General features: G+C 35.4%; 4 protein-coding genes across 5 annotated transcripts; all 4 read left to right on the plus strand.

Annotated features, from left to right (window-relative positions):
• The first annotated feature begins 8,377 nt into the window (after positions 1-8,377).
• On the plus strand, positions 8,378-9,002 carry LOC145034502 (DUF538 family protein (Protein of unknown function, DUF538)). The gene has a single exon (XM_078982931.1). The coding sequence runs from the start codon at positions 8,450-8,452 to the stop codon at positions 8,891-8,893; it is 444 nt and encodes a 147-aa protein (XP_078839057.1). The 5' UTR covers positions 8,378-8,449; the 3' UTR covers positions 8,894-9,002.
• Positions 9,003-9,097: 95 nt separating this feature from the next.
• On the plus strand, positions 9,098-11,186 carry LOC145034501 (embryogenesis-associated protein EMB8-like). The gene is made up of 8 exons (XM_078982930.1): positions 9,098-9,600; positions 9,678-9,806; positions 9,910-10,041; positions 10,146-10,288; positions 10,384-10,481; positions 10,559-10,653; positions 10,759-10,812; positions 10,893-11,186. The coding sequence occupies exons 1-8, from the start codon at positions 9,166-9,168 to the stop codon at positions 11,079-11,081; spliced, it is 1,275 nt and encodes a 424-aa protein (XP_078839056.1). The 5' UTR covers positions 9,098-9,165; the 3' UTR covers positions 11,082-11,186.
• A 19,865-nt stretch (positions 11,187-31,051) lies between these two features.
• Positions 31,052-35,222, plus strand: LOC145034503 (embryogenesis-associated protein EMB8-like). Of its 2 annotated transcripts, XR_013678088.1 has the most exons (8): positions 31,052-31,737; positions 31,817-31,945; positions 32,045-32,176; positions 32,267-32,409; positions 32,483-32,580; positions 32,682-32,830; positions 34,766-34,956; positions 35,070-35,222. XR_013678088.1 is itself a non-coding variant. In XM_078982933.1 (7 exons), the coding sequence occupies exons 1-7, from the start codon at positions 31,303-31,305 to the stop codon at positions 33,157-33,159; spliced, it is 1,290 nt and encodes a 429-aa protein (XP_078839059.1). In that variant the 5' UTR covers positions 31,052-31,302; the 3' UTR covers positions 33,160-33,257. The 2 variants fall into 2 exon arrangements, 1 of the variants encoding a protein (XP_078839059.1); XM_078982933.1 differs by lacking the exons at positions 34,766-34,956; positions 35,070-35,222 and adding an exon at positions 32,956-33,257.
• A 21,130-nt stretch (positions 35,223-56,352) lies between these two features.
• On the plus strand, positions 56,353-58,875 carry LOC145033404 (methionine gamma-lyase-like). Its single transcript, XM_078982035.1, has 2 exons — positions 56,353-57,169; positions 58,149-58,875. The coding sequence occupies exons 1-2, from the start codon at positions 56,383-56,385 to the stop codon at positions 58,697-58,699; spliced, it is 1,338 nt and encodes a 445-aa protein (XP_078838161.1). The 5' UTR covers positions 56,353-56,382; the 3' UTR covers positions 58,700-58,875.
• Positions 58,876-72,089: the final 13,214 nt, after the last annotated feature.

Below are 72,089 nucleotides of genomic sequence, written 5' to 3' on the forward strand. Positions count from 1 at the left end.
TGAAATTTGTGATGATTTGAAACAGTCAAAAAATCTAGCCAATCACAATTAAAGAAGAAGCGCTCCATCCCACAACCGAACTGCAGCCCTAGTCGCATCCAATGGGCGTTGTTCCGGCTGATGTGGCAAGGAGACTATGGTCTATACTCTCTACGTAGCCATTGCCTTGAGCCTAATTGTCTTTTACACTCTCTTTTATAATCCCAACGTTAGTGCATGTACCGAAATAAATTATATATCAACTTTATGCTAATGAATTCTAAATAGATAAAATATATGTCAGCTTTATGCTAATGTTTTAAGGGAAAATGATCTTTGAGGGTAATAAAGTGTTCTATAAGTACTCATTTGGTCCCTTATCTTTTTTTGTCTTTATTATACCACTGAACTTACTAATCCGGCTCACCAAAACCCTCGATACCGGTTGTTGTAGGTTACTAGTTATGTGGATATTACAAGGCATTATGTGCGATAAACTAGGCTTATTAATTGCAAAGTTACAGTATTGCATCGTTCTTGCCCTAGATCGACATGGATGCTTCTTCTTCTTCTTCTTCTTCTATTTCTTCCAAACGAAATGCTGAATTTCAACCTGAAAATCCTTGTTACTGTGGGTTACCATCTCGTGTACGAACATCACGAACTAAAGACAATCCAGGAAAAAAATTCAGATTGTGCCCTAACTCCATGGTAAAGCAAATGTTTTTTACTTTTCGTTTAATCTTCTTCACGAACCAAATGTTTTTTACTTTTCGTTTAATCTTCTTTCTTTAACCAATTTGTTACTTTTTTTCAAGAATGAAGGACCAAAATGCAAGTTCTGGGAATGGTTGGAGCCTGAAACCCCTGAAAATGAAGTCAATTATGGGAAGTACAAAAAAGAACTATGCAATTTAACCCTCAAAGTTTCTATATTGGAAAATGAGATCAGCATTTGTAAGATGAAGATGGAACAAGAAAACTTGGTTGTTAGACAAGAGTTTGAAAAACTCAAATGGAAGTTATTTACTCATAAAGTTGTGATGATTATGTTGTTTCTGTTATTTGTGTTTAAGAAGTAGTTAGTTTAGCTGTATTCAAAGACTAAATGTAATCCTTAATGTTGTAATTTGTTTGATGTATTAAGACTAAATCTATTTGATTAATGATAGTTTGATGTTTAATTTGAGTGCTTTCCAAGAAGTATTAATGTGTTTAACATGTTAGTGAATTGGACATGGTGCATGGGTAAAATGGTCCATATTAAAGTTGGCAGTAATTAATTGTTAATGTCTTGATGTGATCCAAGGGTAAAATGGTCCAGATTAACCACATTGGATACATCAAACATTTCTTAATGTATTAAGACTAAATATTGGCATTAATCAATTGTTAATATCTTGATGTGATCCAAGGGTAAAACGATCCAGATTAACCACATTGGATACATCAAACATTTCTTAATGTATTAAGACTAAATATTGGCATTAATCAATTGTTAATGTCTTGATGTGATCCAAGGGTAAAATGGTCCAGATTAAATTTGGCAGTAATCAATTGTTAATGTCTTGATGTGATTAAAGGGTAAAATGGTCCAGATTAAATTTGGCAGTAATCAATTGTTAATGTGTTGATGTGATCCAAGGGTAAAATGGTCCAGATTAACAACAACAACATCAAACATTGCTTAATGTATTAATACTAAATCTACTTGATTTATGATAGATAATATAAGATTAAATAATCTATATGCAAATAACCGTACACCAAAGCATATAGATAAAAGACAAAGTTGTAATATTCCATCAGTATGTGCACTATTACAAAAGTTGTGCCCACAGTTGTCCTAATATGTCAAAAGATGTGCCATGTGCCATGATTCTTAAAGTTTTCCCAATTACATAATTACAAGACTAAAAGTTTGTCTTACCAAAAAAATTAAAACATAAAATCATTCCAACACCATTGGGTTGTGTGTAGTGCTTCCTTCTTTCTTCAAAACCTTCCTCCTCAACCCTATCTTGGTAATTCTTTCTGAGTATTTTCGTATCCTCTGCCTAGTTGCAACTGGTTGAGCAGGGACATCAACATTTGGATGTGGATCATCTACTTGAACCGGTTCAACATGTGGAGCTGGATCATCAACTGGTTCAACATGTGGTACTTGAACTGGATCCACTGGATCTGCTTGAATTGGTTCAACATTTGGAGCTGGTACTTGAATTGGATCCATTGGATCTGCTTGAACTGGTTCAACATGTGGAGCTGGTACTTGAACTGGATCTGCTTGAACTGGATCCACTTGAACTGGTTCCACTTTACCTGTTATACAAATATGTAGTTAATGAGTTGGATGTTCTATTTAAATTATATTGTTTTAATAGCATACCTTTCTCTTTTTTACATTTTTTAGGTTTCTTGTTTTTTGGCCTTAAAGTGGATGCTACATCTGCTGGTCTAGTAGGACATGCTGATCTATTATGGACCCTTTCTCTACAAATAGTGCATCTATTAACTGAACCTGCTTTTGAGATAGTATGCCTTGTTTTCCCCTTGCTTTCCATCTCAGATTGATCCTTTTTCCTTTTAAGGGTTGGCCTTCCTGGTAACCTTCTTTTTGAGGAGGCAATGGTTTCATGTAAGGAGCTTCAGGCCACATGGAACTACCATTAAGTGGGTTAATGGTATGTTTGCAACAAGTCAAGAACATGGCTGTATGGAACCATGGTGCAACATAATCCTTTGCATTCCTGTTGAGGTATGAAATGGCTGCCACTGCATGCACACATGGGATACCTGATACTTGCCAAGATCTACATCCACATGTGTTGTTGTTAAGGTCCACAACATATCCGTCATTTCCAATCCTAACCTCATATTTTTGTACCCCAGAAGGTATAACTCCCCAAAATTTGTCCACAAAAATAACAAGTTCTATTAATCTACTAGATAACATATTAATACATATAAAATACAAGTTATATCATACCTTTGCTGTTTCTTTAACTTTGATATCTTTAATCTTATATATGGGCATATTTTTAAATTACCCCAACTTTGTCCCTCTAGCAGCATTCTATACATCCTCTCCATTCCATAAATTCGAATCTCTTCCAACATGGTAAGGAGTGGTCTCTTCCTAGCAAGATCAATAACTAAGTTGAAACTTTCTGATATGTCATTCTCATAAGCATCACAAGCCCTGTCCACTTCAAAGAATGCCCTGCACCAACTTTTAGGGTCCATTTCCATGAGGTGTTCATAAGCTAAAGGTTCAATTGTTTTTATGGAATTCATTTATGCCTCAAATTTAGGTTGAGTAGTACTTGCAGCAGCTGCCCAAAACAACTTCCTATATTGTTCACCTTTGAATCTTTTCTTGAAGTTAGCATAGATGTGCCTAGCACATTATCTATGCTCTGCTACTGGAACTCTTTCTTTGACAACCTCTACCAATCCCTAAGAGGAACCAGAAATGGATGACATAAGAAAAAACATTGAACTCAAACAAAACATAAAAGAAAATATACCTTGTGTTGGTATGATATGAGGGTCAATCCATAACCAATTCCCATTTCAATATCATCTAGTAGGATGTCAAGAAACCACTTCCATGTTTCCTTATTTTCTACTGGCACCACAGCCCATGCAATAGTTTGTATCCCTACCCATAGCTGCTAACAGTTGGCCTCTACATATACCCTTTAAAAAACAACCATCTACCCCTATTACCCTCCTACATGCAGCAATCCAACCATCCTTCACACCCTTAAAACAAACATACATTTTAGAAAAGTAAGTGGTGGAATCAGGCATGACATCCACATCCATCTTTACTATTGAACCAGGATTTGTCCTCACTATTTCTTCACTATAACTCCATACTCTACCATAATGTTCTATCAAGCTACCTTCTATCTTATCCAAAGCATATCTCCTAGCATTTCTACATTGAGTCACACTAACAATCAAGTTAAACTTTGTACTCACTTTGGCTTTCATTTTCCTTATGCTCATTTTGGGGTTCTTCAAAAGTTGATTCTTAAAATGCTTTCCAATCCATTTATATGTTACAATGGAACCAAGTTTGAAGACTCTTGAACATCATCAACTAAGGACTTAATCTGGAAAGACCTTTCACTACTCATCCAGGAAGCCCACAGTTTAAAAGCACAAGAGGGGTTCTTGCTATCTTTACAACATCTCACTAATAACCTCTGACTATCATTTTTCTCATAATAAAGATTGTACCCATTCTTCACTGCATAGTTAGTCAAACAAATTTTCAATTCCATAGGGTTAAAGAATCTCATACCTTGAATTGGCACCATTTTGTACCATTTCTGGTTCTCATTATGGACAGGGTACATTGGTTTGTCATCCCCATTGTTGGTTTCAACCTCATCAGTTTCAAGCTTATCATTTTTATCCTTAGAAATACCTGACACCCGGTGTAAGAATTCATCACCAACAATTTTGTCAAAAGAAAAATGCTTTCTAATCCATTTATATGTTACAATGGAACCAAGTTTGAAGACTCTTGAACAGTTATGGTCATCAACTAAGGACTTAATCTGGAAAGACCTTTCACTACTCATCCAGGAAGCCCACAGTCTAAAAGCACAAGAGGGGTTCTTTCTATCTTTACAACATCTCACTAATAACCTCTGACTATCATTTTTCTCATAATAAAGATTGTACCCAATCTTCACTGCATAGTTAGTCAAACAATTTTTCAATTCCATAGGGTTAGAGAATCTCATACGTTGAATTGGCACCATTTTGTCCCATTTCTGGTTCTCATTATGGACAGGGTACACTGGTTTGTCATCCCCATTGTTGGTTTCAACCTCATCAGTTTCAAGCTCATCATTTTTATCCTTAGAAATACCTGACACCCGGTGTAAGAATTCATCACCAATAGTTTTGTCAAGAGAAGGAATGTAACCATCTGCTTCATGCTCATATGGAATATCATCAGAAAGTTGTGACTCTTTATCATTATCCACGTTTGGATCAGAATAATGCCCTTCATCATCTTCTACTACTTCCATATCAGCCCAATCAAGTACAGGTTCATTTTTGTAGTCTATATACACATTCATTATTAGACCAACTTCATCACTATAACCCGTTTCAATAAACTCATAGTAGTCAGCATCATTCCCAATTCTCCTAATACCCTCTGCCAATGGTTCATTTCTAGTGCAATAATATACATTATCGCAACTGCCTTCAATCAACTTTTCAATGAACAACTTAAAATCTTTGAGATCCATTGCACCAAAATCAACATCAGCGATTGAAACAACAACAGAGTTCAAGTACACTAATGGTTTTGGTGCGAATAAACCATTATAATGTACATAAACTGTCAAATACTTACGGAGTTTGGAATCTGAGGCCATCTTCTTCACTGTAACACTCGCATTCACCACTTCTCTTCAATTTCGTAACTGTATTCTTCGATTAAACCCTAACTGTAAGGAGAATTGGGGGTGAAAGAGTAATGGGTTTGCAACGTGGTCTAGGTCCACGTAATACGACATGTCATCTCTACTTAAATGAGATAAACGACATAACAAGAGATAACCGGTATCGAGGGTTTTGGTGAGCAGGATTAGTAAGTTCAGTGGTATAATAAAGATAAAAAAAAAAGATAAAGGACCAAATGAGTACTTATAGAACACTTTATTACCCTCAAAGGTCATTTTCCCATGTTTTAATAAAAAAACATGCATTTCAATTTCATAACATCTGATGTGAAAATTCTAAATATATAACTTTCACAAAATAACATATCATTTTTTAAATCTAGTACTATATAAAATAAACATACTACATACTGCAAACAATTAACAATATTTTAAAATCGGATACTACGTTGGATCATGATCTATCATATTGCAACTTGACTTAGAGATGTTATTCGGGTCGAAAACTATTTGGATTCGAATAAACCGAAAACCGAATAAAATTTATTGGAGGAACCGAAAACCAGACCGATTAAACCAATATATGTCTGATTAGGTCCAAATATTAATCAGTCTGGTTTGGTTATTACCCCGTATAAACTGAATAGTATTTCAATATGACTAAAGATCAAATAGAACCGGATAAAATCGAAAAGACCCGAATAAACCATATTGTATACTACTTAATAAAAAACTTAGGGAGCCGTTTTTCTGATTATTTAAGGTATTAGAAATGTAATAAAATATATTTTCAGATGTATTAAACTATTTCTATCGTTGGGTTTCACAAGTTTAAAATAACAATTTTATTTTATCTTTTTAACATGTTATGATGTTATAGTTAAATGTTAACTCATATCAATTCATTTATAAGAAAATAATCACAATTGATTAATTGATTATATGTAACTACAAATTATATGCATCCAAAAATTGAGATATAAATATGAAAACAATATATTAAGCACTAAACATTAAACACCAAAAAATTCATATATAAATATATAAGTTAAATATTAAGCATTAAACACCCAAACTAAAATAAGAATAAGCCTATAATATATACCCGAGAGCTGAACCAAACAGATTATTCGGTATGTTTTTTAGAGCCGATTAAGCAATTATTCCTGTAATCAAGACCGAAATACTCGAGAACCGAACCAGATAGCTTATTCAATCCTAATTTGATTCGGTTCGGTTCGCGTTCAGGTTCGAGTATTCAGTCTAAACACGCATCCCTACGTGATTGATAAACTGAAATATTATCGGCTCTTTCGATAATATTGGATTGAACCCATCGTCTAAACACTATCGTTATGTGGGGTTTTTCATGCATCCCTACGTGATTGATAAACTTATATTTTTTGTTTTTTCCGGATTAAACTTTAAATTTATTTTTTGCCTGAAAAACTATTGTATTTTTTCATTTTCTCGTTTTGGCCCTTTGTCATTTTTGCCAAAAAAATTAAAATGTGAGGGTTTTTTTTTGAGAAAAACAAAAAAATTTAGGGTTTATTTGGAAACATTTAAAACATTTTTTGGAAAAAAAAAAATACAAGGTTGAGGGTCTTTTTGAAAAAAAAAAATACAATGTTTTTTTCAAATAAAAAATAAATTTGAGGTTTAATCCGTAAATAACACAAAATATAATTTTTTTTTAGATTAACCCAAGTTTTAAAATCATTTGCCTAAAATGATTAGATGTTTAAAGTGCAATTAAAAACAGTATGAAAATATACAACATAATGTTTATTTACAAAATTTAATGTGTGTCAAGAATATATATATATATATATATATATATATATATATATATATATATATATATATATATATATTCAATAGTTTTAAACAATAATTGAAAACCATTTTTACACAATTAATCTACAATAATATTGGATTATACAAAGTCTGCTTGATGCCTTGATGGGTGAATGCTGATGCACCTTTCCGGATTCATGAATAACAGTGACAAATCTGTCCAGAAAAGCCCACTTTCTTTTTCTTTAAATGAGCCAGTAAAGCTGATTTTAGGAGCCCAAAAAAATTCTACGAATTCCAGCAACCTAACGTTGTTTAAAACACACACCCATCGGTTTTCTCTTCTATGACGTACGGCGGAGAAAAAAGAAGAAGATGACAACTTGATATTTATTCGACACCAAATTTAAAAATTTAGTGACTTACAATGCAAAAAAAAAAAAAAAGTGATAAGATACCATATGAGCACAAAACGAATACTTTGTTAGCATATTAACCAAACTTTCTTTTATTATGAATTTTAATTGTTATACAGTGATTTCTAAATCTCATTGTTATTATTTATTTTCCTTCTTACATATATATGTGTAACCCGTTTTAGAAAATAAAATATTTTACGTTACTAATATTTTTTTAATAACTAAATGTGATTGAATTTATAATATTATATTATGTCAAATATTTTTTATTTAAATAATTAATAAGCTTAAAACTTTTTTCTTCCTTAGGAATTTCCACAACAACGTCTATCAACCAAACATTTTATATTATACAGTAACTTCAGACAAAAAAGAAAATATAATAATTACTTTTGTCCTTTCAAATTGCTCATTCCTTCAACATACACATTGCTCGCTCTTTCAACTTTACAAACAAACATATTTTGCTACCTAAAAGAAATAGATGTCAACTACATAAAAATGTTTACAGCTATCATATATAACTGGATGCAATCAAGCTAGCCACGCCACCCCACTTTAATTATTTTTATTTATTTAATATTATTTTTTTCTGTTAGACGACCAAACAAATCGATGCAATTGGCCATAGCCATCCAATTAGGTGAACCAACCCTTTCAAGTTTCAACATGATTCAATTTGTAGCTCATCTAGACATCTACTCCTTTCTCCTAACAAAACTATATATGCATATTAAACCTTCATTCTTCACTCAAAAACTCTAAGCTCACATCACAAAGTAAAGAAAAAAACTTCATACCAATTTCTTCGAGGAAATGGAAGCACAGAGAGCCGGAGCCGAGATCGTATATGGGTCCGAAGAGTGCTACAGTCACTCAATCGAGCTCCTCAAGGAGCTTGGTTTCCCTAGAGGCGTTCTTCCACTTAAAGACCTCCAAGAATGTGGTCGGGTTCGAGAGACTGGGTTTGTTTGGATGAAGCTAAAGGCTCCATACGAACACTTCTTTGAGCAGACTAATACCCGTGTCAGTTATGATACAGAGGTGACTGCGTACGTTGAAAAATCTAAGATGAAGAAAATGACTGGGATCAAAAGTAAACAATTGTTAATGTGGGTGCCTATTGTTGAGATGAGCATGGAAGATGCTAATAGTAAGAAAATATATTTCAAGATTCCTGTTGGGATTGGAAAATCATTTCCTATTACAGCATTTATGACCGAAGAGGAGAAAAAAAAGTACATCGAGGAAGGCATATGATATATCTTCTTTACAATACATTTTGTCTTGTTATATTTATGTTTGTTGTTAAAAACATTTATGTTATGAATCTAAAGTCTTTGGAACTTTTTGAGTTTCATTATTTTTACTCCCAGCAATTCTAGTCATTTTCTCTATTATCTATTATTGAAACACGAAAAAGGTTTATGTGGTTGTTCAAATATAACTCAAGTTTGTACCTTGTACCACGTTTATCATATACCTTATATTATAATGATAAGTCTGGTGACTTCTTGAGCTATGATGGACACATGATTTCTGCGGATCATCCAATAATGGCGATAGTAGCTCCAAATCTCACCACCCAGTCGCTATTCGCCAAATCGCTAAAGCTCCGGCAATCGCGCGTTAGACTACCTGCAACCATGGCGACCCCCGTCGCTGTTACAGGAACGACGGCGGATCAATTCATAGACCATCACCCGTCGCTGGAAGTTCTGGGTGGAGCTTGTGACTCCTTCTGTCCAATCATCAAGACTCATTTGGACCGTCCGTACAATTCCTTTCCGGTATTCGGGTCAAACTGCCACCTCGAGACCATATTCGCCGCTTTCTTCCGAAAAATCCCCGATGTGAAGTTGAAACGCGAGTGCCTCAGAACCCAAGACGACGGAACAGTCACCCTCGATTGGGTCTCCGGCGATGCGCGCAACTTGCCGGAAAACTCCCCTATCCTACTCTTACTCGTCAGTCCACATTCCCCCCTCTTCAAATTCAACTTTCAAAATGCAAACCCACCATTCATTGCGTACTAATTTTGCAGCCTGGTTTGTCGGGAGGAAGCCAAGATGCATATGTACGGCATATGCTGGTGAGAGCAAGAAACAGAGGGTGGCGCGTGGTGGTATTCAACAGCCGTGGCTGTGCCGATAGCCCTGTTACCACACCTCAGGCATGTTTATGTTTATGTTGAACAGTTTGAAGTACTTGATCTATTGAAAAACGGTTATCGCCATTTATACAAGGAGACTGTATTCCCATTTATGCTTATGCAGATGTATTCGGCTTCATTTTTAGGAGATCTTGATGAAGTAGTAGGACACATTACTACCAGGTACCCTAAAGCCAATTTATACGGCACTGGTTGGTCCATGGGAGCAAACATTCTTGTTCAATACTTGGGGAAGGTAGAAATTCATTCTACCATTTCTGTTTCTTTGAATTTAAAGATTGAAGAAGCTACTACTGTAATACAAAAAAAAGTGTGTTCTTACTTCTTCTTACATTGCAGGAGTCTGGTGCAAGGAGATTTTCTGGTGCAGTTTCCATGTGTAATCCTTTCAATTTGGTTATGTCGGATGAGGATATATGCCGAGGGTTTAGCAAAATTTATAATAGATCTCTTGGAAAGGCTTTGGGTGGCATTTTAAAGAAGTATTCATATTTCATATTTCATCCTTTCGTTATTGTTCTTGAATGTTTATAAATTGGTGTTTATGTGTTTAGAGATTTTATGTCTTTCTTTGTAGGCATCTTCCTCTGTTTGAAGACATTGGAGACGAGTACAATATCCCATTGGCTGCGAATGCAGAAACTATCCGGGAGTATGATGAAGGACTGACTCGAAGTATACATATAAATGTTGAATTACCCATTTTACCCTTTATGAGTTTTTCGTTTTAAAATCCCTTGAACACCATGCAGTTTCGTTTGGGTTCGAGTCAGTGGATGAGTATTTGCAGAAGTCATGCAGTGCAGATCACATAAAGAATGTTCAAACACCTTTGCTTTGTATACAGGCAATCGTTCTTTTATCCTGATATTTTCTTTTTCATTTTTTGTAGAAAAAAATATGTGATCTTTGATCTATATTAAGAACTTAAAAAGATTTGTGTGATTTACAGGCAAGAAATGATCCAATAGCACCTGATAGAGCAATACCTCGTGAAGATATAAAGGTACGATTAAAAAAAAATGTTGATGTTGCAAACTTGTTGTTCATCATATGTTAACTGGTGTTGTTGTATATGTTCTTCAGATGAACCCTAATTGTTTGCTGATAGTTACACCTAAAGGAGGTCATTTAGGATGGGTTGCAGGTGAAAATGCTCCTTTAGGATGCCCATGGACTGATCCCATGGTCATGGATTTTCTGCAACATCTTGAAAATGAAAAATCAGGCATACAAGAAGCTACTAATAGCCTGCTACAGCCACTAGAGGCATAGATTACATTCATTGGTCATTATTTGTACTTAGTTGATTTAGATGTCCTTTTTATGTTACAATGTAATACATTGGTGTGTATTTAATGTATAACTACTTTTGATTGAGGGTATATATTTTGGATACAAGAAGTCAAGAAGATGCAATATCATAAGATGGCGATAAATATTGTATGTTTTGTGCATCAAGAGGACGATGATACCATTTTGTCACACCTTGTTGGATTATGTCATAGACTCATAGCTACATTGGGTTTTTGTTTTTTTGAAAATAGCTTCTAGAAAACAGATTCATTTAGCTAGTTATGTATCATTTAGTTTGTTACAAATTTACAAGTTTGGTTCTTAATTAGGATGATTTATCAATCGCGTGCTTATTTGTGAGCAGGGGCGGAACACAAACGCAATAAATAGGGTGGCCGTAATCAAAATTTTAAAATATGTATAACAATATCGACAAGAAAATTTTGTTCAAAATCATGCACTCTAAAAAATAAAACTTATATCTATAGTGTAGTATTCCTTATAGATGTGGAACACAACGATTTAAAGTCTTACAAAAAGTTTTCTAAATTAAATTTTTCGACAAATTGTCTTTCACAGTAACAAAAACCAAAAAATCATCCGAATACTAGCTTTTATATTTTATTCTTTAACCTTTTTGAAATTATAAGACCCACACTAAAACTAAATACGATAACATATACATATTCTGATTTTAAATAAGATACACATAACCCATATATAGATAGATTTTATGATGATTCTAACTTTTTATTTCACTTTTACAATACGGATACAATATATAATTTAAAAGTAAACAATAAATAAATTTAAATTATAGATAATAGTTCTTCTTTTACAAGTCTAGCCTACTACCTACATCACACTTCACGAGTCTGCAAGGTATGGTCTAAAGATATTTCATATCTATTAACTCAAAGATATTGTTTTTGGTGGGAGAAGAGAAAGAGAAAAGAGAGTACCCTTTTTAGTCTCGTATGGAGAGGAGAGAAGGAGAATTGAAATCAGATGTTCTTAACCTCAGGTTTTTTTAAACTCCGGCAGAGGGCAATAATCAATGGAAATCAGGCGAAAAGATGTAATCGGCGGGGATTTTCTTAAACTCAAAGTTCAAGTCAAGAATTGTATAAATATGGTTAGAATTTTGATTGGTTTTTATAGGGTTTTAGTTTCCCAATTTTCTTTTTCCTAATGAAACAAGATCTCTTTTAGTTTTAGCAGTGATTTTCGAATTTTTTGGGTATATCATGACTTTTGTTTACACTTTTTGATAATAATTAAGTTTTTTCTTTGAATGAAAAACATGGGCCAAATTAATAATTTTTTTTATTGTTGGATAACTTTATAAACATATTATACATATCCGGGTATTAGGAAGTTCAAAACCAGGGGGGCCATGGCCTCCCCAACCCCTCTTACGGTCCGCCACTGTTTGTGAGTTTGATTTTTAATCCTGTCTGGTTTGGTTATCTCGTATTATTGTGGTATATTTATCTTTAATTTAAGGAATTTTTACAAGAATGAAAAAAAAGTGTTTTGGTTTATTGGTTTGTTCTATTTGACATGTTATAGACAAGACCTATGGTGAATTTTAGTTGTTGTCATCAAGTGTCTGACCATTTGCACCACCTCTTTCCACATGTATTTGCAATGCAAAATCACTCTAAAAATATGCCATATCATATTTCATCTTTCAATATGTGAAAGACTTGCATTGCGGACCCCACCACAAGATATCATTACTTTTCATTTAAATAATTCTTTCTTTTAAATTTTTTTTTCAAAATTTTCACGCCACCACACGAACATAATAATTAAAATATAAATTCTCACTTTTTAAGAAAAAGAATTGACAATCTTTTTATTTTTTTATTTAGTTATCTACGACACTTATATATATATATATATATATATATATATATATATATATATATATATATATATATATATATATATTAGTATTTTTAATTTTTTTAAATATAATTAATAATATATAAATAAATTGTTGAGGTGACCACTTTTAAAAGAATGTTAATTATTGATGTAAGAGATAATTGCAAAATTGATGTGATTTAATTGAAAGATGAGTTGGTATTATACTGATGTGGATGATCTAAATGATCAAAATGTATGTTTTTTGTATTTTTATTAAAATATTGTTATGCACATATAGTATTTATAGTATAAGACCTTGATCAGGTTGGTTAAGATCTGTTTTTAATGTATTTTTATTTTGCTTTTATTTTATAGTAATGTTCTGACTCCTAGATCTATAGATGTTTTTAAAAGAATTAGTTTTGTAATTTAAAAATGGGTTGCGACACCGTTTGTTGCTCGTTTATCCGCTACGTCTATGTAAATTCTTCTTCTTTATTTTATAACTTTCTTTATTTTTTTAGATAAAAAAAATATTGTAATAAGAAATTTTGAAATATAAAAAAGATCTCTATTTATAAGAGACATTAATCTTTATTTTGTAGATTTTCTAGTTAGTTTTGACATCATCATATATAGGAGATTGTTAGGATCGAACTATATAATTTAGACTAGTGGGTGTAGGCAACTAGTTAAGAGGTATTATCACACCCAAAAGATACCACCTCATATACCATGTCAAAATAGTGTTATAACACAAAATGGAGAAAGTGAGCAACTTGTTAGACCATATTCAATACTCTCCACAACAAGGGTCGTGGAGAGCTTCCAAGTCACCCACTATTAGCCCTCCGTGAACCACCACAACCATTGGGATACTCTCCACTACGCGAGAGAAAAGAGAGAAGAAAAAGAAAGAAGAGTGAGAAGAAGTATGGGAGAGAAGAAGATGACCTAGTGCCTCCTATTGGGCGTTGTTCATCGTCGTAGCCACCACAATCTACAGCGACCACGGCCAACAATGAACGCTAGGGGTGGTGTTCGTGTTCGTGGTTGGTGCCAACTTCGACAACTGAGGGCTCCGTTGATAGTATATTGGACGACCTCATAACATCTTTAACTTTCCCTGTCATCATTTTTTGTTTTTAGTTTCTTTTTTTTCCAATTTATTTATTTTTGATTGTTTTTTTTTAATATATTTTTTAATCACATACGATTAATAAAAAAACGAAACATGCAATTTAATTAACTCCTAGATTAACCATAACATTAAAAACTTAAAAAAACATTACACACTAAAAAAAACAGTTGTCTTAAAAACTAAAACCAATTAACTAGTCATCTAAATATTATCTTTCGATTTTCTTATTCATCTTTCGGAGCACTAGCGTTTTTCGTTAGGGATGTCAACGGGACCAAACGGGAACGGAAATAACTGCCCCCGCTCCCGCCCCCGAAATCAGTTGTTGTCCCCGCTCCTGGTCCCGCCCTCGGCTCCCCCGTTTACATAACCCCCGGTCCCGCTCCCGGTTACCTCCATCGCCCCCGGTCCCGCCCCCCTTCCCCCAGTTTATAGACTTAAAATTCGTTTTTTTTTTTGCTAGACAACTACTTTGGTTTAGGCTAAAAAGCCTATTTTTAATAACTTTAAAAGTTCAAAGCGTAGTCTTTTAGAAACTAAAAAATTAAAAATCCAACATTACGAATTCAACATTACAAAACGATAATTCCAACAATCTTAAAAATATAAAATATGACAGATCCAATATTACAAATATAAAATACTTACATATCCAAAAATATATGATTAATTCACTACATCTTCGATATCTATTAATTGAAAACGGGAAAGTGAAACCTAACCTACACCTAAAATTAGAAAATCTATTTTGTATATGTATTTTATATCAAATATATATTTTTTACATAAATGTACAATCGGGACCCCCGCGGGAGTACGGGACGGAAATACCAACTCCCGACCCCGGTCCCGAAAATAAGCGGGGTTTAATTCTGCCCCTGCTCCCGCTCCCGTTTTTTTTTTTTTTAAAGTTTAGTCCCGTACGGGATCGGGGTCACACGGGGGTTTTTGACATCCCTACTTTTCGTGATCCCATATTTGCTTCGCTAGTCTGGAGAATTGCTAAATCTTTCACCATTTGATCTTTCTCCGCTTGCTTACGAAGAAACTCCAAGTGCTTATGTTGCACATCAACCTTTTGTTGGGCGATCAGATTGTGTTGGTAGAACTTTGTTTTCATTTCCACCAACTCTTTTTTCTTTCTATCAATTTCGTCTGTGTGATGGCGAGCACGTTTCGCTTTGTCGGGTCCGATCGGTCGGCATCGTTGAGGATATCATCTGTGTCGGCTTTGAAGTCGATGTTCGTTCGTGCGTCGAAAACGTCAAACGAACTACAATTACGAGACCTCTTTGATTGTGCCTCCCCCGATGTTAGCGTATTATTCCATTTGGATCTAGTATAACAATCTCCCATATTTTTTCAAACTCGAAAGCGTGCCCCATTTCTACTTGATATTGTTCCCTCGCGGCTTTGTAAACATTAAAATCATTTGCACCACTTTGCTTTGCGATTCTAGTCTCATGAAAATCCTATTAAACTTGGTGCACCGGTGACTGATCGAAGTCCACTTGCTACTAAGCATATCGATATTGTGATATGATTGTTTCTTCATAAGCGTGTGGAATTTGTCGAGCATGACTTCCCAAAACCTACCTCTTCACATATCATTTCCTATGGTTGGTTCTTTGAAGTCTCACACCACGCCATCGCCAAAACATACTCCTCCTCCGGTGTCCACCATAGTGGAGGATCTTCTTCCATACCTGTGGCTGTCTTCCCTTTCCTTTTCCTTTTTCCTTTCCCTCTCCCTTTCCGACTGTCTCCTGCTTGTGCTTCAGGAACAATTTCTGGTGGTGGTCGTGTGGTTGTTTGTTGCATGGAAATGAAAGCATTGAAAATGTTTTGTTGAATATTTAGGTTTTAGTGCATGTAAGGGGATGTAGGAAATTGCATTAGGGTGAGTTTGAGTTGAGCAGGTTCATACAACTTCCGTACTGTGAGAAACTCATCAGGATGGATGTGTTTGTATTCGAAAGCAGGGTGTTCGGGTTTTGATCCATATTTGGTTGAAAGGAAAAGTGTTTTTTTTATAAGTTGAAAATAGAATGAAGATGAGAAAAGATAGTGTGATTAAAGTTATGTTTGCATGTGTATTTATATGTAAAATAAAAAAACTTATTTTTTTTACATATTGACCATTCGCCAAATGGATCGTACTACGCGTTATGAAATGCTATAGGGGCAACAAATTGTCTTGCAACGGATGAAAACAAATTGGGGGGGGGGGGGGTATCGTGACCACGACGTTAAAGCCCGTGCCACGTCAGAAAAACAGATGTGGGCGTTGCCACACACTTTAGTCTTAATGATGTTTAAGACTAGTATACTTAAACTGTCATTTGAAGTAAGCTTGACTTGACTAAATTTTGTCTTAACGATAGAGTCACATAGATTGTCTAGACAGTTTGGGTTGAATTGATAGTCTCTTGCCTAGCATTGGACAATTTATTTACATTTAAATGCAAGTCAATTTAGAAGTTATGTTAATGACTTGATAGGATAAAAACTATATTTTATGTAAGCGTTTGTTATTTTTTATATACAATTTACAATTAAAATAACATATTTCGTCTAGAAAACACTATTAAAGATTTAAAATGATATACTTATTCGAAACGTACCATATTTGTATACCATTTACCCATAAAATAATCAATATATGATGTATTAACATATAAGAAAAGTATATGATATGAAAGGGGGAATTACTTTTTCCTAAGCTGAATATTATTAATATTTTCATGATTAATTGTATGTAATAAATAAAAATTTTAAATAAAAACAAATGAAAAAAATTAGAAAAATTAGAAAATCAAGAAAAATCAAAACTATGTTATCTTTCAAATCAAGGATCATTCTTACCATTATAAAAAAAAACATATGTTAATTCTTACTAACCAAAATCATACAATAAATTCAATTTATCAAACTATCCTCATATCTAAGAAATTCAATCTAAAAAGATTAAATTTGAAAAAACATACACTACTATTACTCTAATTATTCATCAACCAAGTGTATTACAATTGTATTTCCGTAATATAATTTATCCTTCATTCTATTTTACAATATTTTGTTCTCCAAGTCATTAAAAAAGTATCATATTTCAATCTGGTAAAACTTGTAAATAGATTTTATAATTTTATGTGTTTTTGCTTCAAACTCGTCCTAGGATTTTATTTATTTATTTATTATTATTATTATTATTATTATTATTATTATTATTATTATTATTATTATTATTTTACTTTTTTATTTTTTATGATGAGCTAGATGTAATTATTAAATTTTGAATTAGATGCTCATATGTAGTTAGTAAGATATATTTGAAGTAAAAAGTCTAACCGATCGATTTTTCATGAATAATGTTGTAAATGCGTGGTGTGAACATTTCCTCACTCCTAATCACACTAATCAAATGCTGTTATGAAATATTATTTAGTGAATAACTATTGAATTTTCTATATATTCCTTCATTACTCTCCATAATTAGTGAGCATTATAATAAATATTATTATGAATTTTATGATTGTAGTTATGCATCATTATAATGAGAATTCATAACATACATCACATTTCATCTTCTTTGTCTAGTATAAATAGTGAGTGTTATGTATTGTAAAGTTTTGATGATTTCATCACAAGTATTGGAATAAAAGTTCTCTCTACTCTCATGTATTTCTTTACTTTATAATTTATCTTGTTATTTATTCATATTTTATAACACGTTATCAGCACGACTCTACCACAAAGCTCTAACTCATTATTGTTCTTGTCATTTTCAGGTATGTATTTTTTATAAGTTTATATGTAAAACTATTACAACTTATTTTATGAAATTTCTTAACTAACAATTCCTTAACATACAAGTCTTTATTTTGATTACTATTTTCATTATGGAAGACCATGCTAGAGAAAACTTTCTCTACTTTTCATGCTACTAAAATGCTCCTGCAGTAGCAATATCATGAGAAAGGTTTAAAATAAATATGAATTAATCTCATGTCTTCTTGTGGCTAAACAAAACAATGAGTTAATGATGAAAAATCACCAATCAATCCCGACCGGTTCTAGTGCATTCCCTGAAGTGAATGCAACATCATAATCATAATAGTCATGAGTTATCATAAAAATAATAAGACTACAAGTAACCACCAGAAATTGGATAATAAAAAAAAAACCCACATCCTAATGATAAAGGTGGTCAAGACAAAAATAAAGTTGATCTTTATCAAGCTTCTTTAAGATCTAAAGAAAAATAAAATATCAATTTTTTTTATTATTCAAAATGATTTTCACGGAGATCAACCATAAATAACACATTTAGATGTTGTCGATTTTCTTATCTACTTAGAAGGGACAAGTGGTGTTATGGATGGTGATAGAAGAATAATGTGTAGTTTTGTTTCATGTCATTTACTATGTTTTTATGTTATATTCGTTTCATGAGAAATGATGTCGTCACAATCTTCCCAAACTAATAAAATATGACTTTATTTCTTTTAGTCGAATGTTTCTTATGTTTTATTATTTATTGAAGAGAAATATAAGTATTCGCAAGAGAGAGAGAGAGAGATCTTGTAGACAGTGCAAGAACACATAACATTTTTAATAATAAAAAGTATTTTAGTTACTTATCAATTAGAGAAGCAAATATTAATACAATAACAAGTAATGCAAAAATGATTGAAGGCTCTGGAAGAGCAAATATAGTATTACCATAAGGGACAATAATTAAAATTGGTGATGAATTATTTTCATCAAAATCACCAAAAAATTTATTAAAATTTAATGATATTCGGTCTAACAGATATCATGTTGAAACAACTAATGATGGTAATAAAGATTATCTCAACATTACAAAAATGATATCGGGTAAGAAAAGTCTTTTGGAAAAATTATCCGTATTGTCCTCCGGATTGTATTATACAAATATTAGAATGATTGAATCTAATGCTATTGAAAATAAAAGGTATGATAACACCTAGAAAGTTTGGCATGACCGGTTAGGCCATCCCATATCAATTATAATGCGCAAAATAATTGAAACTTCAAGTGGTCATTCCTTGAAAAACCAAAAGATTTTTCAAGCTAATGAATTCTCTTGTGTTGCATGCTCTCAAGGAAAATTAATTTCTCATCCATCATTGAACAAAGTTGGGTATGAAAGTCGTAGTTTTCAGAAAGAATTCAAAGGGATATATGTGTATCAATTCAACCACCATGTGGACAATTTAGATATTTTATGGTTTTAATTGATGAATCAAGTAGATGGTCACATGTTTACTTGTTGTCTAGTTGTAATTTGGTTTTTGCAAGATTACTTGCATAAATATCACCGTAAGGACACATTTCCCCGATTACCCAATTAAGAAAATTCGACTTGACAATGCTGCAAAATTTTCATTGCAAGCTATTAATGATTATTGCATGTCGATTGGATTGAAAATCCTATTGCAGATGTTCATTCGCAAAATGGTCTAACTGATTTATTAATCAAACGTCTTAAATTAATTGCAAGACCATTACTAATACATTCTAAACTTCCTACATCGACATGGGGCATGCAATTTTACATGCAACATCACTTCTACGCATCAGACCAACCAGTTATCATCAACTCTCCCCTGTTCAACTGGTTTTCGTTCAGGAACTAAATATTTTCATCTAAGAGCATTTAGATGTGCAATTTATGTACCCATTTCTCCACCTCAAAGAAGAATGAGAATTTATATTGGATATGAATCTTCATCAATAGTAAAATATTTAAAACCACCAACTGGAGATTTATTTACAGCTATATTTGATGATTATTATTTTGATGAATCATATTTTCCAACATAAGGGAGAGAAATAAGAATCTGGAAAATAAAATCTCTTGAAAGTAATTATCACTTTCAATTTTAGATCTTCGCTCAAGTCAATGTGAACTTGAAATAAAAAATATAATTCATTTACAAAATTTAGCAAATCAATTATCAGGTGCATTTACTGGCCCTAAGAGAGTAACAAAGTCTCATGTACCAGCTACAAATGCTCTAACTAGAATTGATATCCTAGAAGAAAAAAATACTACTACAAATAAATCTAAGGCACGCATGAAGTGTGGAAGACCAACCGGTTCTAAAGATAAAAACCTTTGAAAACGAAAGGGAGCAAATACAATTGATGGTCCAAAAGAGAAAATAAAATCTCTTAAAAAGATAATAAAGCTCTAAAAGAGCCCAATGACACAATAAAAGAAAATAAGGTACCTGAAAAAAATGAAAATGATGAGATCTTAATAAATTATGTCATGACCGGAATAAGATGGAACCGAAATAAGATACACGTCGATGATAATTTTTCATATCATGTTGCGCACGAGATTATGGAAGAAAATGAGGATCTTGAACCTAAATCTATAGATGAATGTACAAATAGAAAAGATTGGCCAAAATGGAAAGATGCAATCAACAAAGAGCTTAATTCTCTTACTCAACGAAAAGTTTTTGGACCTGTAGTTCGTACACCAAACGGAGTAAGACCAGTGGGACACAAATGAGTATTTGTGTGCAAAAGAAACAAGAAGAATGAAGTTGGGAGATATAAAACAAGACTTGTTGCACAAGGTTTTACCCAAAGGCCCGAAATTGATTATGAAGAAACATACTCTCCTGTGGTTGATGCAATTGCATTCCGTTATCTAATAAGTCTGGCAACACATGAAAAATTGGAGATTCGTCTGATGGATGTAGTTACTGCCTATTTATATGGTTCACTTGAGAATGATATTTATATGAAAATCCCAAAAGGGTTTAAGGTGCCAGAAGCACAAACTCCTAATTCTCGTGAAATATATTCGGTAAAATTAAATAAATCTTTGTATAGATTGAAACAATCTGGCCGTATGTGATTCAATTGTTTAAGTACATTTCTTTTTAAAAAAGGGCTATAAAAATGATCCATTAAGCCCATGTGTATTCATAAAAAGATCTGGATCAGAATTTGTGATAATTGTTGTTTACATAGATGATTTGAACATAATTGGAACTCCTGTAGAATTGGAAAATGCCACTTCTTGTTTGAAAGAAAAAACTTGAAATGAAAGCTATTGATAAAACAAAATTTTGTTTGGGTCTTCAAATTGAGCACACCAAAAATGGAGTTTTTGTACATCAATCTAGTTATCTAGGAAAGGTGCTTAAAAGGTTTTATATGGATAACTTACATCCATTAAGTACCCCGGTGGTAGTAAGGCATTTATATGCCAAAAAGGACCAATTTCGGCATTGTGAAAAACATGAAAAACTTCTTGGTCCCAAAGTACCATATCTTAGTGTTATTGGTGCACTAATGTGTCTTGCTAATAATACGAGACATGATATATCTTTTGCTGTAAACTTATTAGCAAGATATATTTCTTGCCAACAAGAAGACATTGGAATGGAGTCAAACACATTCTTCGATATCTTCGAGGTACAATGGATATGGGCTTATATTATTTAAATTCATCAAATGTGGAGTTAATTGGTTATGCAGATGCTGGATATTTGTCTGATTATACACAAAGCTTGATCCCAAACAAGTTATTTTATTCACTTGTGGAGGTACCGCAATTTATTGGCGTTCTGTTAAATAAACTTTAGTTGCTTCTTCTTCTAACTATGCAGAGATTATAGCAATTCACGAGGCAAGCCATAAATGTATTTGGTTAAGAAATTTAACTCATCACATTCGTGAGAATGGTGGTCTAACTTCTAACAGGGACGTTTCAACCATACTATATGAAGATAATGCGGCTTGTATAGCCCAATTCAAGGAAGGGTTTATCAAAGGAGACAGAACGAAACATATATCACCAAAGTTTTTTTTACTCATGATCTTCAAAAAGAGCATGACATCAACATCCAGAAAATTCAATCAAGTAACAACTTGGCTGATTTGTTCACTAAAGCGCTCTCTACATCCAAATTTGAAAACATGGTAAGAAATATTTAAATGTGACGCTTTAAGGAAACCAAGTGATGTGATGATAAAGGGGAGTTGGAAACATATTGTACTCTTTTCCTTAGCTATGTTTTTCCCACTGGGTTTTCTTAGCAAAGTTTTTAACGAGGCAATTGTTCCATATATCTATTATTAGTCATGTACTCTTTTTCCTTAATAAAGAGTTTTCCCCATGAGGTTTTACCTATTAAGGTTTTAACGAGGCATGATACAATCGTCATTCAAGGGTGAATGTTATAGAATATTATTTAGTGAATGAGTATTGAATTTCCTATATTCCTCCATCACTCTCCATAATTAATGAGCATTATAACAAACATTATTATGAGTTTTATGATTGTAGTTATGCACCATTATAATGAGCATTCATAACATACATCACCGTTCATTTTCTTTGTCTAGTATAAATAGTGAGTGTTATGTATTGTAAAGTTTTGATGATTTCATCACAAGTATTGAAATAAAAGTTCTCTCTACTCTCATGTCTTTCTTTACTTTATAATTTAGAGTAAATTACTGAAATCATCCCTGTGGTTTGGTTAAAATTGCATGTTTGGTCCCTAACTTTTTTTTTGCATTCAGATTGTCCATGTGGTTTGATTTTGTTGCGTTTTTCGTCCCTGTGGTTTGATTTTGTTGCATTTTTCGTCCCTTACATACATAAAGTTAGGGACCAAACATGCAACTTTTACCAAACTATAGGAACGAAAAACGCAACAAAATCAAACCACAGGGACGATCCGAGTGCAAAAAAAAATGTTAGGGACCAAACATGCAATTTTTACCAAACCACAGGGACGATTTAAGTAATTTACTCTATAATTTATCTTGTTATTTAATCATATTTTATAAAAATTGCTACTCTTTAGCTAATATTCAAATGACTAATTTTTTTTATTTACAAAACCGACCACTTTAATAGTGTTTTTTGAGTGGACATGATCACATATCATTTTGAAGAAATTAAATTACCTCCTACTATTTATTCCTACAATTATTCATACACACTAAAATTATGAAAAATCACTATTCAATTTAATTTTATAGCCAAAACGATGTTTGTTTAACGTGAGATTAACGATAAATCATCTAAAGCTAAATGCCAAATATATACACGAAACATAACTTCTTATTCTTAGTAAATGTGTTGAGTCATTCCCCTCACTAGATATCTTACATGATATTCTTTAGGCCTCGCTTATAACTTTTCTAAAAGTTACAAAATGGGCAAACTACATAAACTTCATTATAATTTCATAAAAGTTCAATTTTGAGATTTTTTTTTTTTTTTTTAATTTGATACATTTTTACCAATTTTTTTATTACAATTTTGATCATTTAACCGGCTAATCAAGTTGTCAATTGATGTAACATGCTAATTGATGTAACATGCTGATATAACTTGATAACGAGACACTATTTGATGACTTTATATTATGGATGTCAAAATTGAATATATATATATATATATATATATATATATATATATATATATATATATATATAAATTGTAGTGATTTTTGCAATAGTTATCCATCCAAAACTACTATATTTTTGTGAAGTTTTTAATTTAGTGACTTTTGTGAAATTTCTATAGACGATCATATTGATAAATTAACTATGTTTAAAATTAACTGTGTTTTGTTTAACTTAACAAAAACACTAAATATTTAGATTAAATAATATTTATATATTAGTTGGATGCCACTTTAGAATTAAATATTTGACCGGTAATATAAACATTTTCAAATTCAACTTATATCGAGACGTAAAATATATAAATAGTTGTCGACAACTAAATTATAAGTTTTAAATACTTGATTAATCATTAATGATATTTTTTAGATTTTGTTTTTAATTTTAGAGGTAACCAAATAATGTCATGTCTTTAAGTCATATCAATATATCTATGGATAAATTACATTGATCGTCCCTCGTGTATATTCCCCAAAACACGTTTGGTTCCTATTTTCAAAAATTAATTCGGACTGTCCCTCATTTGGTTAAAAGTTGCACATTTCATCCGTCGTTGGTTTAAGTTTGCATGTTTCATCCCTTACGAGACATAAAATGACTATTATGCCTTTTTATTTTTCTTTTCCATTTAAATTAATGTTATAATTATTATTATTAATTTAAAATAAATGAAAAAATAAGACAACCACCACCGGATCGAGCACACCACGATCTTTCAAACACCATAATTCCATCGCCACCTTCCCAGTTTCACCCTTATTCCATCTTTCTTCCTCAATCAAATACCTTATACCACCTTAAAACCCACCACCAACTTCCTACCTCCTACTTTGCTGGATTAAACCACCATCGGAACACTCTTGTGAACCCATGTTCACCGTCACAAACCGCAACCAACACCCACTTTAAACCTAACCTGGATCTTCCTTCAACAATTCCCTGTTTTGATGCAAAATCATACACTAAAAAGCATCCACCTCTAAACACTTCACTGACACAGTCAATCTATCCTTCAAAACCCCTTTGTAAACTGAAGAAATTTCTCCTCCCCAGCAAACTCATATCTCGCATCAGAAACATAACGGGTGGAAGACTCGATTTCTTCCAACTTAAAACTTTGTAATGAATTTGATTTGGCACAAAACCCTCTGGTACCACCGAAACTAGGGTTTCGAACGGAGGTGTAAGCGGAAAATAGCAGATTTGTTCTTCCTTTTCTGTTCAATGAGAGTGATGGCGTAGATGAAGGGTGTTGGTAGGAGTCAGTTGAAGGGTGGTGTACAGACGATGGGCGATGGTTGCTCTAATGATTGCCTTGCACCCATAGTGGCTGAGATAAAGTTCGTACGATGCACAAAAATAAATAGAGGATATGTGTGGTTGTCGGCTTGGTTGTAGACGAGAGAAGACGGTGACTGAGTAGATTTCATCGGTGGCTGCTTCATTGTTGTTGGCAACTTCATGGTTGTTGTCTGTCGATAGTTAGAGGGGAAAAGATGGAAACAATATAGGGAAAAGAAAAGGGGGAGGGAGGGTGAAGATACTTATTTTTTTTCTTTTTTCTTTTTAATGCAAAGCTAATAAATGAATAAAAGAAAATTAAAAAAGAAATTGGTAATGGTAAAATAGTCATTTCATGTCCATAGGGACTAACCGTATAAGAAAAAACAAACTCATGGACGGTCTGAGTTAATTTTTAAAAATAGAAACTAAACATGTTTTCTGACATATGTACAATAGACGATAATAGACGATTGATGTAATTTACCCTATATTGGTAAGCTAACGTGTTGACAGTGACATTGTCATAATTATAAAAAAATTGATAAAAAAATATGGGTTTTTTCCATAAAAAAACCTTATATTTTGATTTTTTTTTCTTTTTAAACCTACAACTTTTAGTTTTTTCGAAAAAGATCCAAAGTTTACTGAAAACTTGTTGTTTTGGACCCTAACAGGTCACCAACAGGTAAACTAACTGATTTTTTTTCATAAAAGACTCTACATTTTGTATTTTTTTTCCAGTTTAGACCTAAAATGTGTTTTTTTTCAAATTAATCTCAAATACTATTGTTTTTGCTTTATCCAGTTGTCTCCATGAAATATTATGTGTGACAACCCGAAATTTCCATTCTGAACAAACCATACCAAGCCAATAGAAGTTAGAACAGTTACAGTGAAATTCCAGACTTTAGGTATAAGTTTGAGTATTTCAGGTTTAGCACTTAAGAAGATATCAGGAGAGTGGATGCACTTAATAACATCAATTTCATAACAAACCAACTAGATTATATGGCTTATAATGTGCTTAATAACATCAATTTCATAACAAACCGTGAGTACCTTTCTCTCTCACAGATCTTCGGGTTTTTATCCCAAATCATGAGTACCTTTCTCTAGTTATATTATATGGCTTATAATGTGCTTAATAACATCAATTTCATAACAAACCAACTAGATTCGGGAGTTTACCGCCCAAGAACACCTTGGGGAGTAAACTCCTAAAAAGATGCCTAGTCCTTCCCCCGTGATTTGTAACTACCTTAGGCTTGTATGCTAGTGTGTATATGACTACAAAATATCAAAATCGGTCCAAAACCCCAAGATTTGGGAGTTTACCGCCCAAGAACACTTGGGGAGTAAACTCCATTTTAAGGGCCAAAAGTGTCCCAATGTCCCTCAAAGCCTTGGAACTCAAACTAGAAGCCACCATTACATGTTTAGGACACCAAAATCAATTAGAAACAAGGATGAAAGTGAGTTCACGGCCAAGGAAGTTCTTGGGTCGTGAACTCCATGTTTAAGTGCCAAAATGCCCTAAAAATCCCCCTTAAGCAAAGAGACTAATTTGGGCATGTACCTAAATGATTTTAGGACTAGCTAACACACTTAGAACACCAAGAGTAAGGTGTTCACGACCCAAAAGGTTCTAGGGCCGTGAACTCCATAAAATGGTGCCATAAACTCTTCTAAAGCCAAGTACAAAAGCCTAGTTTTATTCCTAGTGAAATTAAGGACTTGAAAACACCATAAACATCCTCCCAAGGGAGATTACGGCCGTAATCTCCAAGGGATATGGTCCCAGGGCCGCAAACTCCTAAAAGGAGTTATATTATGCCCTAAACTCTTCCATAGACCAAGCCATTAAGTAGAAATGCTTATTAGGGCCTTATAGAGCATCAAACATCAAATGGACACATAAGTATGAGTTCACAGCCGTAAAATCATGAGTTTACGACCGTAAACTCATTTAGTAGTGTCTTTAGGGTCGTGAACTCCCTTATGGAGTTTTCCTTGATCCCTACACACAATAGCTTCCTCAACAAACACTTAGATGCAATCCTAGAGGCTAATAACACTTGATAAAGGTGTTTAGCATGTCCTAGGGTGTTTTGTCTTGTTTATTAGTTGTTTATAGACTAATTTGTTGCATATATGTGAAATTATATGTTAACTAGGATCATAGAGTATGTTCAAGACTTCACTTGACACCTAGCGGTCCTACCTCTTCAGTTCATCCATATCACCAACAACAGGTGGTTCATAACCCTTAATCAATGTTTTAACTGTTTTTTTTAAATGTTTTATGGGGGGGGGGGGGATACAAGTAGAATCATGCTAGTTACTATATTAATCACATGTGATTAGTGAGCAACATTCCAATGATTGGCTACTCATTAGCCGTTTTACCAAACAGTTTCCTTCAAATGATTTTCATAAACATTTTATATGATTAAAACTCCTTATTAAGTTGTACAATTTACTCTGTACGCTTCATTTCAAACTCATTTATAATTGTGTTTCAAACAAATGTTTTTTTATACTTAAACTGTTTTATCAAACCCACACTTTCAAACCATTTTATAGATTGACATCAAGTTGATCGTTTCTTAGATAACAGTTATGTTCAAAGGTTTTACAAAACTTACTTTATGCTTTTATATTATAAATTGCATGCCTATATATGTACATTTATATAAGGAATGTTTAAAAGACTTAGGAAGACTATCCACCCTATTTCCTTTTCGCGCTTGAGATGTAGTCGGGTGGGATATCGGGTACCTGTCCGAAGGTCGTTTAAATATTAGTTATATATCATGTGTACATATATAGTCATAAAGGTTCTTCCAGTTCATTCAATACCCTTGGGTAGTAAGGTTATACGCCCATGTTCATACGTACCAATTATATTACTAGTAAACTACCATAGGGGTAGTTTAGGAAGATACTAGAACTATTATTAGAACACGATATCATACAATGAGTCAGTTCATTCATGAGTCTATACATGCTAGATAGAGAGAGAACACACGTTATAGCTAGCACACGCAGGACATTACAATACATTACTATACTATTACATAGATATGTTTTACATGATTACGCTTACATGAGTACGTTTACATATATTCGTTTACATGAGTGCGGTTACGTATACTTTGATAGGACAGACATCACTAGGTGCTATAGCATAGGACAAGTTTAGGATCTAACTATACCAATGAATCGTAACGTATTGTGATAGTTATATTGGGTATACATGATCATAGTAATGTGGATGTTCACGGCATGCATACATGCATGGACGTGTATAGGTCTTAAAATCCCTTTGACAGGGGAGCGTTTAGCCTGGGATCTAGCCATCACATTAGGCCTTATCCCTCAAGTAAGGCAATAGGAGTACAGAGGCAGTCACTTATTACAAATACTGCAGTACTTACGAGATTACCCTAGACTTAAGGTAATTAGTACGGTTGTAGTTCGACACTACACCATAGTACCATTTCATTTTCCCATTTCATTCACTTCGTGAACATTCACACGATGCACGGTAATGTAGAAACTATATTTTTAGTTAATGATAGTCGGGTTTAGGAAAATACACACTCTTACAAGAGACACACACGCAGACACTAGATGCCTTGGTAGAAGGATACGGTTAGTAGGAAACATAGGGTTTCCTAAGATCATTCAAAACATTTTTATACTTACAGTTCATATACAAACAATTTCTTACATACAAATTAAGACACTAACATACTTATGATCTCACCAGCTTCAAAGCTGATACTCGCTTTCAAAATTACTTGTATCCTCAGGTCAAACATAGACAGGTACCGATGCAAGGTTTAGAGAAGATAGAGCTCGTTCAAGACTCATCTTTCATTTTGATTTATGCTTTAATGTTTATCAAAATTTAACAAAACACACTTGTATAATAATTATATTATTGATGCAATGGATGATGTTGTTGCTTGTTTACTATTTTTCATTGTTGTGATACTGTACATGACATCCTCCGCCCCAGAACGTTTCCACCGTTCTTGGTTTTGGGGTGTGACATTATGTGCTCATTAAAAGACGTATTTCATTGGATTTGGATGATCATTTCGATTATCTATTGGAGTTATGTCATTTGTCTAAAGTTTTTATGGTTCGAAGAATCAAGAATTCGAACCCTCCTCGCTATGGTCCTATGTAACATCTATGAACTAGATTTGTACATTTCTTATTAACTAGACATATTGGAGATTAAGACTCAATAATAAAATATTTAAAAATGCATCATTTATAACTAACTTTTTAGAAAACATTTATCGATGAAGTATTGACGTTGTTAATGTAATATAATTTAATTAAAACTTCATTTTAAAATAAATTAGATGAGGTAAGAATAGAAATTAAAGAATAGAAATTAAAGAATAGAGAGAGTACCCTTTCAGAAACATCATGATATGATCAAAACGGGTAAATCACCTACACTCTTCGAGTGAGTGCCGACAAAAGAAAGAGAGAAGATGATGACTTAATTTTCCAAAACCTTTATTAACAAAACTAGTCTACTTCTCTGATAAAAGAATCCTTTATAGCCATGTGTCACTTTTCTAAACCCATTAAATGTCACATGTCATTCTCATATGATCCTCAAATTTTATTTTCAGATCGTATTCATCATATCAATCTCAATTTAGATACAATTCATATCCCGAAAAATTAGCTAACAAATTTGAATTTCATTTATATTAGTCATTCAAAAAATGTAGAATCCTAATTTCAAATTTAAACAAAGTTAGGGTAAGGTTTTTAGTTCCAAATTACTCTAACTTTGTTTAAATTTGAAATTAGGATTCTACATTTTTTCAATGACTAATATAAATGAAATTCAAATTTGTTAGCTGATTTTTCGGGATATGACTTATATCCAAATTGAGATTGAGATGATGAATATAAGCTAAAAATAAAAATTGAGGGGTCATATGTCACGGGAATGACAAGTGGCATTTAATGGATTTAGAAAAGTGACATGTGGCTATAAATAATTCTTTTATTAGAGAGGTAGACTAGTTTTGTTAATAAAAAGTTTTGGAAATTAAATCATCATCTTCTCTCTTTCTTCTGTCGGCACTCACTCGAAGAGTGTAGGTGATTTACCCGTTTTGATCATATCATGATGTTTTTGAAATGGTACTCTCTCTCTCTCTTTAATTTCTATTCTTAACTCATCTAATTTATTTTAAAATAAAGTTTTAATTAAATTATATTACATTAACAACGTCACTACTTCATCGATAAATGTTTTCTAGAAAGTTGTTATAAATATGCATTTTTAAATAGAGTAAATTACTGAAATCGTCCCTGTGGTTTAGTCAAACTTGTATGTTTGGTCCCTAACTTTTTTTTTTACACTCGGATCGTCACTGTGGTTTGATTTTGTTGCGTTTTTCGTTTCCGTGGTTTGATTTTGTTGCATTTTTCGTCCGTTACATAAAGATAGGGACCAAACATGCAACTTTTACCAAACCATAGGGACGAAAAACGCAACAAAAGCAAACTACAGGGATGATCCGAATGCAAAAAAAAAAAGTTAGGGACCAAATGTGCAATTTTTACCAAACCACAAGGACGATTTTAGTAATTTACTCTTTTAAATATTTTGTTATTGAGTCTTAATCCCCAATATGTCTAGTTAATGAGAAATGTACAAATCTAGTTCATAGATGTTACTTAAGACCATAGCGAGGAGGGTTCAAATTTTTGATTCTTCAAACTGTAAAACAAATGACATAACTCTAACAGAGAATCAAAATGATCATCCAAATCCAATGAAATACGACTTTTAATGAGCACATACATTTCATGGAGACAACTTGATAAAACAAAAACAATAGTATTTGAGATTAATATGAAAAAAAAACACATTTTAGGTCTAAACCGAAAAAAAATACAAAATGTAGGGTCTTTTATGAAAAAAAATATGTTGGTGACCTGGTCCGATATAACAAGTTTCCAGTAAACTTTGGATCTTTTTCGAAAAAACTAAAAGTTTTAGTTCTAAAAAGAAAAAAAAAAAAATCAAAATATAAGATTTTTTATGAAAAAAACCCAAAAAATATCATTTAAAAAAAAAAAAAAAGCATGATATAAAACCGAATTTTTGTTAAATTGTTTTTGTGAGTTCCCAAAATAAAATTAATATGTGCTGTGATCTCATATTTGTTAATCCTTCATTGGAGACCATGTGACAGTGATAAGGTTGTCGTCGTTGGTTAGAAGTTTTGATGTCCGTTTGTACAAGACAAAATCAGTAGAGAAGGAAGGGGAGGGCGGTCGATCTATCTATCGGAATGGATTGGGTCGCCGGTTACGGCGTCGCCTGAGTATCCGTGGCCGTTCAGTGGATCCTACGTATTATACTTTATACTTTACTTTATACCCATGGCCATATTCTCCATCGCCGCCCTCGCTTCCAAATATTTTGTCTTCACACCGTCTATTCCGGCCATCCACTCTTTAAAAGCCAGCAGCTACCCTTTTTCCTCAACCATAACTCGCAATACCACCACCATCACTGCAACCATGTCTGCCAATCCTCTCAACCCTCGACCTCACCCTTCTCTCGAGGTCAGCGGCGGAGCTTTGGATTCATTCCTTCCGGCTTTCACCACTCTCGACCGCCCATACGATCCCTATCCCCTCGTTTGTTCCAACACCCACCTCGAAACTGTATTCGCCCATTTTTTCCGATCAAAACCAGATGTCAGGTATCGACGCGAATGTCTCAGGACCAAAGACAACGGTGCCGTCGCCCTTGATTGGGTCGTCGGCGACGATCGCAACTTATCCCCAAATTCTCCTACCCTCATTTTATTGGTAAAATCAAATAGATTCCCCCATCTTTTTCGAACGAACATTACCATTATTATATCTTCTTCTTTTTGATAATTTTCAGCCGGGGTTAACCGGAGGGAGTGGAGATGGATACGTAAGACATATGCTGGTGAGAGCAAGAAAGAAGGGGTGGCGCGTGGTGGTTTTCAACAGCCGTGGTTGTGGTCATAGCCCTGTTACCACTCCTCAGGTATCAAAACTCACAACCCAACATCATATTTTGCTTGCATATCGTCAAGATTGAAGAACACGACATGATTACTTTTCTGCATTGCAAAACTGTTGACAGTTCTATTCGGCGTCATTTTTGGGAGATATGAATGAAGTAGTAGCTCATGTCTCCTCTCGATTCCCAGAAGCAAATTTATATGCTGCTGGTTGGTCTCTTGGCGCCAACATTCTTGTTAATTACATGGGTCAGGTAAATTAGTTTAATTGATTCCTAGTATTTTCTTAATTCCTGCTTATCATAAATTAAACTTATATGATCCTTTTGATTACACATTTACAGGAATCTGGTAGCTGTCCCCTTTCTGGTGGTGTGTCCTTGTGTAATCCTTTTGATTTGGTTATTGCAGACGAGGATTTCCAAAGGGGATTTAACAAAGTTTATGACAAAGCTCTTTCTTCTTCTCTTCAGGAAATCTTCAAAAGGTAACTTACTAACTGTTTTTCTTTTAAGAAAAATTAAAAACAATTCAGTTCATTACTTGTATTCGGTATATAGGCATGCTCTTCTATTTGAAGAATTGGAAGGCGATTATAATATCCCAGCAGCTGCAAGTTGTAGGTCGATTAGGGAATTTGATGAATCTTTGACACGTGGTATGTAACACAAGTTTCTATAATTAATTTGAAGTTTTGAACGCGTTGATGATGATGATTAATTGATTATGGAAAAACATAATTACTATTTGCATTTGCAGTTTCTTTCGGTTTTAAGTCAGTCCATGACTACTACTCTAAATCAGGCAGCTCGGGGTCTATAAAGGATGTTGCCAAGCCTTTACTTTGCATCCAGGCTGAAAATGACCCCATTGCCCCTGCTAGAGGAATCCCACGTCAAGCTATCAAAGTATGTGTCTCTCACTCTCTCTTTCCAGCATAATAATAATAATAATAATAGATTCATAATAAAGTTATAAAAAGAAAGAAGTAATTTTAATTTTTACATGTTGTTACTTGATGTAATTGGTTCAGGAGAATTCAAACTGTATGCTGATAGTTACACCTCAAGGTGGGCACTTAGGGTGGATTGGAGGTGATGAAGCTCCCTTTGGAGCTCCATGGACTGATCCTATTGTCATGGATTTTCTTCAATATTTAGAAAGAACAAAATCAACATCTCTTCCCTTATCCAAATCAGACCAAAATACCCACACAGTAGAAGCAACTGTAAAGTAAAAGAAGCCATTTTTGTCAAGCAAAAATACATACATTCTTGACTAGGATTTTTGTCATTCATGGCACAATCTCATATAATAAAATCATCTTTTTCATCCTGGAATATGCTTTATGACATCATATGTTGAGGAAATAGCTTAATAGCATGCTCTCATTAGGTTTGCCAATGTGGTTTTTTTAGCGAAAGTATGCACCCCCTGCTATACTTTGAAGAATATGTGACATGAAAGAACTATAGCATATGACCAAAAGATTGCTCACACATGACACACATACTCTACTCATGAATCTACATTCTTTTGTCTCAAACGAAACTTGAACCAGTGGCTGAGGGGACCAATCCAATAACACCTGTTTGATTTGGTAGAAATTTATCCAAAGATTTTAAATTTCTAATTTCATCATGGACACTTGACATCATCACCTAAAGTAACCCTATTCGTGTGATGCGGTGTTTTAAGTTAGACACATGGATTCTTATGATTTGGTGTTTTAAGTTTGACAAATAAAGTTCGAACATAGGTATATAAAGTGTACCTATATTTAGGGCTATAAATGGACCGAACGAACACAAACAAGGTTTTGGTATGTTCGTTTGTTTAAGTTAGCCAAACAAATAAACAAGTTTTCTTGTTCATGTTAGTACAACAAAGTATCTTGTTCATGTTCATAAACATGCTAAATGAACATAAACTTATGAATAAAGATAAACAAACATAATTAAACATATATGAACATAAACGAGCATATAATATAGTAATGTAATATAAAAAAATTGAACATAAATAAAATTAAATGAACAAACATAAATGAACGAAGGAACGAGATCATTATTCATGTTTGTTCATTTATTAAAAAAACAAACATAAACAAACTTTCCGCCGAACGGTTCGTTGAATGTCGGTTCGTTTACAACCCTACCTATACCATTTAGGGGTTGTTTGTTTACCTTTTATTGTCTCTTTCTTTTTAACTTAATGTACTTAATGTTTAGAAAAACTTAGTTAGTTTAGCTATATAAGATTGTTTTTTACTTAATCTTAACAAATTATCTTAGTGAATTAAGTTGGAAAATAGATGTCCTTAACATTAAGTGGTAATTTTATTTTTGTTTTTCCAAAATTACTCTCCATACCACTCACAATTTCCTCCAAATTAAATAGGTATACCCATGATTTTAGATTTTTTTTATTACTCATAAATTAGTCTATTTTTATAGGCCACGGTGATTTTCTATTTCAAGAATAAGGATAGCAATAAAAAAAAATCTTAAAAGAATACATTTAATAAAAAGAGAAGGGATAATGACTTAAAAGGGTAATGTACTTTTTGATTTGTACACATTTAGTTACTAACTTTTTTTTTCGTCCACATTTACCCCTTCAACTTTATAAACTGTACACATTTAGTTCTTATGACCGGTTACTCCAGGTTAGCCGGTAAAAATGACTTAATAGGGTAATATATTTTTCACTTTGTACACATTTAGTCATTAATATATTTTTTTGTTGCAAAATAAGTCATTTTTATACTCATTCAGTACTTATGAATGATTTCTTTAGGTTTTTCTCACGATATCTTACGTGTGATAGTCATATGGTAATAGGTTGAGGTGGTCCTGCTATATGCTGTAGGCCAAGATACCTGGTGAGGGCCGACTATAAGCCGTAGGCACGGAGGCTCGAGAAGAGTGGTTGGGTTAAGGCAGCATGCCGACAAACCCTAGGTATTCCAGTCCGATGACTGATTGGACCTGTTGCATGTTGGCAATCCAGTTTGATGACTGATTGGGAAAAGGTATTCCAATTTGATGAGTGTGAGCTCATTATGCATGATAATACGTTTGTGTATCGAGTATTTTTGGGGAAACTCACTAAAGTTTATGCTTACCTAGTTGTTTATGTTTTCAGGTTCTATCGTTGATCGTGGGAAGACGAAGGCATAACTGTACACACTCACCAACAGTATTGAGGATTCTATGTTTCTTTTATTACTTTTATTTTTGATAAATGTATTTTGGAATAAATGTTTTTTTCTTAATAATGAATTTATAATTAGGGACTTTTGCCTTATTTAAAAAAGAAAATTTTTTGTTGTGAAAATGAGATGTTACACATAAACATCAACAGCCCCATACACTTCATCAATGATTGTCCCACGTAAGATGTCGTGAGAAAAAACCTAAAGAAAAATCATTCATAAATATTGAATGAGTACAAAAACAAAATGACTTATTTTGAAACAAAAAAATATTAAGGATTAAATGTGTACAAAAATATTAATGACTAAATGTGTACAAAATGAGAAATATATTACCCTATTAAGTCATTTTTATCGGCTAACTTGGAGTAACAGGTCATAAGGGCTGAATGTGTACAGTTTAATAAGTTGAAGGGGGAAATGTAGACGAAAAAAACTCAGTGACCAAATGTATACAAATCGAAAAATATATTACCTTTTTAAATCATTATCCCAAAAGAGAATAAAAAGCAACATGTTTCACGAATGTCTTTTAATACCTGTCATGTAAGTTTCAATTCTATAAACATATTAATTCATTTAGGAACCTTTTTTAAACATGTCTAATTTTCTTCATAAAACTATTAATTTAATTTAGTATAACATATATATTAGATTTATTTTTATTAGAATGTATTAGTTAAGTATCACGTTATTTTTAAATTTATTTAAAAAATTAAAATTATTTAATGTGATGATATATATTTTTAATTTGTAATGGTTCTCACATAAATGATCATTTTTTTTTTATATTTAATAACAAATATTAAAGAAATGGTAATTTATTAGATCAAGGGGAGTGGACTACGGTTTGGCTGCACCAAGTGCCACATAGGCTGGGAACACCGCCCCCTATGCGCTCTTGGGTGTGGTTTTATCTAGGACTGTCAAAATTGTACCACAGAAAACCAACCAACATGTTACCCATCGAACCAAGAAAGATGGTAGCCAACATATTTTGTAGTCAACATGTTTGGTTGATATTACCGTACCAACCAATTCATATATATATATATATATATATATATATATATATATATATATATATATATATATATATATATATATATATATATATATAAACGAAATTGTATATTTCAATTGTTAATTGTGTTTAGTGTTTACAGTTTTAAGGTGTTATATACGTTATTTGGTCACATTAGTCAATAGTTATTACCATATTAAAACGTTACTTTAATAGAATTTTTTTTGTAAATTAAAAGAACTACATAATTAATTTCTTTACTAAACGTCAAAATTAATCGATGTATTTGCTTATTTTAGAACTAGGCGAATGCCCGCGCGTTACGCGGAAACTGCTGTATAGTTAAAGTCTTTACAAATATATGTTTTCTAAATATAGCAATAACGTTGTTGTTAAATTTGATATAATAATTCATATATACTATATTGATATAATATATTGATTATTGTTAATTATATGATAATAATATATACATCTACTATAACTGCATAATCTCAATCGCTTAATGACTTCTATCCGTCAGTTACACATGAATAAAATTAAATATAACATATGGTTTAATTTTATTTATAGTTGCTGTTATTGTTAATTAATTTTTTAAAACTTATTTGCTTAATGTTTTAATTTCTGTCATTACAATTATTTAAAATATCAAACATTGTTCTAACTAAAAGAGAAAAGATTATAGCATATACATCTCGACAATTGAACGAGCATGAAAAGAACTACCCCACTCATGATCTGGAGTTGGCAGCGGTAGTATTAGCCCTAAATGTAACATCCTAAGTGCATGAATATAAGTTCGGTGTGCTATGTGTAAATAAAGGAGTAGACTCGACGAGTAGGTATGTTAATTCGTCGAGTCGGAGCGGGTGGTGGGCACATGTTAAGTGACCCGACTCGCCGAGTCTGTGGCTGGACTCGACGAGTCGGTGCTGGGAAGAGAAAACCCTAATTTTAGGGTTCGCACCCTATTTAAAGGACCTTAAGTCCTCACCCCAGCCTCTTTGTTACCCCTTGAGAGTCAGGAAACCCTAATATCGTGTGTGAGCCATTGGAGAGAGTTTTGAAGCTTTGGAAGGTGATTCTAGTAAAGGAGGCTTGTAGATCAAGAGGCTATCATCAAGGAATTTGTGTAGATCCAGAGTCTACTTCAGCTTGGGCACATCTTGGAGATAACAAGTCGTTACCTTGATCTATCATCTTCAAGATCTACTCATGAATGAAGTTTGGGGCCATTTTAGCATGTTTAGGACCCATTTCGGGTTTTGGGTCTAGATCCGAGGTTGCAACTTCAGATCTAGACTTGTCTTGGTCCATGGAGGCATAAAGTATCAGCCCTTTTAGCATGTATGTGGGCATTCTTGTCTTGAACCTTCTCTCTAGCTTGTTATGAGCAAATACCACCTTGCATGCACGTAAAGTTGGAAACTTTACGTGTAAAACTAGCCTTAGGAGTCCAGATCTATGAGTTGGAAGTAGTGGGATGGACTGAAATCATCTGATTGGGGATGACTTAAGTGAACTCGGCGACTCTGTTCTTGGACTCGACGAGTCGGGTCGTAAACCCTAACCCATCTGGTTACGATGAGGATCAGTGAGTTGACTGGTGACTCAGTGAGTTGGACATGCTAGGAGTCAGGGTTTGATGAACTTGACGAGTCATGAGGTGACTCGGCGAGTTGAGTCGTGATATGAGGGCTTTCTGAGTTTAAGAACTCGACGAGTCAATGGGCTGACTCAACGAGTAGGGTAAATCAGGAAGGTTGACTTTGACCAATTTGACTTCCAAGGGTATTCTGGTAAATTGGAAACTTATAGATATGGTTTCATCAAAGTGTAGGCGGTGGAGTTCGTGGCAGTGATCGGAGGATTTGATCTGATCTCTTCAGTTCGACATTGCAAGGTGAGTTATCCTTACTATATCAACAGGGTCAAAGGCACCAAGGTCGACCCTTTCCCGGATTGTGTTTTGGTAATTGTTTGGCATGCTTTTGGATCTTTTAGATATGCGTCCTGGTAGTTAGTGCGGTAATATGTTAGTGATCCGTTTAGGTCGGTATCCTGGTTAGGATGTTGCTATGCTATATGATCTGTTAGATCGGTTTGTTATACATGGTCTGTTATGTGATTATCTGTTATGTGCACATGATTTTTTTGGTATGGGGATTGGGTTGAGGTGGGTCCTGCTTTGTGCTGTAGGCCAACATGCCCAGGGTGGACCAGATAGACTGTAGACCCGGAAGGGGACATAGTCAGACCGAAGGCCCAACGAGCGGTCCAGATAGGCTGAAGCCCCGAGAGGGAGGTCCAGATGTGTCGAGGCTCGGAGAGTGGACCAGACAGACTGAAAGCCCGGTGCGGGCGGTCCAATCATACTGTGGACTTAGGGAGTGGACCAGGTGGACTGAAGGTTCGGTGCGGGCGGACCAACCACACTGCAGACTCGAGATGCATGGCTGTTCTGTACTTGTTGATACGATATGATTATGGTTATTTGAGGTTGGTATTTTGGGGGTAACTCACTAAACCTTCCAGCTTACATTTATCGGTTATTGTTTCAGGTTTGGCGGATGACCGTGGGAAGGCGAAGGCGTGACCGTACACTTTCCTCAGTTTATGATTATGATTTCTGGGAGCTCTGATATGAAGCTGTTTTGGAAACCTTTTTGTAATAACCCTTGGCATTTTAAATGTTTTTGAAAGTTTGAATTTAGCATGAATTTATGGGTGTTGCACTAAAGATATGGAGGCATTATCTTTATGGCACAAAGTGCAAACTTTTCACTGATCATAAGAGTCTTCAATATCTCTTTAATCAAAAGGAATTGAACATGAGGCAACGACGCTGGCTAGAGTTACTCAAGGACTACGACTGTGAGATACTTTACCACCCTGGTAAAGCAAATGTTGTCGCTGATGCTCTCAGTCGGAATGTAAACCTTGAAAAGAAAAGGCCAAGGGAATTGAGAATTGAAGTTATCTCGACAATTATGGAAAGTATAAAGAAAGCTCAAGAGGAAGCTTCAAAGAAAAATTACCGAAAGGAAGAACGTTTGGGAAAAACTTTAGTGTTCGGAACAAACAACCAATGGTTAAAGGTATTCCAAGATATGATTTGGGTACCTAAGACAGGAGAAATGAGAAATCTTCTGATGGAGGAAGCTCACAAGACCATGTACTTGATTTATCGCAACAACACAAAAATGTATAGGGATTTGAAACCCTACTACTGGTGGCCGACAATGAAGCTCGATGTTGCAAAGTATGTGGCCGAGTGTGTGACATATGCGAGGGTTAAAACACAACATCATAAAACATATGGGATTTTAGAACCATTACCTATACCCATGGGTAAATGGGAAGACATCACTATGGATTTTGTAACTAAACTACCCAGAACAAAGAACGGTCATGACATGATTTGAGTGGTCGTTGATGGGTTCACAAAAAGTGCACATTTCATAGCCGCTAATGAGAAGCGGTCTATGGAAAAGCTTGAAAAGGTTTATGTGAAAGAGATGGTAAAATCTCATGGTGTTCCCCTGACGATTGTGTCAGATCGCGATAGTCGTTTCACGTCGAGGTTTTGGAGAAGTCTACAAGAGGAATTGGGTACAAAATTGTGTCTAAGTAAAACTTACCATTTGCAAACCGATGGTCAGAGTGAACGAACAATTCAAACATTAGAGGATATGCTACAAGCATGTACCCTGGAGTTCCAAGGTAATTGGGATGAACATTTAACTCTGGTAGAATTTTTCTATAATAATAGTTTTCACTCAACATTCAAGATGCCACCTTACCAAGCTTTTTATGGAGAAAAGTGTCGAACGCCGTCGTGTTGGCTTGAAGCTGGGGAAAAGTAGTTTATGGGATGTGAAATAGTCCATCAGACTGTTGAAAAGTTGAAAGTGATTAGGGAAAGGATGTTAGCAGCTCAAGATCGTCAAAAGAGCTATGCTGACAAGAAAAGACAACCGATATCATTCGAAGTTGGTGATTCGGTTTTACTTAATGTCTCGTTGTGGAAGGGACTTATAAGATTTGGAAAAAGAGGAAAGTTAAGTCCAAGGTTTATTGGACCATTTAAAGTTCTTCATAGGATTGGAAATCAAGATTACAAGCTAGAATTACCAGAAGAACTAGAAGGTATTCATAACACCTTCGACATGTGTTATTTGAGGAAGTTCACGGGAGAAGTTCCCAACATCATTCCAATTTCTGAATTAAGGTTGGATGAAAGTAAAAGGTTGATCGAAGAACAAGATGCAATCGTTGACCGTAAGACTAAGAAGTTATGATGCAAGATGGTCGATTTAGTGCTAGCCCGTTGGAAACATACGAATGGGCCAAGTCTCACCTGGGAAACGGAGAGTGACATGATGAGTCGCTACCCGTATTTGTTTGCTGATGTGTGATTCCGAGGATGAAATCATCCTAAGGGGGAGAGAATTGTAACGCCCTTGTTTATAGGCTAGGCATTAATGATGATGTAATCGTGTATGTCAACCTTTGTAACCCGTTTTGAAATAATAAAGATGTATTATTTGAATATTATGTGAATTTTGTGTTTATTGCTTAATTATTAGAGTAAATTACACGAATAGTCCCTATGGTTTAAGATAATTTGCGTGTTTGGTCCCTAACTTATTTTTTTAACTCGGAAGGTCCCTACTGTTTGTTTTTGTTACGCACTTGGTCCCTGACTTACCTGAAAATACTATTTTTCCCTTGATTTTTTGATTTATTTAAATAAACACACCCCAATCCCACCTCATTCACCTTACCTTACCTACCCCATCATTTTTTCCTATTTAAATAATAGTCTTTTTAGGTAAGATAGGGACCAAACGTGTAAAAAAACAAACAGTAGGGACCAAACGCGTAACAAAAACAAACAGTAGGGACCTTCCGAGTTAAAAAAATAAATTAGGGACTAAACGTGCAAATTACCCCAAACCATAGGGACCATTCATGTAATTTACTCTAATTATTATGATTTAATAAGTTAAGAATAAAAATAAACGTTGAAAATAAACCTTAGATAAACCCGATATTTAAGAATGAAGTTTTAGTGGTTGGAACAAGGATTCCGGAGATATAAAGAATGCCGAAATCCGAGTTATAACGAAGAAGTTATGACTCGTCGAAGTTTCGCGACAGAACCGACACAACGCCGTATGATGTAAAAAGTGAATTTACGATAATGTACTTTTTAGCCTTAGTGATCTAAATGAAAGTTTTATAGTTCGTTAAACCGATAGCGTGCATAAAAAGAACGCCCAAATCTCACTTCATATGAGGAAGTTATGTTTTTTCTAAGTTTCACTTAGCAATATGCAACCCAAAAACTCGAATTTTAGATCGAGTGATTTTTAGCCAAACGAATCTAAACGAGAATCGGAGATCTCATCGATATTAGTGCAACGGTAAAAAAACAGATGAAAACAGACGTCGGATAAAGAAGTTATGAATTTTTAACGGACTTTTCCTGTCCCGGCCTGTTAAAAATATAACTTTAAAAATTGAATCAAAATTAGCCGACGGAGTCTAAACGAAAGTTGTAGAGCACAGTGTCATCTACGCGTGGATATAAAGAATGTCAAAAACGGAGCTCGTATGCGAAAGATACGAATTTTAGAAGTTTGGAAATTCAGAGTACGCCCAGTGTAAGGGAGTACGCCCAACATACTCGTGTTCATGATCTGAGTTAGGACACATAGCCTACTACATCGCATGGTTGACGTGTGTATGTAGACCCAATGCATCCGAGATGATCCACCCGTACATCTGTCGTACTCGGTGTACGCCCAGCGTACTGGACCACATCGCAGTACGCCCAGCATACGAGGACATTACGCCCAATGTAGCCCCGATGTCCAGCCACTATAAATAGAAACCGAGGGCTTACGGATTTTGTTTAGAAGATCTAGTGTTTTTCACCCCTACTCTCTCTAAAGTCTCCCTAACACTCCCCGAGGTCCCAATATCATCCCCTAGCACCCGAAGCAATCCCAGAGCCCCGAAGTCTCCAAGAAAAAGAGATTGTCGAGTCGAAATTCTGCCTGTGTGAAGCCCGGTTTTTGAGAAAACACCCCGATTTCATTGAATAATATTATTTTAAGAGATGAGGTGCTGCCCAATTACCGTCTTAACAAGTGAGTTTATAGTCACTTTCTTCTTTCACATAGATATGAAGTATTTTCTATAAAATACGTGCTATGTGTAATTATATTTTTGTTTATTTGAGATGGGTGTTGAATAGATATTTTTTACAAGTTTTAAGCTGTATATGTATTTTTTTTTATCTACAAATATGTTGGGTAAAACATGGGTAGATAAAATAGTCGATGTGTGTTAAAATGATGAGAGGCCTCGATATTGTTATTGTTCCAGTCATCCAGTGAAGTATAGATGACGACCACAGACCTTTCTAGACAGTCCAGTGGAATGCTAGCAAGCTTGCAACCTGTATGTGATTGTGAACTTAGTGTTTAATGGTATACTCCATCCCCCACATGGTTGCCTTATTTGACATAAATTGTTGAGGAATCCCTTAAAACAGTGTTGTTGCCCCGATGACAATCCTTAGGCTAGGTCCCTTATGAAAGGTGTTTAGGGACGTAAAGTGAGGATAACGGAATGGGTAATCAGGGTTATTGTTGTTTCATAAAATTAGTAAATTTATTGTTGGTTGATGAAAATTAATAAATTTATTATTTATGGGTTGAAAACCCTATATGCTCACCAGACTCCCAAGCCTGACCCACTCAACTTTTTATAATACAAGTAGTGGACCCAGAGCATAGTTGGATGACAACAATGAACTTTTTGATTATAGTCCAATAGTTGTAAATAACTGTTGTAAGGCTTATAATGTACTGTTATGCTTTTGGTCTGTATCAGAAGATGACATCCCGAGGTTTTGTTATATAATGAAATTATATTTCTTTAACAAATGTTATGATAAAATTTTATTATATTTTGTTTTCGGAATAAATTCCGCAACATATTTTGGAAAATTACTTTGATTTTATTTTAAAAGCATAAACTAAATCAGTCTTTTCTGGCCGAGAAAATTGGGGATGTCATAGTTGGTATCAGAGCATTAGTTTAAGTGAATTAGGAATTTGTAGGATTTCTAGACTCAAACTTAGACTGCTAAGTGATGATCGTGAGATGAGTGTCTACCATATTTTAGACACAAGCACTAGTATATTTTAAGAAAGATTCCTAAAATGTTTTTATGTGTTAAATGCTATATATTTACCATATATGCCATTATTTGTTCGGATCTATGGTATGTTGCCGACCGGATCTGGAAACCTTATGTGTTTAGGATTCTAAGTGTACGACTACAATATTAGAACTAGCATATAAACGTTTCAGAGTAATAAGGAGATTTTAAATGTCTATTGTGATTAAAGATCTAAATTCACCTAATTTCGTGTATAGATCAAGATGGCAAAAACGAGAAGTGGAGCTGTAAATGCAAACAGAAACCAGCAACCTCAACCCCAAGAGGTGGAACAGGTGCCGATAGCAGAAGTTGCATCAGAACCCATCACAATGGCTGGAGTAAAAGCCATGATTTAGACAATAATGGTTGATCATAGGGAGGAAATGAGACAATTGTTGCTAAACAATAGGAGTGAACCTTCTATGCCAGTTGAACAACCTAAATTAAATGATGATCAGTCGGAGTAGGGAAATTATAGTAGATCTGTTGGTTAAGATGAACCAATTTTGGTTAGGAGGAATAACCTGGAGAGGAAAATCCACAGAGATGGGCGTATGTATAAAAATTTCTTGGGCGCCAAACCGCCAAGTCTTTCTGGAATCCCAAAGCCTATTGAGATCATCGACTGGATCTCAGAAATAGAGATGGTATTTGAGAGCTGCAACTGTAGTGACAAGCATAAAATTGTTTTTGCGGTCAGACAACTGAAGATTAGAGTCTTAAGCTGGTGGAAGTTATTGGAAGACACAATGCCACATGGAGAAGCCCTGAAAATGTCTTGGGAAATGTTCTTGGAGTAGTTAAAGATGCAGTACTGCTCAAAGATAGATCTGAACAAATGCATTTCAGAACTTGAAGAAATGGAAAATAAGCATAGACGACTATGCCACTGCATTTACCGGAAAGATGAAGTTGTTTCCATACTTAGTGCCAACTGAACTCTCAAAAATTGAGAGGTTCGCAAACGGATTGCTAGTCGACTTTGGCCCAACGGTCAAGATGGAAACTACTCTGAAGACAGCAGTCCGAGCAGCTAAAAATGTGGAAACCCAGTTAAAAGAAAGGAATCAGGAGAGGGCAGAAGTTAGCGAAAAGAGAAAGTTTGAAGGAAATTTAGGTTCCAACAAGAAAAGTAAGTTCTCGAAGTCTGGTTTGAGAAAATTCGAAGGAGTCAAAGCAAAATGGTGTGATAAATGTAAGAAGAAACATGTTGGGAAATGTGAAGAGGAGGTCACTTGTTTTAAATGTGGAAAGTCAGGGCACTACGCCATCAAGTGCACAACCAACAAAAGGGTGTGCTATGGATGCCATGAAGAAGGGCACATTTTAAAGGATTTCCCGAAGAAGATAGAGGCAGGGAACCCTAATCTCCCACCAAAGCCAAAAGCCAGAGCTTTCCAAATGACATTGGAAGCCGCAAAGGATACAACAAATGTCACTTCAGGTACCTTTCTTGTGAATGGATTACCTGCCAATTTATTGTTTGATTCCGGAGCGAATTACTCCTTTATATCACATAAATTTGGTGAAAGACTAGCATTGCCTATAGAAAAGCTAGACGATGCCCTAATTGTAGAAGTTGCTAGTGGCAAATTCATACCTGTGAGCGATTGTATTAGGAATATCGTCATCGACCTGAATAGAATCGAATTCCCAGAGAAGCTGTTACCCATCGAGTTAAATGGTTTCGACATTGTTGTGGGGATGGATTGGCTTGGCACTAATGATGCCGAAAAAGATAGTAAGGGTAAACCTGCCTGGAAAGGAGTCGTTTATGGTGTACGGAGATAAGCATAGAGTAAATTCTGGAATCATTTCCATAATGAAGTCCATAAAATGTTTATCTAAAGGATGCACTTCAAACTTGACATTCGTGATCGATGGTAAGAAGGAGAAAAAGGATATGCAAAGTATACTAGTGGTGTGTGACTATCCAAAAGTTTCTCCTGAGAATCTTCCTAGATTTCCCCCTAATAGACAAGTGGAGTTTAGAGTAGACTTATTACTAGGAAGAACACCAATAGCAAAATCCTTATATCGATTAGCACCGACATAGATGAAGGAGCTTATGATGTAACTTTAGGAGTTGTTGGACAACAATATTATTAGACCTAGTTCATCACCCTCGGGTGCTCCGGTGTAATTTGTGAAGAAGAAAGATTGGAGCATGAGAATGTATATAGATTACAGGGAGCTGAATAAGGCAAAATAAAGGATAAGTACCCGTTGCCAAGAATTGATGACCTGTTCGATTAGTTGCGTGGTTCGAGTTATTTCTCAAAAATTGATCTTAGGTCAGGATATAATCAGCTAAAGGAAAGAGAGCAGGATATTGAGAAGACTGAGTTCAGAACAAGATATGGACACTACAAGTTTTTGGTTATGTCATTTGGACTAACCAATGCTCCAGCAGCCTTCATTGATTTAATGAACAAGGTTTACAAACCATTCCTAGATAAATCCGTGATAGTGTTCATAGATGACATTCTGATTTACTTGAAAACCCAGGAGGAGCATGGAAGACACTTGCGAGAAGTGTTAGAAGTATTAAAGAAGGAGAAACTGTATGTGAAGTTCTCCAAATGTGATTATTGGATTCAAGATAAGTCCAATTTTTGGGTCATGTGGTTAATCAAGAAGGGATTATGGTTGACCCAACTAAAATTGAAGCTATAACAAAGTGGGAACAACCAAAGAGTCCTTTGGAGATTCAAAGCTTTCTAGGATTAGCAAGATATTATCGAAGATTTATCCAAGGCTTTTCTTCGATAGCTGCTCCATTGACAACTTTGACCCACAAGGGAGCTACTTATGCTTGGAGTGAGAAGCATAAGGAAGCGTCCGAGAAGCTAAAAAAGAAATTATGTGAAGCACCGATTCTTTCTCTACCCGATGGAGTTGAAGACTTCGCAGTGTATAACGATGCGTCGGGAGTCGGGTTGGGATGTGTTCAAACTCAAAGAAAAAAGGTGATAACATATGCATCTCAACAATTGAAGGAACATGAAAAGAACTACCCCACTCACGATTTGGAGTTGGAAGTGGTAGTATTCGTCCTAAAGATATGGATGCATTATCTTTATGGCACAAAGTGAAAACTTTTCACTAATCATAAGAGTCTTCAATATCTCTTTAATCAGAAGGAATTGAACATGAGACAACGATGTTGGCTAGAGTTACTCAAGGACTACGATTGTGAGATACTTTACCACCCTGGTAAAGCAAATGTTGTCGTTGATGCTCTCATTCGGAAGGTAAACCTTGAAAAGAAAAGGCCAAGAGCGTTGAGAATTGAGGTTGTCTCGACAATTGTGGAAAGTATAAAGAAAGCTCAGGAGGAAGCTTTAAAGAAAAATGGTTAAAAGGAAGAACGTGTCACAACTAGGAATTCTATGCTTTGTAAAAACAACAATGATAACATTTGTGAACCAAAAATGTGAAAGCATGTATGATGTTTGTTCAATAACAACCAAAGTTTCATCGAATACTCTATACAAACACTTCAAAGAGACAAGTAAAGATGGGAAACATTATAAATCCCGGTTTAAGTCCATTTTGGACTAGGATTTCCTTATTAGGCCTAATGGGCCAATAAGCTTCCAATTTGACTAATTTGGGCTTAGAACTCTTAAATGGGCCCTAATTGGACCCACTTTCATGAAAGTTAACATTTTGGGCCATAATGGAGCCAAAATGAATTGGTTCACCTTAATGGGCCTTATTGGGCCATAACTAATTCAATTAGCTCTAATGGACTCATATCCATTGTCTTATAAAAAAATTGGGCTGTGAACTACTCTAAAGGCCCAATAGGCCAAAAACCACCAAATTAGGCTCATATTTTAGACTCAAGCACAAAGCCCAAAACCTTTTCTCTCATTTTCTTCCCCCTTTCTCGGCCCAACTATATAAAAAAATGGGAAATTAAAAGGAAATTAAGGGATTAAGGAGGGTTAGCCACCTCCTTATTACATAATGGACTTCCATGCAAGTTTACATACCTTCATGCATCCATCCCTTCACCTCTCTCTCTTCTTCCCTCTCTTTTTCTTCCTCTCGGCTGAGGCTACCCATACACACCTCACCATTGCAAATTACTTCAACTCTCGCTAAGTCTTCAAGAACATGTCCTTACCTTTTTCAAAAATCTCAAAAACTTAGAAGGGCTTAAAGAGAATCTTTCACTTATACCACCATCCTTGGTAAGTTTTTACTTAAATTCAAAGTTTAACTTCTATATCTCATCAAAAATCATCTTTTAACTCATTGAAATCATGATCATACTCCTTATAAGCAATCTAAGCCTAAAGACTTCTAAGGAAGCTTGTTAGGCCGATAGATCTCATCATTTTCATTATTTCTTCTTCAAAAACCGAAACATCAAAGCTAAGGTGATTCATACCCATTTATTTTCGATTTTCACATGTTTTTTTTGGGGGAGAATACAAGTAAAATGTGTGGATCTATGTGTGTTTGTGTGCTATGTGTGATTTTTGTGTTTATGTGGTATTTATGTGCCAAAAAAGGGATTTTCGAGATCTATAGTTCAAGGAGGAAAAATATGTGACCTAGGATGGATTACACTTAACAAGTTAAATCAGTTAAAATAGAAGCTTTTATGAATAATATGCTTTTCAAAGGACTGGAAATGAAAATTGTAGTCAATTGGGCCAAAATTTTGGGCTTTTTGGCCCATAGGCCCAAAATTGCGAAAAAATGAGTTTTAAGGGGCTAAAATGGTAAATTTTCCAAAACCATAGGTAAAAAGGGTAAATAAATCTATTTAAGGGGTTAAAATGATCCTTTTTGCCAAAAAGGATAAAAATGCAAAGTTTTTGGATTTTGGGTAAAAATTGTAAAATTTGTGAAAAGTTTGGACTTTAAATGACAATCCTTTACAAAAGGGGTTGAAACTGCCAAAGAATAAATTTTGGGCTAAAAACATTATTTAAATAAGTCTATGGGCCCAAAATGTCAAGAAAATAGTTGAAGGGCCTAAAATGTTATTTTTTTTAATAAAAAGGGACTAAGATTGTCATTTTTATTAAAGAAGGGCTGAATAGGTCAAAACAATATTTTTGAGTCAATTATTTTGTTACTAAGATATCTGGATCAAAATACCAAGTTATAACTTATGAAAATAGAATGAAGAATATACATATATTTTCAAATATCGTCATAAACAATCGACAAGCTTTGTGCCTTTGCGATTTAACAATTGTTCAATCAAACTTCCGACAAATACTGTCACACCCCGAAACCGATGGCGGAAACGTTCCGGAGCGGTGGACGTAATGTAAAGTATCACAACCAATGTACATAGTAAGCATAGTAAACACAACCATTACATTACATAAGAATATTTACATTTGTTTGAAAGCAAAGATAATACATGATTTATAGATACATTAGTTTGAACAAAAGTAAAGACGTGACTTCTATATGCTCCGTCTTCTCCAAAAGATTGCGGGATACCTGTCTAACAAGAACCTGAGAATACAAGCAGTATTAAAAATATCAGCATAAAGCTGGTGAGTTCATAAGCGGTTTATTTTTGGTAAAAGAACAAGTTTCCTTTGGTTTACTGAAAAAGTTGTTATCCAAGAAAATCCCATATTTTCTTATAAGAGAAGTTAAGTTATCCATTTGTTAAATAGCATGGTTAAGAGAAGTTAAGTTATCCCAGGAAAAAACCCTTATTTTCCTTAAAAGTTGGTGGTTGATTATCGATTCGAATTGCAGTGTACAAATATCTACCATATTTGTAGCGTTTAAGTGAAGTTTCCTGAAGCCTGGTTATCCTTGAAAAGTACATTAGTTTTAACACGTATATAAGACTAATAAGTAGGTAGTTTTAATACATAAAACTATAGAAGAAAGAAAGGAATCCGTGAATAAAGTTAGTTAATTTAATACGTATTGTGAGTCGTATAACCATACTAATTTGACCCGTGACCTCCTTGACGTTCTTCAGGCTTCGTTCGATTCCAAAAAATTTCACCCCAGGCGTGCCCGCCTAACTGTAGCTAGCAGTTTAGGTGTGGGATTGTAAGTCCCGAATAGATCTATCCACAAATTTCACATTCTCCCTCCAAAAGACTCTGGTTATACTTCCGGAGAGGATTTACTAGTACCCTGAAGGGTATAACACAGGCAATCTCACAAGCTAGTATTAACCGATTCACGAGATAATAGATCGTTCTCGAGTTTCGAAATAGTTTGGTACAAGGTAAAATATAAATAATCAAATACGAGATAATTATTTAACAAGATACTCTAGATTAAACATGGATAAACTAAATCAGACATAATTTATATTATTGACTTTGCACGAAATTTGAATCCATAAAACAAGTAACGACGATCCCAAATTATTCCCATAATGATTTGAATGATTTGATAAGTTATAATTTGGATGATTTGATAACTTCCCACATTGTTTGAAAACTATGTAATTACATTCCGAAAATCTCCCTTATGCTTCGCATATTACAAAAGGGATTAAGTTTCGAAAACCTTTATGATTTGCTTGTATTCCCCCCTGAAAACATGAAAAACTCGGAAAAGTGTAGGGGTATGAACTCACCAGTCGAGAAATGTGCCGGTTAGGATGCTAAGTGTCAGTTTAAGGCTTGAACACGCGCGAGGTTCCTATGTAACATGAGGAGATTCATAATTGTATCTAATTAGACTTTCAACTACTAATTATGTAAGATAATACACTCCAAGGTGCGAAAACACTTTATCTCAAGGGTTAGGAATGATCCGGGTTGCATACTCCTTAGAAGAAATCTAAGCCCAAATACTTCCAAAGAAGCTTGTTAGGCCGAAAGATCTCATCATTTTCATCCTTTCTTCTTCAAAAACCGAAACATCAAAGCTAAGGTGATTCATACCCCTCTATTTTCGGTTTTCACATGTTTTATGGGGGAAATACAAGTAAAATGTGTAGATCTATATGTGTTTGTGTGCTATGTGTGATTTTTGTGTTTATGTGGTATTTATGTGCCAAAAAAGGGATTATCGAGATCTATAGTTCAAGGAGGAAAAATATGTGACCTAGGATGGATTACACTTAACTAGTTAAGAAAATCTACCATATAAGGGTTAAAATAAACAAGTTACAACATAAAACTCATTATTGGGCTATTTTTGTCAAATAAGCAAAAGTTTGGGGAAAATTGTCATTTACGGTTTTTATAAAGATCAAAAGAGTCAAATCAGTTAAAATAGAAGCTTTTATAAATAATATGCTTTTCAAAGGACTAAAAATGAAAATTGTAGTCAATTAGGCCAAATTTTTATAGATGCTTTTAATCATTATAACACAAACTATCACCAATGTGTTATAGATGCATGAATCTGATACTTTTTTCTTGGATCATAACAGATCAAATCTTTGCTAAAAATATCTGAAATCCCATTCCATTTACATATGTAATTTCATCATCTTTTGTATCATTTGTGGCTATATTTATGTGTTCATCGGTTTTTATTGGATCTATTGGATCATAAACAATAGTGTCCACATAAAGTAGCACAAATCAAATTAATTTCACTCACTTTTGGTAAAGATGTAATAATATGTGTACACGCAAAACCCTCTTCAACATATGACATGTACAACATGATTATTTTCATTTTCTTCCAAACCCTTAAAGAAGATTTTTTTTATTTAATTGGAACATAATTTAATTTGGTAAATTGTATATGTTTTTTTACTTAATACAGAAAGAAGGACTTAATAGAAACCTAGGTTTGGGGAATGAATTCTTCAACAAGAATAACCTTCGTACCAAATGTTTCAAGTAATGGCTGCAACTTTTCCTAAAATTTATATTGTGAAACAGTTTATAAAACATTTATATTCCAATCACATATTACATAACATAACACATATTGTCGTTTTATTTCAGCCTCGATGAGGCACACATGAATTTTCAACGACAAAACTGCAAATTTGGTCCTTGTGGTTTGCAAATTTTTTTGGATGGGGTCCAAAAAGTTTTTGGCTTACAGAGAAGATCCAAAATCAAAGTTTTTCTAGGTTTTTGGTCCAAAAAAATATAAAATTACCTATTTACCCTTATAATTTCAATTTTATATTTTCTTTTCTTATTTATTTTAATACATTATGAAATAAAAATAAAAAACAAAAAGGATAGATGTCCACTCCACCCCTACTGATATCCCCTCTGTCTGTCTGTCTGTCTGTCTGTCTCTCTCTCTCTCTCTCTCTCTCTCTCTCTCATTTCTAAGTTGAGAAAAAAAGCACCATCAGCAAATAGCCAAAGGTGTTGTTTCCACCCTAACTAGCAGACCACCATGGCATCCCCCCTCTTCCTGTGAATAACGATCAATCCACCCGATTGTTTCCTTCCATTCGTCCTTCCTTATTTCAATCATGATCCTTTCATTCCAAATCAAATGAAGACGGTAACAAGAGATGCTTTCTCCTTCTTTGCAATTGAGCAACATCTTCAACTTCTCCCTTCGTTTTCTTCTTGATTTCTATCAAGAAGCTTCTCTCGAGATGGAGCAGCATCCGACGAGACAACGAGACTGTCAAACATCAAACCCAAATACCCTTTTCCCATTTATCGGGTTCTTACAAAACGAAAAAAAGTAAAATAAGAATAAGAAGAAAACATGTGAATGAAGATTGGACCACACCCCTTTTTGCATCGACTGAATCAGCCAAGCACTCACTGTTTTCATCGACTGAAACAGTTGTTGCGTCCCTCCTTTCATTTCCTTGTCATGTGCTTCTGTTTTCATCGATCAACCATCCACTGAGAGAACCACTGGAGGTCTTGACGAAAGAACAACAACCACCAGATCTAAATCGTGTTTGCCTCCACACTTCCATCTTGATGCGGTTGTTTGATCATTTTTTGTTCCTTTGCCCGATCAAGAAATAACGAAAGGCACGATAATCCCTAATCCACCTATGTTTGAGCCATTAAAGACACCTAGCCCCTCCATTTGCACACACAAACAGAGAGAGAGAGAGAGAGAGAGAGAGAGAGAAAGGATGAGGAGTACAAGGAGGAGGAAGAGAGAGAAGGGGGGAGGGCTCCGATGGGGTGGGTAGAGAGAGAGAGAGAGAGAGAGAGAGAGAGAGAGAGAGAGAGATGGGTGTGAGCCAAATTAATTCGTTTTTTGAATTAATATTTATAAAATAAAATATAAAAAATACAAAAAAAAAATTAAAGGGAAAAATAGTCAATTTAAGTACTCCATGCAGCAAAAATACAAAATTTTGTTAAGTTTAGGACCAAAAAGCCAGAAAAAACTTGATTTTGCACCTTTTGTGCAAGCTGGAAACTTTTTGACCCCATCTAAAGATTTTTGCAAAGTGTAAGGACCAAATTTGCAATTTTGTCAATTCAACTAATCAAGATTTAATCTAAACAAATGAAGTGATGATCTCATTTTTTTCTGTTAAATTGTTCACATAGGAAGCATTGAGGGAATTATAGAAAGCTACATTCCCTGAAGAAGGGCTTCATGGTCTAATTTTTTTAAGAGTAAGTTATCTATATTTATAACCTTGGTATTGTTTTTGACAGGAATGCATGATCGATGGACGTTTACATTGTTGGATGCATTGACAAAACCACAAGCCAGATGTTCAATGTCGTAAAATTTGGTGGAAAATATAATGTAAGTATTATCCCATGTACGGTTATAAATGAATATTTTATAAGTTTGATAAAAGCATCAGACAATTATACACCACTAATCTTTATTTATTTTTGGACTAATTTAGTTCAGTTATCTAAAATAACAACTAAATAATTTATCTATTGTTTATAATGCATTTCTATTTTACAGTGGAAAAAACATTAGACCATCAAATGCAACATCTAAGGAAACAGCAAAGAGGGGCAAAATGGTGAAAACAACAGAAAACACTTTAAAATGGTCAAAACAATATGTGTATGTGATGTGTGTGTTTGTAATATGTATCTACGTGCATATGTGATTGTATGTTTTACAACCGAACACTATCTAACCCCCGTAAAGTGGGGATCCTTCCCTACTTATAACTAAACATGATTCGAATATAAAAATCCAAGCTGATTAATGATAAAACTTGAGACTACTCCTAAGTCTTTAAGATCGACATGATTGTTTAAGAGGTTCTAGATCAGTGACGAGTTTAAAATAGAAAACTACATAGTTCGCTAATTTTTTTATATACACTTTTCTATGAAAATTCAAATACTTTTATTGATAAGGTAGGTGCTAAATACTTTTTACGTTAGGTCATTAAAAAATTTCTATAGAAATTTTAGATAAATTAAAAAATTAGGTGGGTCTCAAGACCCACCTTTCTTACACATAGCATCGCTACTGTTCTAGACGTCTATGTTTAAAACATGTGCTTATAACAAAGCTGGTCTTAAGAAATTAAATATTCTTAAATGCTCAAAATTAACAAGAAAAAAAATGTTTTTGTCGTTATTATAAAATTTTATTTTTAAGTAAAAATATATAATACAAAAAATTGGATCCTATGCAGTGACCTACTTTGCTCCGGGCCCGGTTTTAAAGGGGGGCAAAAGGGATATTTGCACAGGGCCCGACTTCTTTAGGGGTCCAAAAAAACAAATATAAGATACACTTCGAGATTTTGAGAATAAACTGTCAAGATTTAAGAGTATTCTAACCCGATAAAATCTAGAAAAAAGAACCCGATAAAATCTATAAAAAAATTAGTAATCGAAATCTATAAATCAAAACTTTACAAATCATAATCAGCATTTAAACACATCGGATTCAGAAAGCCCACAAATTTTAGATTATCTAAACTTTTACAAAAATCACAAATAATAGAGAAAACAAATCTAAAATGTAAAAACTAAAAACCCTAACCGTGGTACTCTAGTTCTTGTCATCGCCTTAAAGATGGCTTTGGTCAATGCCGTAAACCTTCTCCCATGTAGCCCCAGTGTGTCGCTCTGATTGAATACGCATCTCGCCCATCTCAGATTCGGAGAACTTGCTGCCTGGAGCTCTAACTGTATGTGCATTACTCTCCCTCTCTCTAACATATCTCGTTTTGCTGTTACCTCTCTATTTGAATGTCTTTTTATTATTTGTCATTGATATATGAAAAACTCTTGTCACCTATTCAATGCTATGTCATAGTAGAGTAGAAAGCTAAAAGCGTTTTGCTTTTCAAGTTCTATTAGTATATTGGAATTAAAAGGTTTTTTTTTTTTGGATTCCTTTTTTCCTTTTAAACAACAATAAATTAACAATAAACCGACATTAACTTGACTATGTGTTCCTTCTTAATTATGGATCATTTGTTAATTTTAAGATTGTCAATTTTGTTTTAGTTTTACTAGAGGATGAATGTACTTTAAACATTTGTTATTTCAATTGCGAAAGACAAATTGATTAAAAATGCTAACATGGATAAAATAGAATAGTTGTAAAATATGATTTTGTTTTCCATTTCTAATAACATCATACTAAATAAAAATATAAATTAGCTTTTGAAAAATAATATGTATTCGCTTTCTTTTATCTCGCTCTCTTTAGTTTTAATGGTTATGTTCCATCCTTGGTGACAATGGATCATTCATTCATTACATGATAAGGCCCAAAAAGCTTTTTTTTTTTTCCCAATTCGTCCTGGGCATTTGAATCCTCAGAACCGGCCCTGCTTTGCCCCCACTCTCAACACCCCCATGGCATATAACATCACGATATTATTTCATTCATAATAATCATTTATTGAAAGAGAGAATCAAAACAAACAATTATTTCTTTCATATAAACTAAACATGAATCAAACATAAAAGTTCTAGCTGATTAATGATAAAACTATGAGACTACTCCCAAGTCTTTAACATTGAAATGGTTGTTTAAGAGGTTCTAGACGTCTACGAAAAAACCATGTGCGTATAACATCACACTATTATTTATTTCGTAATAATCATGTGTTCAAAGAGAATCAAAACAAACAATTACTTTCTTTCATACATATAAAGTCAACCATGGTTGTTATTCGACATCAATTTTTTAATCCTTCAAATATAAACATGAAAAATTAACAAACATATTACACAATTTTCGTGATAACTTATATATGTATTGCAACAATTCAGCAGATAATATTAATCAAATGCAAGTGCATCTTAGGATTTATGTTCTTTTTTTAATCAAGATAGGATAAGCAGCACAATTCAAGTCTAACCTATCTAAAACATATATTTTGATTAAGTTTATTAAAGGTTCATATTGGCAAACTAATGAAAAGAGTCTCCACTACAGAATCAAAAGTTATATCCTGTTTCTGCTTGTTTGTATCAATGACCATGGAGTTTCAAAAACACCAAAACACCCACCAAGTGGTCATCACAATTAGTCGATTGTGCGGAATTCTCTTTCTCGTCTGCTGGATCTGATTTATAGTTAGGGGGCAATACATGACTAGTTGATATTGTTAATATCCAATTATTTATTGAAAAAAATCTTATATTTAAAACAAATCAAAAGATACATTATTTGATTCTTAAAAGCTGCTTTAATTAAAAAAGGTGATATTTGTCATTATGAATAAAAATATATCATTACATAATAATATTATTAAGGCATGTGAATCAAAAACATAAAAACGATATGGTAATGCTATAACTGAATAAACTAATCACCCCATAGGAATTCTTCAACCGAATTTGCGTAGAGTGTTTCTTGAATGCTAACACATTAATTTAATAGATGTATATAGTCAAATGTATTTTTCATTAAACTACATATATTTCTAGAATCAAAATATACAAAATGGATATACTCGATCATGTGCCATCCTTTCACACCAAACAACCATGTTTGTGAGAAAATAAATTTCTTTTTTAAAAAAAAATGCCCTTATAAAAGCAGTCACCCATTCCTACATTTCCTTCACATCTGCTCTCTTGCAACTGGTTTCACTTCCCTTCCTACAAAAATTCCGTCAATGGCAGGCTCTATTCAAAACAACCATGTTTTCTCCTCCTCCTCCTCCCCCTCCTCAAAGAAGAGGATGACTCCCGATGACTTTAACAGGGACGATGATATCATCACCAAAAAACTACCAGCAGCAACATTTGAAGATCCTGTATCGGCTTTGGCTAATGCTCGACATGAATTTGGAGAGCATGGTGGAGTTAACATGTCCATTGAGGCCTCCGCCACCTTCACCGTCATGGAACCTGAAACCCTCAGCCGCATGTTCACCGGAGAGCTAGGCCCTGATCGGGATTTCTTCATCTACAGCCGTCATTTCAACCCCACAGTCCTCACTCTTGGTCGTCAGATGGCAGCTCTCGAGGGGACTGAGGCGGCATACTGCACCTCTAGCGGCATGTCCGCCATCTCATCAGTTCTGTTGCAGCTGGTGAGCAGCGGGGAGCACATAGTGGCGTCTCCGACGTTATACGGTGGGACACATGCATTTCTCACACACTTTCTTCCGAGGTCATCCAATATAAAAACGACGTTTGTTGACATAAGGGATTTAAAGAAAGTGAAGGAGGCAATCGTGGAAGGGTACACCAAGGTTTTGTTTTTTGAGTCCATGTCTAACCCGACGTTAACTGTGGCCAACATTCCGGAGCTTTCAAGGATAGCCCATGAGAAGGGTGTTACGGTGGTGGTTGACAATACCTTTGCTCCGATGGTGGTTTCTCCGGCGAGGCTGGGTGCCGACGTTGTAGTCCATAGTATTTCCAAGTATATTAGCGGCGGCGGAGACATAATTGCTGGTACGTTCCAAACGATCTTTTGACAATATTCATGTCTTTCTTATGCACGTCATGCACTATGCAACTCCAAAATTTACTTTCTTTACAATTTTCGGGCTATATTATTATCATATAGTATTAATCGAATCATATACAGATAACTTAAATACTACAAATTTCTTGCATTTTAGAAAAAATGCCAAAAACTAAAAAATATATAAAAACAAACAGAAATCTTCATGTCTATATTTAATATTTTGGATGCTTAAATTCATACCAAAATATTGAAATACGAAAACTAAGATATGTTTTAAACAATTTATCCTTAAAGATTGTTGCATATGTTTTTATTACAGTATAACATCAGATATGTACTAATATTTTTCCAGAGTTACTTGAAAACTCTTTTTTTCGTTTTATAAAAATACATTTAGTTTTATATTCACTTTATCAGTTAAATACTATTGTTATTTGATTTAATACGAATAGTTTTATATTTCATTTCATAAAGCTAACTATAAATTTCGAAAGTTTCATTTACACCAATTTTGTCAACATAATAGCTTATTTGTTGTAGTCATAGTTTTTTATATTGTTTATTACTCTTAATATTTTAATGCATTGCTTTGATTTATAAAAGTATAAGCTGAAAGATGTATACATTTTCTAACATATTATATCATTAAAAACATTTCATGAATATATATAGAAGGATACTAATATTAAATTATTGATATTTAGATTATTTTAAATTACCTCCTTGTTAATGTATTTATTTGATTATCTAAAAAAAAATTGTAAGTTAAATAAGTAAATAAGTTAAATAGTGGGTTTATAAATATAAAAATATTATGAATTTTGGATAACTTGTATCATTAAGGTAGACATATTGCTGCTTTTATCTTTTTTGTTGATTATGTGACACGATGTAAATAGATTACTCTCGGTGTATGTATTATCTATATCATTATCCTCATTTTATATGTCTTGTAATTTACAGGAGCAGTATGTGGAGCTGCAAGTTTAGTGAACTCCATGATGGACCTTCACCAAGGGACATTGATGTTGCTAGGTCCCACCATGAATGCCAAGGTTGCATTTGAGCTATCACAAAGAATCCCTCACTTGGGTCTTCGGATGAAAGAGCACTCTCATAGGACTCTCATATATGCCCGAAGGATGAAGAAAATGGGACTCAAGGCCATCTACCCAGGCCTTGAAGACCACCCTGATCACCATCTTGCCAAGTCTATCTTTAACAAAGAGTATGGATATGGTGGGATGTTGTGCTTAGACATGCAGACTGAAGTAAGGGCCAATAAGTTGATGAATGGGTTGCAAAACAACACTCGGTTTGGGCTCATGGCTGTTAGTTTGGGCTACCATGAGACTCTTATGTCTTGTTCGGGTAATAGCACAAGCAGTGAATTGGATGAAAATGAGCAGGCGTTGGCTGGAATTTCACCTGGTCTAGTTAGGATGTCGATTGGCTACACTGGGACACTTGAACAAAGATGGGGTCAGTTTGAAAAGGTGTCTCACTTAATTTAGTGCCTTAAATGACAAAGTCAATCTCATTCGTTTATATACAGCCTTTGGGATAGGCTATATATTTGATGAATTAGTTTATATGCTATTTGTACATGTTATACATGTAACCACTATTTTGTTTTATTTTTGGTTACTTAGTTGTAGCCAATTCTATTATGGTGTACCTAGAAGCTTGTACGGTCAATAAAAGTTGAGAAACTATCAATAAAAATTGATCAACAAATGTTGGTTATTTGTACATTGCTCGCTTTAATAAATGTCCGATCAAAAAGATTTATTAAATTGACCTTTTTTTGGTAGACTATTTGAAAAGCAAAGTTGGTAGCTATATGATATGTTTATATAAAATTGTAATCTTTATGGATTACTAACTTCTATATGGCAATTCAAATTTCTCATGGAATATTTAAAATCATCTTTGTTTCCACCATGGAAATGATAACCTCTTAAAATTTCAAAAATATAGCCTATGTGCTTTAGTAGCACCAAAATTCTGGTGATACATCGTACATCTAGTATACAATAATCTAAGTACGGGTGGAAGCGATTGTCATGATTATGTCGTGATTGCTTTGAAATTTTAGAAACAATATTATTTTTAATGATCAAAAGTTAAAAAATAGTACGTTGCTTGATAGTTTGATCAATTACTCCTATAGTTGGTTTGTTTGTAGAAATAAAAAGCTTTCTATTAGTCGGGTTGCGTGGTTTTCAACCCTATTCTTTCCGATTCCCTTGTAATTATATGTTAGCGTTTTGATAAATTTCTAATAAAACATTTAGTTGATCAAAAAAATCTCATTACGGGTGGTAGTCTTGAGATACTTTAGTATGAAAATTTTTGAAAACCTTTAAAGTAAAGTTTGTTGGGTTTTATACATAGCAAAAAATATTATGTGTGTATGCAACCCTAATTGAAGGATCTATGTTTTCACTATTAGACATACAAGCATTGAACACAAAATTTTGGAAACCCTAATATGCTTCTAGTATTTTTGAAATCAAAATATGAAGGATTAGAAACCTACCTTTATTATTATTATTATTATTTAGTAATAACAATTCATTTGAAGATCTTAACTTTGAGAACAAGTACCACAAGTGCAGTACCTCTAATGGCTCATAAACATACCAAGTCAAGAGGATGATTATGAGGAATAGGAGAGAGGAGGAACTTGCTCAAAATTTTGGCTCTTCTAGGGTTTCGTTAGAGTGGCCAAAACCTGATGGGTGTGATGCTCTTTATATAGTTAGGTTGCTTAGCCCCAAAGCTAAGGTTTCTAGGTGGAAGCTGTAATCTCCAACTTAGGCCCCAAGCAGCCCATGGATCTACCTCCTTAAGGCCTTGGACAAAATTCTAAGGGCCTACCTTAGAAATTCCAGCTAACCCCATTTAAGGTGATCCAAGAGCCCACACCACAGCTATTAATTAATTGCAAAACAACCCATGTACTTTCAGTTAATTAATTTAATCCCAAAATTAATTTCAAATTAATTTCTGATTAAATATTAATTAACAACATGAATTCTAATTAATATATTATTTTCATAACATATTAATAAACCTGGTGATCTTGCCCTGATCCTTTTAATCTTCTAACTTTCCTCCTGTACTCCCTTGCCCAGAGCCTCTCTAATCAACCCCACAAGTGAAGAATCCACAGAAATCCTCATACATGCCACCACAACAGAAGGTCCAACCGACTTGCTACTCTAGGCATCTTCCACCTTCTCTTTACCTAGATGGTAAAGGATCTCGTAGTCATAATCCTTGACTATGTCCAGCCACCTGCGCTACCTTGTGTTCAGGTCCGGCTAATCCATAATGTGCGTCAGACTCGTGTGGTCCGTGTAGACAGTACATCGGACCCCATATAGGAAGTGCCTCCAAATCTTGAGGGCGAAAACCACCGCCCCCAACTCATGATCATGTGTGGCATATCTTGTCTCATGCGACTTCAGCTGCCACGAAGCATCAACTATCACCCATCCTTTCTGCATGAGGACTACCCCCAACCCGGTGATGGAAACATCACAAAAAAACCACAAAATCCTCGACTCCCTCAGGGATGGTCAAAACTGGGGCCATGTAAAGATTCTCTGTCGAAGGGTCTCAAATGTTGACTGCTGCTCAGGGATCTACCGGAAATCCACCTCTTTCCTCGTTAGATGACTGAGGGGGTACCACAATCTTGGAGAAATCCTAAATGAATCTCCGCTAGTACCCTACCAATCCCAAGCAACTCCTGATATCCGAGGGAGATTTCGTACCCTCCCATTGCATCACCGCCTCGATTTGGCCAGATCGACCAAAATCCCATCCTGGTTAACAAGATGTCCAAGGAACTGAACCTCTGGCAATGAAAACTCACATTTCGAGAACATAACATAAAGTCGTTCTTGCCTCTAAACCGTTAGAAGCTCGCGAAGTTGCTCCTCATGTTGCTCTCTAGTCTTGGAATACACCAAGATATCATCAATAAACACGATAACCGAGCGATCAAGCATCACCCTACATATCCCGATTCATCAAATCCATAAATATAGCAGGCACATTAGTGAATCCGAATGACATCACCACGAACTCGTAATAGCCATAACGAGTCTGAAATGTTGGCTTCTCCTCGTCCTCCTCCCTCACCCTCAACTAATGGTACCGAGACCTTAGGTCAATCTTGGAGAACCAAGATGCTCCCTGTAACCGATCTAAGAGATCATCAATCCGCGGAAGGGGATAACGGTTCTTCACCGTAAACTTGTTCAGCTCCCGGTAATCAATGCACATCCAATGTGAACCATCTTTCTTCTTAAAAAATAGAATCGATGCTCCCCACTGAGAACTGCTTAGATGGATGAATTCCTTACCTAACAACTCTTGCAACTGAGATGACAGCTCCTGCATCTCAGGTGGTGTTAAATGGTACGGTGCCTTAGCAATAGAGACTACACATAGCACAAGGTCGATCTTGAACTCGACCTGCCTCTCAGGAGGCACACTGAGTAACTCCTCAGGAATACATTAGCGAACAATCTGACCACTGGGACCTCTGAGACGGAAATCAGATTCCCAACACGTGTATCCACCACATAAGCCAAATAACTTGCACACCTGTGCTGAATATAATATCGAGCCCTGGATGCTGAGCAAAACCCTGAACCCACCTTGGTGCCCTCCCCGTAAATAACCAGTTCTTCCCCACTTTGGGTTTGAACTACCACGAGCTAACCCTCCTAGTCGATCATGACACCAAAACAACACAGCCAATCCATCCCTACAATCACATGGATGTCCCCTATGGGAATATGAATCAAATCGATCGAAAAGGATACCTTAAGGATCTCCATAACACATCCCTGATATACTGATGATGCAAAAAAATCCCATGTCTATTGGTGATAGAAACTCGCAACGGACACTCTAGCTCCCCAATGGGCATGACAAACTCCCGACTGAACGATTGAGATACAAAGGATCGACTCACACCCGAGTCAAATAATACAAGAGTGGGCAAGGAGTTCACTAATAACGTACCTAAAAGGGGTACAAACATAAGCATAACACCAAACATAATCAATAGAATAAGGAATGGAAACATACCAGATACAAAATCTGTTGCTGCTCTGGCCTCCTCGGAGGTAAGCTAGAAAGCACGATCTCGATCCCTCGGTGGCTCTACTCTGCTCTGACTCCCATTTGTGATCCTCAAAGTAGCCGATGCTGGAGCCTGCATCGGATTGGTGGCAAGATATGGGTAGTTAGCCTTCACATGGCTAACCCATTCACAAAGATAAAAAAAAATATCATGGAACTGAGTGTTGGAGCCTGTTGGCGACAATCCCTCGCCATGTGATCCTGTCGGCCACAATTGTGGTACCCAAATGATGATTGACAAGCACCCTCATGCATCTTTCCGCACTTGCCACAAGTGCGGCCCTCCCGGCCCCTAGATCTGACATCAGCAGTCTTAAACCGTTTTAGCACAGGCTACGACTGTGCCGAGGTCGGCCTCTGCTCTCCCGTCTGTAGATCAATCTCAATCTCACGCCGCTTGGCGGCCTCATACATTTCCAATAATGCACCTTAATGCCGAGTAGAAACAAACTGCCTAATCTCCGTCCTAAGCATGCTCAACTAACGAGTCATCTGAGCCTGCTCAAACGCAATAAACTCAGGACAGAACACCACCCTCTCCGTTAACATCTTGGTGATCTCAGTCACCACCTCAGTACCTTGACTCAAGTCCATGTACTCTTGGGCCAATCTGTCTCGCTCCACCAGTGGCACATAATGGGACCGAAACATCTCAAAAAACTACTCCCGAGTCACAACAACACTCTGCTCAGTAGAATAGGAACTGGTAGTGAGCCTCCACCAATCCTTGGCTCCAGTTCTTAGAAGGTTCAGGGCACACCTGACCTTATGGTCTGCAGGGAACAAACAAGTGAAGAAACATCCCTCCACGTTAGATAGCCACCTCGTGGAAATGATCGGGTCCTGCACTCTGTTAAAATTTAGGGGCTTCGTATTATCAAAGTTTTGATACTGGAAAACCCGACCTGCTCCAACACCCGTAGCTGCTACAGTTGCAGAGGCTGCAGCAACAACAATCTTAGTAACAACTACGTGTCTATAAGCAAATTACTCCATCATCGCGGTCTTAATATACCCAAATAGATTTGGTATCTGATCCCGGACAATAGCCACAACCTCCTCATGGAGAATCCTCCTAATCCTGGCATCCAACTCATCTGATCCCATCTGCCTGTCAGCCCCTGATCCCAATCCGGATCCAATCTCAACTCGCCTCGTACAGATAATATGCATATCAAAACGGGAACTAGCTCCCAATGAAGCCCTAGGGGTAGTGACTTCTTTGCTACACGTACGATTCCAGTGCTTTCAATAGTATGGGCCCATACTACCTTCTACACCTAACCATATTTGTCTCAAAGATCATGACAACACCCTAACAATACTCATAAGAATTATCATGCACTCAATCCTCACTTCCTAGAGAGAAGGCTAAACAGCTCACAACTGGCCAGCTAACCCTACATAAATCATCCATGAAACTTCCACTAACCCTGCAGCACTCGTGTATGCTAGCCATACATAATGTTGGATCCTATAGACATTCGAATATTTGATCCTACCCTAAGCCCTTTATCAAAAACTAATAGGAAATAAGGACAAACCAAACATTCTCAGGCTATAATATCTTAGTTATATATAAGCATGATGCATACACTAAGAAATTACAGTAATGATGTCAATTCCATAAAAGAAGGCCTTATGCTATCAGGTATCATATAATCAGGAAATTCTATTATACAATTCTTGAAGATCCCTGACCTATTACTAGCATGTTGTTCTATCATATCACAATATCAAATAAAAGTATGGTGTTTTGGGGTCTACTTACTGGCTCTAATTGATCGTACACATCGCATCCTCCTTGAGTATTTTGAAAACCATTTGAAAATCATTTTGAAAATCTTTTCCTTAGTTTGAGATTAGATTCACACAAGTTTTCCTCCAATTCACTTAAACCAAGGCTCTAATACCAACTTGTAACACTCATAAAATTCTTGAAAATTTTAAACTTTTAAAATAAACCCCAAACCATCATTGTTTACAAATTGTTTTCAAAATAAGTTTCATATCAGAGAAATCCCAAAATCGTAAAACAAAATATGAGGAGGTGCACGATCACACCTTTGCCTTCCTGCGATCGTCTGAAGTACCTGAAGCATAATCCAAAACTATAATCCCAAAGCTTAGCAAGTTCCCCTAAAATACTGATACATAAAAAATAGCACAAATATACTAATAACATGCAATAGGTCCACAACTTAACAAACGGGATTACCCCTGAGCCCACAACATATGTCTGGCTTGCCCCACGGGACCACAGCTTATGTTTGGGTTGCTCCTCGGCTTGATCTGTCAATAGACTGAATACCGCTAAGCCCTTAGTACGAGTCTGGCATGCCCCTCCTGGCCCTTATCTCGTATTTGGAATGCTCATGAGTCCTTAGTATGAGTCTGGAATGCCCTCCCTGGCCCTCAGCTCATATCTGGCATACTCCAAGCTTTGTTGGCTACAACACGAAGCAGTACTACCTCAACCCACTCACACAATATGTCAAAATATAACATATAATATCATATACAGATAATCATAAAATATCACAAGTAGTCCTACAAATCTACAAGACTAGTATATCAAACTAGCATGCATATCTAATTCCTACGCAACATATCAGCAAATACTAGGTTATCAAACCAATGGGATGACCTTGATGTCTTTGACCCGAAAGTACAGTGAGGAAAACTAACCTCACAAATGTCAAGCTGCATAAAAATCCCTGACTGCTGACTCATGGAAAATCCCAAACAATTACAACAAACAAACATCCAATTAACAATTGGAATATAATTCTTGATTAAGGATCCATACCTAGGGTAAATGTCCAATTTACCCCTTCTCTAACTGTGCCAAGGCCCAAGTCCAAATCTTTGGTCCACAATGCCCAACTTACGTCAAGGCCCAAGATTAGCCTAATTTTCCAAATTGGCCCCAAACCCCTTATTATGGCTCATCTGATCCCCTAATTGACCCAACACACCCTTATCCAGATAGTCCAATAGGGCCCAAGTATCAAGGCCCAACATTTGGCCCAATACCTAAAACCCAAAGTCTGAAGCCCAAACAAAAGGCATACGTGAGGCGTACCCCTTTAGTACGTTGGGGGTACCTCGCCTCGCCTTGACCACCATCAGGGTGGTTGACTCAGTACATGGGGCGTACATCAACTTATGGGGGCATTAATCTCGTAGATCTTAAAATCCTTATAAGTGCTTAATGGAGTAAGCACCTAAGCTCAAACTTTAGATCTAAGACTCAGAAGCACTCTAGAACCATAAAGTCTCAAACTTTAAGAGTTTGGTCATCTAAAAAGGGCTTAACACATGGTCTTAATCTATTAAGACCTCCTATAAAGAACAAGGGACCAGAGTAGCTTAATGGACCTCATTTTTATGCCTTAGGACCCATCTTAGGGTCTGAAAGGACAACCTATCACGTCCATAACAATGTATGCACAATATTGGGACCCTTGGGACAAGTAGACTACCAAGAAGCAACCAAAACACGATCTAAAAATCCAAGCGTAAAGTTAGAAACTTTATACCTTTTGAAGCCTCCCAAGAAGGTGATAATCCCAGATCTACAAGCTTTCTTCCTTCCTTGAATCCTTTGATGCACTAACTTCTCCTTTTGTCATACAAAAATCACATTATTAGCTCAAGATGCTCACTATTGGGGGGGGGGGGGGGGGACTGAAAGAGTGAGTCAAAATGACCCATAATGGTGCTTAAATACTCCACAAAGCCTAAAAACTAGGGTTTCACTTGGACACACGTACGCCCAACGTACTAAGGTGTGCCATAATATGCTTAGCGTGCCCTAGTATGCTTAGCGTACCCATATGTACGCCCAGCGTACAACTCAAGCTCCCAAGAATTACCAATCTGACACTAGGGCTTCTTAGGGCTAAATCCACCCAACATCAAGGACCAAGAATGACATATTTAAATACCAATGGAAGGATTCAAAAATACCTGAAACTCGGGATGTTACACGATGTCATTTATCAACCAATTATTATGTCGGTTAACCATACATGCTCCATTAATCAATGATAATATTACGAGACACCCATTGTCACCCTTTATAAGTCGATGTTAGATTGCTAGTTAACCACACACACACTCTATTAACGATGTTCATAAAGCGCAATGTGCATGGATTCACATCAAATTCACATTTTCCTAAAGTAACTAAGATTGGGAATTTAATAAAAACATTTACTTAGCTTATTTATTCCATTATACTTATTAATGGGAATTAAGTGTCATATCAAACCCATTCGGCTAACGACCCTCCACCAATCAAGGAAGTGGTGGGTGAGAGTGGACACCCATTCATGTGAAAACCAGAAAATTTGAGTCAGATCAAGTCTAAATAATAACTATGTAAAAGAGAATTCACAATGAAAAATTGGTTACAATAGATCCTAGAAGGGTATTGTTTGTATAATTACATGTATCCTTTAAATTCATATTCATAACATACAGTTGATAGTCAACATGAATAAGTTCGAAATCTAACATTTGCATTTAAGGTGTTTAAGATGGACCGAGAAGCCTTAAGCCAAGAAGCCTCGCCACCAAGAACATCCACCATTTCGGACCGAAAACCTCGCAGCAAGAGTTCTCGGCTAGAACCGAGAACCTTATTTCTCGGTCTCTATGGACCAAAATCCCTCCCTGATCTCGGTGACACTAAGAAACTGAAACTCTAGCCTCAGAAATGGGGATCTCGGTTGGGTGGGGAATGTGAAGTGTTGACCAAAGTGATTTAATACCTCATCTTTACATTCTCTTTAACCACCATACCTCCATACTAAGCATGTAAATACCCCCAAGTCTCCATGCAAGGCGTGCAATTAACCAAAAAATAACAAGAAAAGCATCTCCTCCCTCTCCATTTATACCCTCGACCGAAGAGGGATTCTTCACCTCCAAAGAATCAAATTTCTTTCACTCTTCACCTCTTTCTCTCAACAAAGAGCCAAGGTCTCCAAGAACTCCCCTTATTCAAGTGATTCTCAGGTTTTTGGATAAGTATTACGTAACACCCTATTGTTTTATACATTTTTTTTGTGATTCTCAGGAGTTTGCTGATGTTTTCCCAGAGGAGTTACCTAGTGTGCCTCCCGAGAGCCAGGTTGAGTTTGGGATTGATCTAGTGTTAGGTGTGGCTCCAATCGCCAAGACGTAGTACTGCTTGGTACCACCTGAGATGCAAGAGTTGTCCTCTTAGCTTCAGGAGCTATTAGGTAAACAGTTTATTAGGCCGAGCAGTTCAACGTGGGGAGCATTGATACTGTTTGTCAAGAAGGAGGATGGTTCCAGTCGGATGTACATATTATCAGAAGTTGAACAAGGTAACGGTGAATCGGGGTGTGCAGGTCGATGCTCGTCTAATCTGTCATTGTGTTTATTGATGATATTTTGGTGTATTCCATGACCAAAGAGCACATGAGGAGCACCTTTGAGAGCTTATGGGAGTATTGATGCGGGAACGACTTAATACCAAGTTCTCAAAGTCTGAGTTTTGGTTACAAGAATTTCAGTTCCTGGGGCACCTCATTAACCAAAATGGGATTTTGGTTGATCCGGCCAAGATCGAGGTTGTGATGCTTTTGGAGGTTCTAAAATCTCCCTCAGAAAACAGGAGTTTCTTGGATCTGGCGGGATATTATCGGATATTTATTTAGGACTTCTCCAAGATTGCAGTACCCCTCACTCGTCTGACAAGGAAGGGAGTGGATTTTCGATGGGGTCCTGAGTAACAGTCGTAAGTTGGGACTCTTCAGAAAAGGTTATGTGAGGCCGCGATATTGACCATTTCTGAAGAAGTCGAGGATTTTGTGGTATTTTGTGATGCATCCATCACCAGTTTGGAGGTGGTCCTTATGTAGAGAGGACGAGTGATTGTTTATGCTTCGGAGTAGTTGAAGCCGCATGAGATGCGATATCCTACGCATAACTTGGAGTTGAGGGCATTGGTATTTGCCATCAAGATTTGGAGACATTATCTTTATGGGGTCCGTTGTACTATTTACACAGATCACAAAAGTTTAAGATATCTTATGGACCAACCGAACCTAAACATGCAGCACCGCAGGTGGCTGGACGTGGTCAATGATTATGACTGTGAGATCCTTTACCATCTAGGTAAAGCGAATGTGGTAGCAGATGCATTGAGCTGCAATTCAGTTGGGTGTTCGGTTGGAGGGATATGTATGAGGATATCCGTTGATTCTCTGCTATTGGGTTTGATAAGGGAGAGATAGGTAGAGGGAGTTCGGAAGGAGAACTGGAAACAGGAGAGCATCAGGGGCAAGATCGACAAGTTTGTCACCGATATCCCGGTACGGGCGGGTTTGGATTCCAGTTTCAGGTGGGATCAAGCAGATTATGCTGGAGGAGGCTCATAATTCTCGCTTTTCTTTACACCCGAGAGCCACCAAGAAGTATCAGGATTTGAGATTGAGCTACTAGTGGCTGTGTATGAAGAGGGAGATAGCTTGGTATGTTGAGAATGTTAACTTTTTGGCCATCCGGGAGAGCTCTTCGGCCGCAAATTTGGCTAATGTGTATGTGAAGGAGATTGTTTCTTGTAATGAGGTTCCAGTATCCATTGTTTTAGATCGATATGTTCCGTTCACTTCGCAATTCTGGCAGAAGTTCCATGAGGAACTTTACACGAGACTACATTTCAGCACGACTTATCACCTGCAGACTGACGTCAAAGTGAGAGGTGTTGGGTTTTGAGCAATCTAACACTTCCTAAGTGTGCATGCAACCCTAATAAACCTTGGATCTATGTTTGTCTAAATACATGCAAAATAATAATTTTCCAAGGTTTATAACCTATCTAACATGGCATGGGGAACATTTCAACATAAAAGAGTTAGAAGAGATTACATACCTTTTGATGAGTTGGGTTCTTAGGAGTTTGAGGGCCAAGCACCAATAGTGTGAATGCCTCAAATGGAATCACAAACACCACAAACTCTTGGAAAACTTTGAGAGAGTATATACACCTTGTATAAATCGGCCACACACATGCACACACATACTAGATCACTAGTTTTCTCTTAGGCTCCATTTCATGCTCCATAAGCATGCTTATATAGTATGCATGGTTAGGGTGAAACCCTAATAACCCATGTCTTTTCCTATTCCAAGGATCCATGGGTTAAAAGCTCCATGGATCATCCATGGACTTCCACATAAGCCTAGCCCATTAACAAATGAGTATTAGCCCACACTATATAAAACAAATAGCCCATAATTTAATTAGTATTCCTTTTAATCTCTAAATTAATCCATAATTAATTTAAGACTAAAAACTAATTAAATAACGTAACTTCATATTAATATATTATAACTCATAATATATTAATAAACATATGTGTATAACTCTCATAAAATTATCCATAATAGTTTGGATGAGATGCAACCCAAATGGACCATGCCAGTCGGGTCAAGTATATACCAAATAAGTTATGGACTTAGACACCTTATCCAACAGACTCCCACTTGGATAAGTCTAATAACTATATTTGCCTATAACTTCAGGAACCAACCAACAATCGTAGCTCTCGAAAACTCCCTCGAACAATGAAGACTCTGTCGAACTATGAAGCGCCATTTTAGATAAGTGATCACATAATCCTCTGTTCTCATGATATCAGCCGGACAAACACATGGAACTATGTCTTGCTTATTGTCTAGCAGTTGTTTCTCGATTTTCCGATTTGTTTGACGAAGAACTTCACTGAACACATCGGTTTAGTTCTGACCAGGCCTGGTACATGGGTCAACACAAAATCTTCGAGGGGCCCAGATATCGCTTCTATTTCTAGAAGGAACAGATAAACTTCGACCGATATGCTTGTTCTACTACTTATTGAATTGTACACAAAGGCACGTTTTATAACATCAAGTTACTGATGCGTTTACGTGCAATCAATGCACAACCAACTCATAGGTAACAACTCATATCTCTAGGTTTAAAGATTTATATGATGTTATCGTCTCACGATCACTCGAGATAAATTCCATGAAGTGATACAAGTGAGCGTGGGTTTATACCAATACTCATAACTTATGAGTACTCATGAATGTTGCAGCAACCATTACCATGTCTAAACACCTTTAAGGCATCTACAAACCCAATTCATGACAATCTTGATTCATACCTACTTCCGACGTATGATCGATTGTGGAGGTTTGAATAAATTAATTATTCTGGAAGTCAAAACATGCAAAACTGAAACAATAGTAAATAATTGACAATGATAGTAACACTTTACTCATAAATAAATCACAAATTTTATTCATCATCAAACGTCGATTACATTTTACAAGTTTCAGAAAAACTATCTAATCTGTAAAACTAATATCGTCCCTCAGCCCGATGCGTCTCGCATGCTGAAAATGCTTAACCCTCGTCAGTCCCTTCGTAAGGGGATCTGCAGGATTCTCATCTGACGATATCCTCCTTGTCACAAGGAGTCCTTCTTCAATCTTGTGTCTTATGAAGTGATATTTTCTGTCAATGTGTCGGGATCTGCCATGATCTCTTGGTTCCTTGGCTAAGATAACCGCAGCATTGTTGTCACAGAAAATCTCTATAGGTTCCTTAATAGCTGGTACAACTCCAAGGTCTCCGATGAAGTTCTTTAGCCATATCGCCTCCTTTGCTGCTTCACTCGCTGCTATATACTCTGATTCACAAGTCGAATCAGTCACCGTCTCCTGCTTGGAACTCTTCCAAGAAATCGCCCCTCCATTTAAGGTAAAGATCCAGCCCGACTGAGAGCGGAAATTATCCCTATCAGTCTGAAAACCAGCATCACTATACCCTAATATTCTCAAGTCATCACTGCCACCAAGGGTAAGGATCCAATCCTTAGTCCTCCGCAGGTACTTGAGAATGTTCTTTACCGCGGTCCAATGAGCCTTGCCAGGGTTCCCCTGAAACCTGCTGACCATGCTGAAAGCAAATGCCACATCAGGACGGGTACAAGTCATAGCATACATGATCGAGCCAACTGCGGAAGCATATGGTAATTGGCTCATCTCAGCTATCTCTGCCTCTGTACTCGGACTCTGAGTCTTACTCAGTTTGGTATTGCTTTGGATCGGTAAATCTCCTTTCTTGGAATTCTCCATGTTAAACCTTTTCAACACCTTATCCAAGTAGATACTCTGATTAAGTCCAATTAGTCTTCTACTCCTTTCTCTTAATATCCTTATCCCTAGGATATAGGTAGCCTCCCCTAGGTCCTTCATAGCAAAGCACTTCCCAAGCCAGGACTTAACCTCCTGCAAGGTTGGGATGTCATTTCCTATGAGTAGTATGTCATCCACATACAGTACCAAGAAGCTAACTATACTCCCACTAGCTCTGACATACACGCAAGACTCATCTTCGCTTCTCAAGAAGCCAAACTCTTTTACCTTCTCATCAAAACAAAGATTCCAGCTATGAGATGCTTGTTTTAATCCATAAATGGATTTCTCAAGCTTGCATACTCTATTAGGGTACTCTGCATTGACAAAACCCTCTGGCTGATTCATGTACACATCCTCAACCAACTTTCCATTAAGGAAAGCGGTTTTGACATCCATTTGCCATATTTCATAATCATGAAATGCTGCAATGGCTAACATAACCCTAATGGACTTAATCTTTGCTACCGGCGAGAAGGTTTCGTCATAATCAATACCTTGAGTTTGAGTAAAACC

Source organism: Lactuca saligna, chromosome 3, assembly GCF_052625555.1.
Source record: "Lactuca saligna cultivar CGN05327 chromosome 3, ASM5262555v1, whole genome shotgun sequence".
NCBI lineage: Eukaryota > Viridiplantae > Streptophyta > Magnoliopsida > Asterales > Asteraceae > Lactuca > Lactuca saligna.

What these genes read in the sequence shown, in the direction of transcription:
- LOC145033404 (XM_078982035.1), top strand. Translation starts at nt 56,383, where the DNA reads ATGGCAGGCTCTATTCAAAACAACCATGTTTTCTCCTCCTCCTCCTCC. An exon ending in CGGCGGAGACATAATTGCTG is followed by an intron (nt 57,170 to 58,148) that starts GTACGTTCCAAA and finishes TGTAATTTACAG; the next exon opens with GAGCAGTATGTGGAGCTGCA.
- LOC145034503 (XM_078982933.1), top strand. Translation starts at nt 31,303, where the DNA reads ATGGCCATATTCTCCATCGCCGCCCTCGCTTCCAAATATTTTGTCTTC. An exon ending in CTCCTACCCTCATTTTATTG is followed by an intron (nt 31,738 to 31,816) that starts GTAAAATCAAAT and finishes GATAATTTTCAG; the next exon opens with CCGGGGTTAACCGGAGGGAG. An exon ending in TTGTTAATTACATGGGTCAG is followed by an intron (nt 32,177 to 32,266) that starts GTAAATTAGTTT and finishes ACACATTTACAG; the next exon opens with GAATCTGGTAGCTGTCCCCT.
- LOC145034501 (XM_078982930.1), top strand. Translation starts at nt 9,166, where the DNA reads ATGATTTCTGCGGATCATCCAATAATGGCGATAGTAGCTCCAAATCTC. An exon ending in TTGGGTGGCATTTTAAAGAA is followed by an intron (nt 10,289 to 10,383) that starts GTATTCATATTT and finishes CTTTCTTTGTAG; the next exon opens with GCATCTTCCTCTGTTTGAAG. An exon ending in TACCTCGTGAAGATATAAAG is followed by an intron (nt 10,813 to 10,892) that starts GTACGATTAAAA and finishes TATGTTCTTCAG; the next exon opens with ATGAACCCTAATTGTTTGCT.
- LOC145034502 (XM_078982931.1), top strand. Translation starts at nt 8,450, where the DNA reads ATGGAAGCACAGAGAGCCGGAGCCGAGATCGTATATGGGTCCGAAGAG.